The 69925-nt window shown below is 48.1% G+C and overlaps 2 protein-coding genes and 1 pseudogene across 3 annotated transcripts; all 3 read right to left on the reverse strand.

Moving 5' to 3' along the window:
• Window positions 1-1228: 1228 nt before the first annotated feature.
• On the reverse strand, window positions 1229-9215 carry LOC104556064 (uncharacterized; annotated as a pseudogene).
• Window positions 9216-10016: 801 nt separating this feature from the next.
• LOC104556061 (triggering receptor expressed on myeloid cells 2) lies at window positions 10017-16093 on the reverse strand. Of its 2 annotated transcripts, none has more exons than XM_010199760.2 (4): window positions 15903-16093; window positions 12728-13072; window positions 12302-12356; window positions 10017-11542 (listed from the first exon to the last, which is right to left on the reverse strand). In XM_010199760.2, exons 1-4 carry the CDS (start codon window positions 16084-16086, stop codon window positions 11326-11328), a joined length of 801 nt encoding a protein of 266 aa, XP_010198062.2. In that variant the 5' UTR covers window positions 16087-16093; the 3' UTR covers window positions 10017-11325. The 2 variants fall into 2 exon arrangements, with proteins under 2 accessions (XP_010198062.2, XP_061869612.1); XM_062013628.1 differs by having other exon boundaries at window positions 12302-12359.
• Window positions 16094-17329: 1236 nt separating this feature from the next.
• LOC104556063 (polymeric immunoglobulin receptor) lies at window positions 17330-25681 on the reverse strand. The gene is made up of 8 exons (XM_010199766.2): window positions 25546-25681; window positions 24731-25069; window positions 24050-24367; window positions 22999-23328; window positions 21946-22018; window positions 21036-21151; window positions 20578-20627; window positions 17330-20131 (listed from the first exon to the last, which is right to left on the reverse strand). Exons 1-8 carry the CDS (start codon window positions 25592-25594, stop codon window positions 19925-19927), a joined length of 1482 nt encoding a protein of 493 aa, XP_010198068.2. The 5' UTR covers window positions 25595-25681; the 3' UTR covers window positions 17330-19924.
• Between the last annotated feature and the right edge of the window lie 44244 nt (window positions 25682-69925).

Below are 69925 nucleotides of genomic sequence, written 5' to 3' on the forward strand. Positions count from 1 at the left end.
AAGTGGTTGTATGATACAGTACTGTGGAAACAGCCTGTATGTGTTTACAGTTTGCAAAGCTGTTTGGGTTTTAAAACCATAGAGAAAAGCAAAACATGTTCTGCCTTTTATTTTCCAGTGTTTTTGGGGTAAGCACTCTTTGAGAAGGGGATTCACTGAACTTCTCAGATGATTGTAGCTATAGATGCTTTGTTCTTGAAAGATCAGAGGCCAGAACTGCAGTTTAGGGGGTGTGGCTTTGCCCTCTGGTGCAAAAGAAACCCATTGCTAGCAGAGGTTGAAAGCACACATGAATGTCACTGGCTGGCATCAAACAGCAAAAAAAAAGGCAAGTTTTACCCCAAACACTACTCTGTTTCTTTCTTCAGCAGTGGATGCCTTTATAGTGCTTTCCAAATGAACCAACTGTGAGTGACATCTTTACACAAGCTGTAAAACAGCTTGGAAATAGTGGATGAGATGTGTTTAGCTACACTGGAGTGCTCCCAGAGCTCCAATGCAAAATGGATGTGTATTCCTAATGCCAGTTATAATGGGACATAACAATAACACTTATGTAAAGTGCCAAAATTAGGAGGAAGGTGTCCCCATATCCCCACAGAGAGAAGTTCCTCCAGCAGGCAGCTCAGAGCACCCAGATAGGTTTGCTGGTTGGAAATACCTCCTGAGGATGGCTCTTTTTCTCCTCTGAACGTACAGGACCTGGCCTGCTAACTCAGACTGTTCTGTGGTGCCAAGCCCCTGCAGGCTGGCAGTCAGTGTGAGCCCTGAGGAAAGTTGGCTTGGGTTTCTGTCACTGCCCTGCCAGCAGCTCTGCAACAATCACAAGAAGCAGAAATGCTGGAGGCACAGAGTACTGTGGTCTCTTCAGCAGAATCCCTAGGTATGATTTTACTGTATGATTGTTCTGGTCTTATCACAGAATCTCAAGGGCTGGAACGGACCACCAAAGCTCATCCAGTGCAACCCCCCTGCCAGAGCAGCACCACCTAGAGTAGGGCACAGAGGAACTCATCCAGCTGGGTTTGGGATGTCTCCAGAGGAGACTCCACAGCCCCTCTGGGCAGCCCCTGCCAGTGCTCCCTCACCTCAACAGGGAAGGGGCCCAGAACTGGACACAGCATTCCAGATGCAGTCTCATGAGGGCAGAGCAGAGGGGGAACAGCAGGTAACAGATGAAGGTGCCCAGCCATTAGTCATGTGGTTATTTATTTACTTTCTATGAGAGACGAAAACAGTTAACTGCTTTCCAAGTGAGCAAAGAAGAAACAAATAGTTATTTCAGCATGGGCAGCAGAGAATGTTTAGATTTGGAATGAGTTTTAACTAGATGTCCTGTAGGACAGAGATGTCTGGAGGCACTGGAGCAGAATGTATTGACTAATAGCCTCAGTCTCAGAAAAAACTCGTATCCTTTTACACTGACAAGTTCCTGGAACGCTGCAACTTTCTTTCCTGCTACCATCAAATGAAAGATAAACTGGGAGGACATTTGAGACATTAGCCAGAGACATGTCTACACCACTATTTAACAGCCAATATAGAACTAGGTCACTAACTAGCTGTCTCTGTCGGGCTTATCTGAAGATGTGACCAGGTTTGTAATATCCCAGATGTCCAGAGGCTGCTGAATGGTTGCATAGCTGAGCAGCACAGAAATAGATTGAATGGGCTGCTGATGCTTTCCAAACATGCCAATTTAAACTGGGACTTATCATTCTTCCTCCATTGTAGATGGTTCAGCTACTAGCAAATCATCATTTGCACAGAAGGACAATACCTGTAAGGTGTTGCAAATTCAGAAAGATTTGAGACTATTTCTTATGTCTTTATTTTAAATCAGGCAATTTTACATCTCGTGACAGAGGACTGATGCCATCCAGAGAGATAAGCTGTCCCTAGATACACCCTCCAATTCATCATAAGATGATAGATCATCTTCAGCTTTGTAGGCAGAAAGAAGTGTGTACCAGTAAGCCTCTCTATTAAGTCAGTTATTTCACTTCTATTACTTGAGGATCTGAAGCTCCCAGAACTTTCACTGTTTATGCCATTGCACCCAGATGAGGAATTTAGGCTTCCAAAGGTTTTAAGTGCTTTCAAAGAGGCTGAATAAAGAGTTGACTTTGTATGCTGAAGCCTATGAAGTTAACCATCTGTCTCTCCTGTTTGTGTATCATTTCATACCTTAATGGTCCCCACAGCAACACTTTTCACATCTCACTTTCCACACCAAAGCACAAAGGTGTCAGTCAGTAAATCCTTCCAAACTTGGTCAATGCAGGAATGATCAATTCCTGTGTGCAAGGACAGAAACTGGGAAGCTGGGGCACAAGTGATGAATGCAGCCATCAAGCCTGTTCAGGAAGCCAGAGTTTTATTTCTTTAGCTATCATGGTGGGTTTTTTCTAGCTTTATTTTCAGAGAATTAGCAACAGAGGAACAAAATCATCTCAGATGGAATGGGACAAAGCTTGCTATCATGTAGCCACGTCAAACCAGTCAACAGAAGTTCCTCTTTCTCTCCCCTTCTCAGACTTGTACAAGCACTCCCAGCCAGAGTGGTGTTTATATGACTCATGGGCATATTCTCTGCTCTTTCACATTCCTGTCCTCCCATGCCACTTCCCATACCTAGGCTGAAGTCTTCTTGCAATCTTAATACTAAAAGAATAAACCCATATTTGTGTCATATTCATGGAATCATCACAGAATCCCAGCATGATGGGGGTTGGAAGGGACCTTTAGAGATCATCTAGTCCAGCCCCCTGCCAAAGCAGGTCCCACCTAGATCAGGTCACAGATCCAGCATCCTCAGACCCAGAACTCCCAGAACTAAGATGAAAATCTCAGTCAGATAGATTTGAGGATTTGCCTGTAACCCCTAATGGATGTTTTGCACAGATCCTCACCGTAAGAGGAATCAGTAGTTTGATCAAAATATGCATCATTTATGATAAAGTGGATTTATGGTGCAGCCTGGGTGTGGCATGAATAACAACAAGCACCAAAGGCAAGGAAATACAAAGCTACTTCTTTGTAAAGCTCTATAAATAACTAACTTAGTGTGTAACTTCTACACCTGTGTGTTCAAGCTGAAGACATTCTCTACCATAACAGACAAGTGTTTCTCAACAAGACCCCTGGTTACTAAAACACATCAGGTGCATGAAACCACTTCTCTGTTTCAAATGAAGCAGATCCTTTACCATTTTGCTGAGTGGCAATAAGGAATGTTTTATAAATGAGTATGTAAGTGAGCTGTTGAGGAAAGTCTGAAAGGAAGCACCATATTGCCATATCTCACAGCCCTTTGTTGACTGTGGCACCCTTATCAGTGGCTACCAGAGAGGAGCAGTTTCCTGTATTTGGGTTTATAGTTGCCTGTCCTTTAACAACAAAGCAATTTGGTATCAAAGTATCATAGCTTTGCACTAGATTTGCTTACCAATAGCTGAACTGTGATGTGAGCTGTTAGGAAAGTGCAGCTCTTTTTTTTTCAGGGAAGGTTTGAGTATCCATTTGACTCATCCTTCCAGTTGCTTTGCCTCACACCCTGTACACATCTAGCTTCAGCAACTGGTTACAGAGGGATTGTTTCTAAGTGCAGTTCAGCAGCATTCTGTGAATAAACCCCAGGATTGCTTTGTTTAAATGGACTTTGTTTTCTCTTTTCGGTTGCAGAGTGTGGAGTTGTGGTTCTGAAGATCACAGTAGCATATTCCACAGGCCCTGAGGAAACTGAATTACCTGGTGGTTCTTGAACATGGAAGTAAACCTTCGGTGAAGGCTCTATGTTGACATATATAACATCTTGAGGCTTTGGCTGAGGTTGGTGCCTTATGACAGCATATATTGAATTATCATTCACTTCCCCTTCTGGCATTCTGTTTGCTTTGTTTCTTTCATCCTTCTGAAAAATGACAAGAATGAGAAGTTAAAAAGAAATTCAGCATTTGTTTTTGCTTCTGAATAATAGTGTGAGTTCATCTACAGCCACAGCTGGTTCTCCTCCTATCATGAAAATGGAGAAGAGAGAATGAGGACTCAGAGAAGTTCAGAACATTTCTCTCACACAAAACTCTGCTTCTGAGATTTAAGGGACTGGGTAGGATGGAGGAGCAACTGTTAACACACTCAGTATGTAGAGCCACTGCAACTAGCAAAGTTTTCCTTTGATGAGAACCTTTGGTGATGTTACTGGAGGCTCAAGGCCAGTTAATTGTCAAAACTATATATTTGCTCTTACATTTCTTTTTCTGAGAACTATAAACAAAAATATGCAGAGGAGTTATGGCTTACTCAAATAACCAAGCTAGGCTGTGTCTGCTTTGCAACAAGGTGTCAGGCAATCAACAAGGACAGCCATCTGGCTTTGGTCTGCTAGCTGGAGTGCATGGCACACATCCACTGTGGGATGCTGGACACTGCATGCTTTATAATGCCCATGAGTGAGGAACGTAGAGCCAGTGTCTCTGCAGGACAGAGATCAAACAAAGCACCAGGAGTGGGGGATTTCTGGTGATGTCTTACCTGCAGTGCTGCTTGTCTGACAGAAGGATGCCTGCCAAAGCCCAGCGTTTTTCCTGCTGTGAAGGACAGAATCTCTGAGTGTAAAACTACAACTTTAGCTTTTCCTTTTAAAAATGACTCCACCACCATCTTTACCCCATGATTTAACTGATATCTTGCATTTCATTCTCAGCTCAGTCTGGACAATGATTGCCATGAAGAGACATTCCTTACATTCTGGGTGGTGGGACAACAGAGTGCAGGGGCAGGAAAACTAGACAAGTGGATTAGGGAGCTTTACCTGCCCTTTTCCTTCTGATGTAAGTGCTGATGAGGAGTGTGCCAGCAGCAATCAGAGCAGCTGTTGGCAGGAAGGAACTCAGCACCATGAGAGCATAGAGAGTCCTGCAGGGAAAAGCATGATATCTCCATTACTATTTACAGCACCAGAGGTGACCAGGTTAATTTAGGAGGAGATTTTGTGTGTTTGAAAATGGTTTAGGGTTCCAGGACAAAAATTCAACTTGCAAATACTCCCCCTTCTATCCTTAAACAAGCATGGAACCATGAGGTCAATACTGATCTACAGCCACAGAGGATCTATCCCAACTGTATTTTCTTTGGCATTTGGCAAGCCTGGGGCATACTGAGTTTGAGTTCTCTTCCTGCAGTCATCTGCAGTGCTACCAGAGTTCAAAAGCATCTCTCATCAGGATGCAGTATGGTCTGTCTTTGATCAGGGTCATTAATAGGGTCACCTCTGATCAGGCCTGGGTATAAGTCTTGTCTGACATGCTGTGTTGTTTAGCTGGGATTGAGTTTAGGCTGCTCTGCTTGTAGAAAAGACAGAGACATTGTAGTATTTCATGGCCCCTAAATTTGTCCTTTTTTCAACCAGGTAGAAAGTAAGAACATAGTGAAACTGAGCATCTTCAGTAGAAGCCCCACCTGAAACTGAAAGGAACCTTCACAGTTTTTCGTGGGACTTGGGGAGCCTGAACCAAACTCTACTGGGGAGAAGGGGAAGCCTCTTTGTGTGTCTGTGTGCACATGCTCCAGTTGTTTGTTCCACCACTATTCAAATCCTGCAGTGCATCCGGAGTGTTACACTTGAGAGTCTGGTAGTCTTTGTTTTTTACCTCTGATCCTTATTGCTGTCATCTGTAGGGTTGGCAACATCCCCCCTCTCAGAGGGAAATGAAGTGGTATCTAAATCTTTGTCCTGATTCCAATTTTGCCCTTGAAAAACAAAGACAGACAAGTGATTTTCCCACATCAATCCATCTCTGGTGACTTTTTCTCATGCTAAAAAAATCCTGCTTTGCAAGTTTGGAGAGTGGTCCTGCCTGCCTGCCTGCTCAGCTATGAAATTGTGGTGTTGCACAGGAAAATTCATCTTGTGTTACTTACCAGTAAAAGAAAGTTAGGTTTGTGTTCTTGGATAATATCTATTATCAGTGTATCTAAATGAAAAGATCAATTGTAGGCCAAGCCAGAGAGCTACTAGTAAGTAGCCAGTAAGACAAGAACAGACACACTGTGATTCCAGTTTTCTTCCCTTTGGGTTGTGGTCCTCTGGTGTTTTTTTCCATTCTTGCAAAATAGTTGATACTTAATTGCATGATACTTTGGAAATCACAGAATCACAGAATGGAGGGGGTTGGAAATGACCTTTAAAGATCATCCAATCCAACCCCCTGCTAAAGCAAACCCCCTCACTCAGGTCACACAGGAACGTGTCCAGGTGGGGTTGGAAATCTCCTGAGAAGGAGCCTCCACACCAGAACTGGCCCCAGGACTCCAGATGAGGCCTCAGCAGATATGGCAGAGCAGAGGGGGAGCAGAACCTCCCTGGCCCTGCTGCCCACACTCTCTTGCTGCCCCCAGGCTGCCATTGGCCTTGCCCACGAGGCCACGTTGCTGCTCATGGGCAGTTTATTCTCACCCAGCACTGCCAGGTCTCTCTCCTGGAGCTGCTCCCCAGCAGGTCACCCCCAGCCTGTGCTGGTGATTATATCATGGGCAGAAGGACAAATGATATTTAGTTTTGGCTTTCCTTACAAGTTTGGGTGCTGTGACAAATCAAAGGGAGATAGTTCCAGCAGGGGACAAGTTTGGTGGAAGATACAAGTCAGCCATGAAACTTCAGACTGGTTTAGAGAACAATGGGAAAACTGAATTGCTTATTTGGCACTTGAAAGCTACTAGAAAGGAGGCATCTTAGAAAAAAAGATACATTATGTGATTCCCATACACAGGTTTTAGTCATGTCAGAAAAATATCAAAGCTTCCACTAAATATCTTCTTGTTTTCCCATGCTTTTAGTCAGTGAAGCCAAGCCAGACTCTCCCCCACCAGCTGGCTGCAATTTGTTTCTACCATTAGTATGTCTCAAAAATCTGTTTAAAAATAAGACATTCAGGAATGATCTGTGTCTCAGGAAATTTCCAAGCTCAGAAGAGAGCTCTTTAACATTGACCTGTAATCTTTCTTGTCAAGTGGTAAGAAATTGCTGACTTTTAGAAGATCATTAATTCTTTGATTAACTCACCCAAAACTTCCAGCTTGATCCTATTCAGTAGTTTGTTTCTCTCCTGGAAATGGCTCTCAAGATGATATTCTCCTGAATCATTAAGTTGGAGCTTTTTCAGCCACACTTTAATCATGTTCCATGAGAAGTCATTCATCATCTCAGTCCTTCCTACTTTAACGATACCTTGATCAGAATTACCTCTGATAACAGCTTGACATCTAATTCAGGACACCATTTTGCACCAAATAAAATGTTAGAAGTGTCCTGATGTTGCCTGTCACAGAATGGAGGGACAGGGAGTTCCCTTTTTTCTGCAAATAGCCTTACAAGTTCTAAAGAAAATGGAATGATGATGCATTAGAAGGGGAAGACAGAACAAACCAGTCTCCATGGCAGGGTACATCTCACCCAGCAAAGGAACAGAGCTGACACCAGCACAAGGAGAACTTGCAGACACTAAGGAGGTAACCAGCCCCAGTGTGAGCAGAGTGATCACTGGAGATGTAGTTCAGGTAGCAGATGGGAAATTTGGGTTACTGCTGCCCTTCCTGAACATGGGCTGAAGCAGGTTCTGGAGCTGTGATTGCTGTCAGATTTCCCAGCTGCTGGGACATGGAGCCACCTTAGCATACTTATGCCTTATACAGGTGGTGTTGCTCTATCTCATGCTTCTACACAAGTGATCAAAGCTTTTCTGTCTGAAAGGTTTTGACTGAAGCACTTTTAACAGAAAATGTTGTGCAAAAGCAAGTATTGTCTCTTGGCTTCCCTCAACTTATTGGAGATCTTTCTGTCCCAAGCCCATTTATTTTGGCTTAATCCAGTCCTACAAAAATCATTGATTTTGATGGTAATCCATAAAATAGTGATTTTCTTCTGTTTTTTTCCCCTTTCAGACTTTTTAATTCCACATGGCAATAATAATTTCCTGGCTACTTCTGCCACTAATCCATATCAGTACATCTTGTGCTTCTATGTTGAACTGTATAATAGAGTTTTACCCTCTTCTTGATAACCTCTGGTTGGATCTCTGTGCCTTTTGCTGTGAAACAAAAATGGAAATGACACATCACTCTTGATTTATATTGTCTGTCTCCCACTTGGTGCACTGCTGACCTCCCAGCTCAGCCCCAAGTGAAACCACCATCCCTATTCTCTGCAGCAGAATATTCTTCAGATCACCCCACACTGATATGTGTCAGAATTCTCCCTTCAAAGTGCTGTCAAGATCATAGAGAACCAAAGTCTATCAGGTCACTGAACGATGCAGTGCACAGTTAAGGTTAATCCTTTCTTTTAGAGGGCAATTCAAGGCTGGGACTGGACAAGACTTTGCTGACAGCTCTTTGCACCAAAATTTCTTCTCTTATAAATTCTTGTGCACATCACATAGCAGTTAGCTCTGGGGGACTTTCCCTGTGTGTGCAGAAACACTTGTGTGTCCCCTCCTGCCATACACAATACTTCTAAAGAAAGAAGAACATGATACTACAACCAGTCACAGCTTAGTGTGCAGCTTTTTCTTACATTATACCACTGGGACTCTCAGCTGAGCCTCTGAGAAGAGTAATTTAACTCTGCAGGTTTGCCCAAATAAACATCTATGCTTAGTTTTACTGCCACTGCTCTTTCAATTTTTATTCCTATTGTTCCCCTTTATGGACTCAGTATTTATTTGCAATAAGAAAGCAAACAGCAGCCAGCCTGTCTGTTACAATGCTTGACCCATGATGTACCAGGAGAGAGCAACAAACTCAGATTTTCCTGCCCACAAAGGTGGAAAAGGCATAAGCCAGGTGATTTCAGACTGAAACAGTGAGAGAGAAAGGTCTCAGAAGGGCAAAGATTGCCAAACAACCCACCATGAAGTTCAGTTTCTGGACAAAACAGAACACTACTATAAACAAAAATGAGCTTCCAAAAGCTTGTAGCATTAAAACAAGTGCATTTCAGGCTGAATGTTTCCTCCTCTCATGGACTTAAGGGAATCTCATTCTGTGCCTGGCTCTAGATGGCCTGAATGAGTGCTCAAGCAAGTCAAAGTGTGCAATGTATGCAACAGCACAGAGAGCAGTTCCTAGGAGCAATGAAGAGCCTTACCTGCTAGTGCCAACAAGAGCAGCAGAGCTGGAAACCCCCCCATCCTGAAGCAGAAAGTGTTTTGGGGCATAAAGGGAAAACTGTATCTCAGAGCTTCTTTATCACTGAGGAATTTCCTGTTGCAGAGGAAGCCAATTTGCTCTGTCACTTGCAGTCAGCTGCTGCCTAGAGTGATGATGCCAGTCTGGAATTGCTGAGAATATCTTTTAACCACAATCTTCACATTACTTTTTGGGTGGAAAGGCTGCATAATGGTTACTGGCTGCTTTTTCACTTTAAATATATTGTTGTCTAGGTAGCTATATTTAGCAATCAGGCTGTGTGGCTGGAAAAGAAAGGCATTTTTGGTCTCTAGTGCTCCCTTGACAGATTACAGAGCAGCTTTCAGTTGAATGTGTTCATCCTCATTGCTGCTTTGCACTTACATGTTAAGTTTTATATCCTTCCTTCTCAAAGGCCCTGTGTAGAGGTGAATAGCCATGACTGGGCCATCTCAGAGGCAGTGGATGGCCCTGCCTGAGGTCTCTCAACAAGCTACAGGTGTAGGGTGCAGATCTCCTGGTTAGAGCTGTGATCCCCTTAACTTAAAGCACATCTAGCTGGGCACCACAGTACCACTCAGGAATGCTGAGGCTTGGTTTGGGTCAGTACAGCTGCTGTGGTGGGTGTCTGTGCACGGACTAATTGACCAGATCTGGTTTGGGGCTGGTGGTTCTGCACAGTGCTAAATAGAGCTGACTGGATGTGCCAACCTACCCAGAGCATTCCTGCACATCATAGACACATTAGCATGTTTTAAGTGTTACCACTTCTTTGGGTGGTGTAGTGTGATCTGGTGTACTGTAGCTCTTTGTCATGAATCCACACTAGATCAAATAATCACTTTGATTTTATTTAGCTTTGCAGGCAGTGCAGGGAAAAGAGGTGTGAATGCCCTGGGGTTTGGGGTCTTCCTGAGAAAGCTAAAGGCAGCTTCACTTTGGGGAGTGATGAACCATGATCACATGTTGGTAACATCCCCTTGAGAAGGTAGAAAAAATACAGGGAGAAATACAAATACACAGAGAGTTCTTTCTCTTTTCTTGCAAAGTCATTGAGAAAGAAGGAAGCCATCTCAGAGTGGCATGTAGACTTCACAGCCCTTTCTGTTATGTTCTGCAGTTCCTTACAGCTTTCCATGGTGGCTGTTCACCAAGAATCCACACTGTCCAAGGTACCTTTTGGGATCTAGTCTTCATCACCTTGGGAAGTCTCTCACCTGCTTTTGCTCTGAGATGACATGAGTTGATGGGTCTCAGTTCAGACCCTGGTGGAATCATATTAGGGATGAGTATCTGGAATAACTGCCTGGTGCAGCTACTGGCAGTGACTGGAGATGATACCAGAGCATTGTGTTGCCAGAAGTGTTGTCAAAAGCTTCAGTCTTTAGCCAGGAGTCTCAGTTAAAAAGCTGCTTTCTAGAAAAATAATAACATTGGCTTTCAATGCAAACCATTTCACTCTGGTTATATGTCACACTTCTGGGGGAGCATCCCAGCGTTCTGTAGAGACACTCAGGACACCTTGGAGAAAGCTATTAGTTCTTTAACACTGATTTGCAATGAATCAGGAGGTTTCTTGGACATCTGAGGCAGAACTATGTCCTTCCATGTTACATTATGTGGATGTGTTTGTGAGTTTCTCAATGCATGGTCACTGAGATGTGTTACCTGAACTTCCCTTTACAGTCACTGGTGTATTGTAGGTTTATTTATAACAAAGCATTTGCCAGTAGCTGTATAGAGCAGCAAAGTTTTTTTCTGGACTCTCAATAAGCTGGGGAAAAAGTAAGCAGAGCTCTCTCACCTTTACCATGCATGGGGAAGCATCTCTGCACAGAGATAAGTGCTGAATCTCTTTGACAGAAAGGCTTCATGTTCCTTCTTTCCCTCTGGCCCTCAATCTCATCCTCTTCCATTAGGTTCAGGTGTTACAGGCAGCAGCTTTTCAGTTCAGATGTGTTGGAAAAAGTTGGTCAGTGCCAATGAGAAGAGATGGTAGATGGTGACATTCACTCTCTGGAGTGACAGGGTCGTTGATACCTATGTTTAGTAGGCAATCCTTTTCCTACAGCAGGTAGCAAAGCTTTGCCTGCAAATGCTTGGTGTTCATTTCTCTGTGGATTCCTTTTGGTTTTGGCTCTAAGCAGTGCTCTCCCAAGAGGGGCTGATTCCATAGTATGTAAGGTCATCAGTGAAAGGAAGGACCTGCTGCTCATTCCAGCTTGGGTTCCTCTGCTCTGTTTCTCTGTTCTTCCTGCAGTTGCCGATGATAAATACCAGCAGAGCCACCACAAACTTAGTAAGCAGGAATCCAGCAATGATATAGAAGACAGTGAAATCAGCATCAGGAGGGATGCTATGGGGAACCATAAATAAAACAATGAAGGGAATGACACAACCTTTAAAGAAACTCTTATTCCTGTCTGCACACAAGAGACCCTGGGAGGTTAGAACAACTGTAATAGGTTATCTCACAAATTGTGATCTGCAGGAGTTACTTTGCTTGGCACTGAAGCACTGCATTTTCTGGATTAGGATAAAGCTGCTGCTTAGAATCACAGAATCATGGAATGGTGGGGTTGGAAGGGACCTTTAGAGATCATCCAGCCCAACCCCTCTGCAGAAGCAGGGTCACCTAGATCAGGTTGCATAGGAACATGTCCAGGTGGGTCTTGCAGACCTCCAAGGAAGGAGCCTCCACAACCCCTCTGGGCAGCCTGTGCCAGGGCTCCCTCACCTCACAGGGAAAGAGTTTTTTCTTATGTTTAAGTGGAACTTTTTGTGTTCCAGCTTCATCCCATCATCCCTTGTCCTGTTGCTGGCTACTATAGAAAAGAGGGATGTCGCAACCTCCTGACACTCACCCTTTAGATATTTATAAAGGTTAATAAGATCTCCCCTCAATCTCCTCCAGACTAAACAGCCCCAGTTCCCTCAGCCTTTTCTTATTTCACTCATACGTCTCCTGTGGTTTAGAAACCACAGAGCAGCTCTAGGAATGGTCATAGAGAATATGCCTGTGGTGGCATTCCTCTCAGCTTCAAATGGGTTTGCTGATGCTAATCTGTCTTAGTCCTAGGAAGACCAGAGATCACAGCATGAGGACGTGGCTTACCTGGAGACACTCCCCACAGCACGAGGCTCCTCTGGCATTTGAGTCTCCGGGAAAGCTGCTGATAAAAACAGAACAGTTCAGTCTGAAGATGGTTCTGGGTGATATTCACTGGTGTTACCACCAGCTAGGCATAGAAAACTGAGATTGGGCACTGGGCTGTGTGTGGGAAGATGAATCACTGAATCATAGAGTCAGATCATTGAGTCCAACCACTAAATCTGGGGAGTGGTAAGGGGACGACATGGATTAGATCTCCTGTAAGAGTGAGGTCATGTTGCTATAAATCAGGAATTAAAACGAGGCAATGAAACAAAGTACTTCCTCAGAGTAAGGCAAAAGTAAATGTGAGGCCTTGGCACTTGCAGACACACATGAAATCTGAGTAGGAACTCAGGTACTCAAGAAACTCCGAGCCCCAGGACATACCTGTCAGCACTTCCACTTGCACCTTCTTTAAGGTGTTTGTTTCCCCTAGGTAGTCAGTTTTGCATTGGTACAACCCAGCATCTTGCTTCTTGAGATGCTTCATGGTCACTGTCAGGACCCCTTCATGGACATTGTCTCTGATGGAGGTGGTGCCATTGCTGTTCTTCAGGAACGGCAGCCAGAAGCGCCGGGCGCGCACCACGTATTGGCACCTGGTCTCATCCATCTGCCTGCACCAGCTCTTCTCCCTCCACCGCTGCTGCCGGGGGTTATAGGTGCAGTTGACAGAAATGGTGCCCCCCTCCATTCCATACACCACAGTGATGTTCTCTGCAGCACAGGATGCTAGGAGAAGAGGAAGAAGGATGAGCCAAGTCTCTTTCCTAACTGTCCCTTACCTCTCTGGTTATGCTAAATGTTGTGTGTAAAGGGTGGGTGTGAGGAGGCTGGAGCCAGGCTGTGCTCAGGGATGGCCAATGACAGGAAAAGGGGCAACAGAAGAGGTTCCAAAGAAACACAAGGAGGAATTTGTTCCCTGTTGAGGTGAGGGAGCACTGGCAGGGGCTGCCCAGAGGGGCTGTGGAGTCTCCTTCTCTGGAGACATCCCAAACCCAGCTGTGTGCCCTACTCTAGGTGGTGCTGCTGTGGCAGGGGGGTTTCATTGGATGAGCTTTAGAGGTCCCTTCTAACCCTTGAGATTCTTTGATTCTGTGATCTTTTACAGCTCTACTGATGACAGCTGTAGGGCTGTCACCTGCCTGCTGCCCCCCTGAAAGACACAGCGTGCTCACATTCAGTCGTGGTTCAACCTTTCTTCAAACATGTCTGTAATGATCCTTGTGACATGTGTTATCTGGCTCCTTCTGGGCAGCTCTTCTTGTCTGTGGGCCTGAGGGAAGGAGTAGGTATCAGCTTCATTACTATTTGCAGGTTTTCTGAAGCTCAGGAAATTCTGGTCCTTGCCTTCAGTTCTGGCCCTGTGCTGACTGCTCCAGATTGCAGCTCAGCCACATCACACTTTCTGTAATCATTGGGTTCCTGCCCAGAGAGGGAAAGCATTTTGTCAGCATGATTGGAGGATTAAATATAAACTTGCATGTTCCTCAGGTCCTGAGGAGCAATGGAACTGGGCATTCAGGTAGATTTGAGTTGGCATCAGGCAAGCTGTCTTGATCTTTAAAAGCTTTTTTTTACAAGGCAGCTCATAAAAACACAGCTTGACCCAATAATGACAAATTGGTTTTGTGGCACTCTCATTAGGCTGGTCTTGCTGTAACACCCCTGCCTTGCAACCTCCAACCTGCTTACTTGCATATAGCTGCAGCAAAGCAGTTTGCTTCAGGCATTGGCCTTCAGCTCAGCCCTTCCACATATGTTTATAGATGCAGATTTGGCTCTAGAGTACCCTCTGCTGCGGAAAAGCTCCTTTGTACTAAATGCCCATGAAATTCATGTCCATTTTAAAGCACTTTACACAGCCAGAGGGAAACAACACAACCCTGGGAAATGCCACCTACAAACAGCTAGCTCTTCAGCAGGTTACTTCTTAATCCCACTCCTAATTTCTTAGTCCAGGGTTGTAGCAGTTTGTTTCACCCAATCTTTTAATAGCCTACTGATTTTAATCATGTTGACAACTGCTCTTTGACCATGTGGCTTTTTTTTTTTGCAGTAGTTCCTTATTCCTAATTTTCCTTCCTCTTTGTGGTGGGGAAGGACAGAGGGAACAGTCAGAGCTATTAATACTTCCAGAGAGAAGTGCAGCGTGGTATTTGTGATGGAAAAACTCAGTGAAACCATGCAATGACAAAGCAGAAGTAAATGAAAAAATAGGCTCTTGTGAGGACTTTGTGCTGGCTGAGCCTCTTAATGACAGTTCTAAACATCATTTCAGCCACTCTAAATGAATTGTAAAATAAGAAATCTGAACATCTTTCAGCCCTGACCAGAAGAAAGCATAAAAATGGATCTGTTTGCTCCAAGTATCCAACACCTACAAGTCTTTATCTTGACATGTCTCTCCACTGAGTTGTTCCAGTCAAGGCTTACCTCACTGCATGTCCAGTCCAGTCCAGTCCTGGGCAATCTCTCTAAACATTTTAACCCCATTTCCTATATCTGTTGTGGCCCCTTCCTTGCTTCCAGTTCTGCACCTTCAGTTCCTGCAACAGCCTCAGGGTTTTGTTGTTTGATTTTGTTTTAGATAGAAACAGCATTGCAAAAAAAAGAATCCCTTGATCAGAATCATGGCATTTAAAGTTTTGCTGATGCTCTTGTGGAAAACTTTGTGTCATTACCTTTTCAACCAATTGTGCTGACAGATCACTTCTTGTTTGTGTTCCTCCTCCCTTGCTGTGTGCTGCTAAGGGAAATCTAGTGGACTTTTTTTCCAAACTCATTCATAGTTTTGGGATGGGTTTCTGTGCTCCCAAAGCCTGAATCTGTTGCCTTTCTGTGCAATGCTGTAAGTATCTGAGATCTCCCAAGTGTGGCTGGAGAGAGAAGGCTGCCAGCTGGGAGTGCCAGCTGGGTCCTCTGCCTCATTTCTCATTTCAGATAAACGTTGCTTTCCAAGCTGAAAATAGTCAAGTGCCCAAAATAACAGAGATGTCCCCTTCATTGAGTTTTAATTTCCTCCTCTTGAATCCTAGCTGCTGCAATTTACATTCAAAGCCCTACAAATCCAAACAGCTAGGATTTTGCAGTTAGGCACACAAGGCTTCTGGCAGCAGCATTTCCTGGTCTGACTCAAAAGCATCCCTATGAGAAAAGGATCACTACTGGCCCTTTGTTAAATGCAGGGGGAAAAGCAAACTCTGAGGAAGGAGTCTCTCATCCCTGCAGTATAACTGAGTGCAAGACATACTGCAGTGCTCAGGTTACCTGTGCTTGCATTGCACTGGACTTTGCAGTGCAAAGACAGGCAGGAAGACTCCATATCCATAGCAAATGATTGTATTGGTCTTCCAAAGAACTGCAGGCTACACTGAATATACCCTTGTGTCTGGAAAAAGCCTCTGTGTTTCAAGACCTGTGCAGTCTTTTCCTGTAGCTTTATCAGTAATTTCATACAAGGTGCAGGCAGAGACTGAGTTTTGCACCAAACCTTTACCCTTTGCCCCAAACCTTTACCCTATCTGTTAGCTGAAACCGAAGGCCAAGTGCGCGTTCTTACCTGACCAAAAGACCAAGAAGAGGTGCATGAACTTCTCCATGTCAGTCAAGCAGCAAAAAGGACAAGAGAGGAGTCTGGAGAAGAGTGAAAAAGGCTCTTGCACAAGGGCAGCTTGCTTTTCCCCCCCTCTTTGCTCTGCTGGAAGGAATGAGCAGAGGAACTGGGCATCTTTTTCCTCCTGCATATTGAGCAATTCACCAGGGACGGGCATTTCTCTCATGGGCTGAAAATTCAGGCATCAGCATTGCTCACTCACAGCCACAGTTTAGTCTAGACAGCCTGAAAGGGAGCATCATGTGATGGCCTGAAACCATGGCACTGGGAGGCTCTCTGAGCTCGGCAGTGATGCTGCCCTCCAGAGCAGGCTCTACATGGGGGGAATTTCTGGAAAGCCAAAGGGAAAGGGCAGCTCTCATCAAGACTCTGCAGGTAGCTCAGCAGCATCATAAGACTGAAGGGAAGGCAAGGACATAATCTTATGAGTTATTTTCAGGAGAAGGATTTAGGAGAGCCTGCACATGAAGCATTCCTAATTGACATACAGCTGCAGTCAGGAAGACAAGAACACTGTTGGGTGACACTGTGGGGTGCTTTAGATGAGCAAACCAGAGATCTTTATTTTGTACATAGCAGAAAGGACAGAAGATCAAGAGATGGGGACACTAATTCAGAGCCCATCAGTGCCATGCTGATGCAGTAGTTCAGGACTGCAGTTAAGAGAGCTTCCTTTAGTGTTAGCAAACTGTCATGCTGGGAATGGCTTAGTATCTTTTCTCTTTTGAATTCATTTACTTGCAGATCTTCCTAAGTACCAATAGACCCTGGCTTCTTAACTTCTGTGCTTATCTGCTTCTTAACAGGCAGAGAAACCTACAGGTCTATCCATTCATAAATGTGCCTTCTTTTTATTTCCTTTAATTAGTGTTTAAGAAAATGGCACCTTACAGGATCCAAAAATTCTCTGTGGTGCTTACTGATCGCAGTTTTTTGTTCATTCTTGCTCCAGTGAGCACAAATCTGGGTTCTCTTTGATCAGAAGCAACTGTATCCCTGAAAATGTCTCTCTTTCACTCAATTGTTTTCTACTATTACTCTTCAACTCTTCCACTCAGTGTAACAGACTGCTTGAATAGCAAATAGTTAGGGGAATCTTGGGCTGAACGAGCCATTTCCAGAACCATTTTCTTTTTCTTTCTGTCATTTCAAGTTAAACATGTCAACTCTGAAAACCTCAAGAAATAGATCAGCTTCCCTGCTGCAGTCATCTCAAGTGAAGCCCATTGGATGTGACTGGCTTATGAATAGGGAGGGGTTCAGGCCCCTTTCATTTGCCACCTGTCTGCAGAGCTTGGTGCAGCTCTGATCTTTTGGAGAAACTGAGCTGAGAAGAAGCCTCAGAAGTTGGCTTTCTGTGGTGTGGCCAAAAGAATAAAAAGTGTGGGGAGTAGGGATGCTGGTTTGTATTGGGCTGACAGACACCTGCCAGAGAACCAGCTGCACTGGCCAACAGTGCTGTACAGCACAGTGCTGCAAAAGAACAGAGCTACAGCTGAGATGAGCTTCATAGTGAGTCCTGCAAAGATGCCTCATAATAATGAAGGCAAGAGACCAAGTGCCTTGGAAAAATATGTTTGATAGATTATGATGTGATTAAAATAGGAGACTGAGGGTGGATCTTATTAATAGTTACAAATATCTGAATGGTGGGTGTCAGCAGTTTGGGGCAGCATTTGTTTCTGTGGTATCCAGCAACAGGACAAGGGGTGATGGGATGAAGCTGGAACACAAAAAGTTCTATTTAAAAATCAGGAACAAACTCTTTCCCTGTTTCAGTGAGGGAGCCCTGGCCCAGGCTGCCCAGGGAGGGTGTGGAGGCTCCTTCCTTGCAGGTCTTCAAAACCCACCTGCACACATTCCTGTGTGACCTGATCTAGGTGGAGCTGCTTCTGCAGGGGGGTTGGACTGGATGAGCTCTAAAGGTCCCTTCCAACCCCCACCATTCTTTGATTGTGTGACTATTCAGGACAGCAAGGATTCATGAGGTCCCAGCCAGTCTAGTGTTCCTGTGTCAGCTGTTGGAAGTTGCCAGCCTGCATCAGAACTGCACTGGAGATCTAGAAGTATATTGCATGTCTGACTTGGACATTTAGACCTGTAAATAAGCCACTTTTCATTACCATTTCCCTCCTGTTACATCATCTCACGTTGAGATCAGCCCCCTTATCCTTCTTCCTCTGTTGTCTGTGTCATACTTCCTGCAAGTTCTTTGCACAGCTTGTCAGTTTCTTGCTCTGTGCTACTGTCTGTACAGAAAGACTCATTTTTGCTTCTCCTTTCTTGTCTTGATTCCACACTGCCTCAGTTTAAGCAGCCAGTTTGTGTGTTCTTGGAGAACAGAGGGTGTAAGACAGCAGGCCTGCTAGAAAATGTTCAACAAAGTAAGGGCCTTTAGTTAGGAGTTGGTGAAAGGATGAGACAAGTGACACATGAGAAGCTATGCCTTTAACTTCAGATTTCAGATGCTGCTTCATTCTGTTTTTAATGTACAGGCCTCAGAGTCTGCATACATATGCTGTGGCTGTGGATGACCCTGACAGAGAATTCATCCCTCAAGCTTGGAAATAACTTGAGTTGTCCAAGGGGTGTAGTGTTGGAGACTCACTAGTGTAATCCACAGCAACCACACTGAATCCATCCCACAGCTCTCTGCACACTGTAAAGGGACATTTACTAATGTCACAGAACCACAGAATGAAGGGTTGAAGGAACCTTTAGAGATCGTCTAGACCAACTCCCCTGCCAAAGCAGGTCCACCTAGATTAGGCCTCATTCAGGTGGTTGATGAAGATGTTGAACAAGACTGGCCCCAGAACCCATCCCTGTGGAACTCCACTGGCCACAGACCTCCAGCTCCATTCTGTGCCACTGATCACCCCCCTCTGGGCTCTGTCATTCAGCCAGCTCTCCATCCACCTCACTATCCACTCATCCCAGCCACACTGCCTGAGCTTTCTGATGATGAGAGAATATTAAAAGCCCTGCTGAAGTCAAGGTAGATGACATCCCCTGCTCTCCCTTCATCTAGCCAGCCAGTTATGCCCTTGTAGAAGGCATCAGGTTGGTCAAGCAGAATTTCCCCTTGGTGAATCCATATAGACTCCTCCCGATGATCATCTTTTCCTTCATGTGTTTAGTAACAACATTGAGGATGTCACCCCCTTCATTCCTTCTTACCCCCTAAACTCCAGTGTGCACCTTCTATTTCTTGATCTAAAGCTAATCATTTAGGCTAGTTGGAAAGCCTCTTCCCTAACCAAACTGGTATATTTAGGCTATAGGGAAATTTGCACTCTCTAAAAGTCCATGTATCACTTCTATGCACCATTGTTTTGCAGCTACAAGACCTTCTGGTACAACAGATCCTTAGTTTGCAAGGTTTGCAATGCAGCATCTCAGTGTGTTGCAATACACCCTCAAGCTATTTCCCCTCAAATAGAGTCTGCTTCTGCTTATTCTTATAAGCCATTGTTCATTTCCTCACCCATTAGATGGCAAATGAACCCAGTCTCAGGATTGTTAAGAGTTGCATCCCTACAGCACTGGAATGAGTTTGCTGAAAGACTGAGGACTTTGGAGTGGGATAGACTTTCTCCCAGTGAATGCAGTTGCAATACCAGATCCATCCTTGTCCTGATGGATATTGCTCTTTTTCTAAAGGTCAGTCCTCCACACCTGCCTCTCCAAAAGTGCTTGCATTTTAATGGAATTAAGAAAGCAGACATGGAAGAGGTCCTGAGAATTTCCCAGCACCTCTGTCTGCCCCAAGAAAATCTTCACCCTGGCAAAATTCTCTGCTGGCCCCTAATAGGAGGGAGTTGTCTCAAAATGCATAACAACATACACATGGGCAGCAAAAACTCAGAGCTTTCCCCAGTGTCCATCCACACACCTTCTACTCCTCATTCCCACTTTGTATTCCAGTTCTTGTCTCCCATTTGGGGATTGTTTTGGGACTCTGTGCTTCATCCTTTGCCATTTGTAGGTGTCTGCTTGAGTGCAATGGTAGCATATTCCACACTTTCATCTCGGGGTTTCCTGTGAGTCTGACTGGGATTCACATTACAGTAAAGAGGATCCTCAGGGCTGAGTTGGGATTTAAAGTTCAGGGTAACATATTCTAGGTCTTTGCTTTCATCCTTGGGACTTTCCATTCTTTCAGTGCTGTCAAGCTATGAAAAGAAAGGGAAAACATTTGTTAGCGTGATTCAGTGCCAGGCCACAGCTGTTACCACAAGATTTTCCCAGGAGGACAGGAGAAGCTGTGTCAAAACTTACCTTTGGTCATGACAAAGGTAAGAGAACAGAAAACTCTTTCCTTCATCAGCTCTCCTCAATGCTGGTTCCAACCTCATCATCTAACCTTGGTTTCTAGTCTTTGAGTCATTTCAAGGGAGATTAGTAGAATTTGCTCCACTGTGGTTTTTTTCCCCCTGGGGTTTTCTTACATCAGCTACTCCCCTCTCTCTCAGCTAGGAACATTCCTTTCTCTGGTGTCATTAAATACCATTCCCACTCATGTCCAGAAATGAGCACCAGGGTTCTCATCAGATGAGCCACACAGCTCCTCACAGGCTATTGGTAAGAGATTTGGTACCATATGAGAAATCTTCCTTACCTGTGTCATGTCCACTGGTTTTTCATAGATGTGGTCTGCTTGTCTGTTGCCTTTGGAATAAGCCAAAATCAGAGGTTTTAGAAGTAGGGAAGTCCATGAAATGCCTGGGCATTGCCTATGCTTCAGGAGTTTGGGGCAAGGCTGTGAGATTGCCCAATGACAGAAGCAAGGGGTGTGCCAGTGGGACCCATCTGCCCTGAGTCATTGTTCTGACTTTACTTCCCCTCTAACATGTTAGGAGATGTCCTGTGCAGAGTCTGGAGGAACACAGGTTTGACTTGTTGTGGGAGGAGATCACATCAAAGAGCCTGCTTTGAGGCTTCCCAAGCTGCACCTGCCTCAGCTTCTCCAGGGAACTGTGAGGTGGGAATAAGCTCACCTGGAGCAGAAGAGGGATGGCCACAGAAGGCCCTGTTTGGTACAGACTAGAGCATGAGGGATCACCAGTCTCCACATACCTCTTCTCTCCAGCTGCTTGGGCTGCCTGATGCACAGTGTTACTGAGATGACAATCGCCAGGATGAACAGGATGCTCAGGATCCCAGAGAGCAGGACATAGGTGTTTACATTTGAGCTGAAGCCAGGAGAGCAAAGGAGTTACCAGTGTTAGATGGTTGCACAGTGGGATGCTGATGTAACCCATCACCAATGACCAAAAACAGGACAGGAGTAGCTTTTATGCACTTGGAAGAAGGGTTTAGTTCTCCTGCAGCAAGGCTATCTGGTTTTTCTACCTGTCTGTGCCTTCTGAGCTTTTCCTAAACTGCTCTTTGGGCTTTAAAAACAAGGCACTGTTCAAAGTTCAGAGCACAACTCCAGGTGCTCTGGAGCAGGTACTGCCTTTTCCTCCTGTGTTTTGCTGCACCTGCTGCTCTGGAGCTGATGCATGATTGTACTTCTAAGTGTTGCTGTGGTTTTGATAACAGCACATGTCCAAAGGGGAAGAAAATTCTTTACATTTAACAGCCTGGTAAATGGAAGGATTAAATAGCAGACAAGGACTATTTCATTGTTAAATATTCATGGACAGGAGTGAGCAAAATCATGACAGAGAGGCTTAGGGGCAGAATCTGGGAGATTCTATTGCTGCAGAGCACAGCCCAAAGAGATAAGAATGAAAGAGTAGATTGGCATCTACATTCCAGAAAGCCATGACTTGATTTTAGCAATCTGCTTGTTGCTTTGTAATTATGCTCTGGGCAGGAGCTGTGAGAGGCCACCTTTGGTAAGGATGCCTGCCATATCTCACTCTTCTCTAAGCAAGAGTTCTCAGAATGCCCAGAGACTGCCTACCCCAAGAAGACAGGCATATTGGGGATGAGATATTAATAACTGTGTTCAAGCTCAGAGACTTTCTTTAGGCCTTACCTTGGTGCTGTAGCATTTCCAGGAGTTGCTTGGCTTGTGCCTGCAGCACTTGACAAAGTTGTTACAGCTATTACTGCAATCACAAACATGAAGAGAAGAATAATCACTACTGGGCTGCTTTGCATTTACCAGCTAAACTTCTCTGTCATTGCTACCATGGATATAAATTCACTCCTGCTGTGACACCCAGAACAGACAAGGTACCCAGGCTGTAACCTGTGTTGTTAAGACTTGCTGGCAGGAGGCAAAGCAACTTAAAGAATCAAAAGTGGTGAGGAGGAGCAAGGAGGTCAGCAGGAGTCCTGCTCCATGTGCACCCAAGGAAGTGCAAGCAGATATGCTCTGTGGCAGAGATCTTCTGGCAGCAGTGAAGTACTTAATGAGACTGTGGGATAGCAATGAAGTACTTACTGAGACTGTGCTTAAGCACACAGAGTCTTTCCAGAACTAAGCAAAGAGCATTGTCTGTGAAAGACTCAGCTGTATGAATTGCTTCCAGGACTGTTTCTGTGCCCAGAGGAGATTGTGGGTTCAGGAGCCTGCTTGCTTAGAGACTGCCTTCAGTCCCATGTGTTACAAGTTTCACCTAGAGATTTCTGCTGTATCCCTTCAGTGCTGCTCTGCCTCATTCCTGAAAGGTCTACCACAACCAGGTGCCTTGGTGTTACCACTTAGTGTTTAAAACATCACACTGGAAGAAAACCAAGAGGTCACAGATCTTTAAAATATGTGTCTAAAGGCTGTCCCCTTGGCAACCAAATGTGAAAGGCTTTCAAGAACTATTGAGACAAGGGATAAGTTGCTATAAAGGGGCAGAACTAGAATCAGTGAGAGCTCACAGCACACGTGTGTGGTTCAGTCCTGATCCCCACTGCTATTCCATAGCATGGCTGGTGTGAGAAGGTACAATGATGTAGGGTTTGAGCAGGGAAAAGCATCCAGATGCAACACAGAAGGTGATGTAACCTGGGCAGGGCAGAGACTACAGGGAGAAAGCAGGAAAGTGAGTCTGGAATCTAAACCAACCCCATTTCCCTGCAGGTCAGTACTCACCCTCAGAAATGTTAAGTGTAACCTCCACCATTCGGAAGAGCTTCTGGCGTTCATAAAGTGCACACCAGTACATGCCAGAGTCCTGGGCCTGCAGCTTCTCCATGGTGATGGTGACAATCCCCAGCCTGGTGTCATCCTGCATGCTGACTCTGCCTTCCTTAACTTTCTTGAGGTACCCCAAGGGCTCTGTGTCCATATTGTACAGTATGGTACAGGCATTCCTTGCTCCCTGTCTGCACCAGGCTTTGCTCACAGCCCCGTAGTCTGCGGTGTTGTAGTTACACTGGACAGAGACATTGCCTGACTCCATGGCTGTGTATTGTTGTGTCCCTGGAAAACACCCAGCATGCTTGATGAGATCCCAAAGCAGGCACAATGGCATCTCTTCCCAATCTGAAATATGTGCTGTGTGCTGGATGCTCCCTGATCTCCTCCCACCTCCAGAGATGAGGAGCAGAAGGGGACAGGGACCAGATTACTTGTGCAAAGGTGGGTCACAAATTGGGAGTGTCCTGTCCCCTTGTCTGATTCCCACAGGGACCACAGGCTCACAAGCTCTTAGCCTGTAGGTTCTGCGAGGCAATGACCAGGGAGTGCTGGCAACTGTGAGGCCAGAGCAAGGCTGGCAGTGGGGGAGGTCTCCAGCAGTGCCCAGCATGGGTGAGCTAAGTGCTGAGCTGGAGAAGCTGTTCCTGCAGCCCCTGGATCATCCCTGAAACAGTTGTGAAGGGTGGCCCCATTTGTGGGAGCTGATGGGAAACTCTCCTGCGTCTCTGCTGGGAGCAGACAGAGCACAAAGGGCCAGGCCTGAGCTTTGGGAGCAGACAGAGCACAACGGGCCAGGCCTGAGCTTTGGCTCCACAGGCCCAAGGGGCAGCACCGAGGTGCCCCTGTGTCTGCCAGAGAGAGGGGCAGGCAGTGAGAGGTGGTGTCAGCAGTGGCAGTGGTGCTGGGCTCCTCGGTGGTGTGGTGAGAATGGGAGGGAGAAGAGGCAGGGGAGGTGGGGTTGACATCTGCTGACATCCACATTTGGCTGCCAGTAGGTACTCACTCTTGAACACGGAGAGCTTGACCTCCATTATCCGGGTGATGTAAGAGTCTCTGATGAGCGCACACCAGTACACACCGTTGTCCCTGGTCTGCAGCTTCTTCATGGTCATGGTGACAATCTCTTTCTGGGTGTCTTCCTCTATCAAGATTCTTTTTTCCAGGGCTTTGCTGTTAGTCTGTGTTGAAGGGTAATTTGCCCTCAACCAATTGATACAGTTAGACTTATCTATTCGACACCAGACTTTTCTCCCCGTGCTGTACCCCAGGGTTCCGTACAGGCACTGCACAGACAGGCTGTCCAGCTCCCCTTTGTGCAGCTCTGCAAAACAGCAAATGTGGTCACTGACCAGCAAGTGGTGGGCACACAGACACCCACCTCCTGGGGTGGGCACCTGGGCCCTCTCTTTGCCCTGGGCTAACTCCCCCATGGATGGCTCATCAGTCAGGGCAGGAGTGAGAGCTGAGAGAGACCCGAGAGCCCTCAGGGCCAGCCAGGTCTGGGGGCTCCTTCTGGGGGTGCCTGTGTGAGTGAGAAAGCAGCGAGCAAGGCTGGGGAAGGTGTGGGGCTGTGGGGGTGAGGGGAAGCCACTGCAGCTGTGTGGGAGAGAGGGGACAGAACTGGGGAAGGAATGATGTTGTTTTTCTGACAAGACTTGGGTTGGTGTGGGAAAAATGTACTCACCCTTGAAAACATTCAGTGAGATGGTCTTCAGTGAATAAAACGTGTAACCATCGGATGTAGAAGCACAGGAGTACGTGCCTGAGTCCTCTACCTGGAGGTTACTCATCGAGATCGACACGATCCCATTCATAAAGTCATCTTGTATTCCAGCTTTCCCCTTTGTGTCCCAGTGTAGGTATTGTGGGTCGTAGGTTGTCGTCACTAAGGGTTCACATTGTCCACTTCTTACATGGCACCAGGCCTTCTGTGACACGTAGTCAGTCTGTGGTTTGTAAAAGCATCTGATGAAGAGAGAGCTTCCTTCCTGCTGGTTCACCTCCACTGCTTGGCTGTGGAGACCTGTAAACGTCAGAAGTGGAGAGAGAGAGGGGAGCTGATGCAGGGTTCCCCACAGCCTCCTCATGGACACGGGGAAACTGTCTCCAGCCTCACTCTGTGGGCACTTGTGACTGGAGGAACGCTAAAAACAAGATCCATTCCCCTTGCTAAATTCACTCACTTGGAAACAGGAGGCTTGATTTATGATGGACAGTGTTGAGATTTGAGTTAGAAGCACAACTGTGATTTCAAACCTAGTATCCTTGATTTAAAACCCACAGATGTGTGCGCTAGGAGTTTTGGACCTTCAAGACTAAATGGGAACTGGGGCTGCCTCTTTCCTCCCCACCCCTGCCATGAGCTGCTCAGCTCAGGGTCCAGCTGGTGATGGATATCCCCCCACCATGGAGCTCCCCAGGCAGCAGGAGCTGGGGGGAAGGGTGTCCCTCTCCCCCACATGTGTGGGAAGCCTGAGGCGTGCCCAGCCCTTCTCTTACCTGGGAAGCAGAGTGGCAGCAGGAGGAGGGCTCTCAGCTCCATGGCCATCCTCAGGCCCAGGGAAGGGGCATTGGTGGGGGCTGCCCAACGTGTCCTGTTCAAAAGCGTCTGCTGGGTGAGCCCTCCTGCACGGCAGTAACGCTGCCAGAGGAAGTGCCTGAGCTCCTGCTCTCCCACGGAAACCCTTCACCACGTTTTGCAACAAGACCAATATGAAAATAATTTCAGAGGCCATTTGGGGAAGTGGCAGAGAGCAGAGCTCTCCCCCAGTGGCAAAGGTCCTTTGCTGCTCTCGCCTGGCCGCTGTCACACTCTGTCCTCAGGCCAGTGGCAGCAGGGCACACAGTGCCTGTCCAGAACGAGCCTTGGTTTAACGTCTGATAGGTGCTAATGGGTGCTGACCAAGATACCACATGATGTTTCCTTCAGCACCATGCTTTCCTTGGTAGTGTTGTAGTTCTAGATGTTGCAGGCACATACAACAGAGAGACTCTTCAACTCCATAGCAGAGTGGTGTTGGACCACTGCAGACCATCAGAAGCCCAGTATAAACCCCAGCTAAGAGCCACAACGACACATCTCCATGAAGGACATATCCACTATGGGATCAAGTCTCCACAGCTGCACTCCAGGCTCTGGCTTCTGCTTGCACCTCAGTCCTGTGTGCCTCCCACACCACTTGCTCTCTCTGCCTTTCCCATAACAACTTATTTTCCCACAGTATCCCAACTTCTGACAAGAAGAAGCTGCTGGAATAACAATTTGAGAATATAACCACCACACCTGTCCCGTTAGCACCATCCCAGCAGAGCTGGGGTAACCCATCGTGTTTCCAGCTGAGCAGCATCAGCCCGTTATCAAACGAGTTAGTCTGTGGCAGGGAGAAGTCACCCCCTTTTTCAGACTCTGTGGAAGAACCTAGCAAGCTGGGAGCTGCTGAGGAAATTCTTGGGCTGCTTTATCTCAGGCTGTGGCTTTGGGAAAAAAAATGAGCCTCTTGCAAAAATATTTGAAGGAATGTAAAATTGAGGTAAGCCTTGAAATAACTTGTCCTTTTTCCAAAGAAATGGGGAAAGAGGAGACTAAGGTAACAAATCTTAATAGCATTTTGTTTGAATTTTGGTTTGGGCAGCGTGTGATGTAGCAATAAGGGAACAAAAGATCAGGGAGAAGGAGAGTCTGGGGAACGTTCAAATGCTTCCCTTGGGTTTCGTGGCTGTTTGTCATAGGTGAAGTTTTCATAGCCATTATTTTTGTGCTGGCTGCCTGTTGATCAGTACAAACCTTGCAGTAAAGAATTAAAGATATGGGTGTAGAAAAGGCCTGTAAAAGAGCAGGCAGCAGAGTGTTTGCAGGAGGCAGTTCCACAGTGTTTCTCATGGCACGGGGCTGTCGGTGCCCTGTGTAGAGTCAACAGTCGTGCCAGAGCTTAAAGCCCCAGGCTGGCAGAGGGAATGCTTCCCTGTTCTGGAGGCTGTGATGTGCTGTGTAGGGAGGACAGACTCCTAGCCATATGTTCAAAGTTTCCAGTATTTAGCCCTTTCCACTGAAAGAGAAGAGAGAGGAAGTTTCATCTCAGCATCCTGCTGCATCGCTAATAGGAAAGTGGGAGCTTCTCCTTCTTCCAGATTCATTTGTTGCTGTATTGTAAAGGGTAACACAAATGCATTTCAAGATTTTTAAAAAGAGATGATCTTTCACAGAAAGCAAATACCTTTTTGGGTTAAAAATCAGCAACTTGCACTGAAGTATATTGTCTGTGAAGATCTGGTGTGGAAACTGTTCTTCGTGTTGCAGCATTGGGGGGGTTCCTTGGTCTGTCCTGCTTGAGCATGAGTCAGAAACAGGAGCTGTGCTGTGTGGCTCAGTGCCAGCTCTGCTGTAGTTCTGCACAAGTTCTTGTGATGGCTGGTGACTTCAGTGTGTGTATTTGAGAGAAAGGGAGGGATCAGGCAGGAAACTGTGGTCTGCAAAAGGCAAGGAGATTCTCCAGCTTTGGTTACAGCTTAGTGCTGTGCTTAGAGACAGATCTTTTCACTCCCATTCAAGCTTTCTGTCTAGAGATACAGTGAGCACAAATATATATGGAATTATATCCCCTCTATGGAATAGTTAACAGGCCTGAGCTGCTTCTGCAGAGGCTTCAAAAGACTGTGGATATAAAAGGTATGAAAGGAAATGGAAGACACGTCAGTCGTGTGTGATAATAAACCTGTGCTAGTCATTCCTGGGGGCTGCTGAAATAGCATTACACTGCTGTCATTTGGATGATCCCAGTTCCAAAACGATTAGCAACTCTCTTATGTACATATGCTTCTTTGCTGCCTCCCAAAGACTCTGCTTTTCCTTGAAAGAAGCTTTCAGAGGGCTCCTTCCTTTGAGTTGCTTTCTGTGATGTGTCAGATGTGCAGTGCTCTCTACACTTAGCCTGGTGCCTCAGTACCCCAGATTCTGCATCCTAATGATCACCTCCTAAGAGGCATTTAACAGCCACAAAACAAATTCTTCCTATCCTGCTTCACACAGATTTCACCTGTCCTTAAGTAGCTCTGATTTCTATTAAATGCTGCACATGCAGAGGAGGAATTGCTGGAAGGACAGTTGCCCTTGAGCCACTGACCACATGGTCCTTTCTGGGAGTGGTGGAGCTGGGCCAGGCCATGTGATTTGTGGTTTGCACAACACAGTTATACTGTGCCCAGAGTGACTTGGCTTATGGTCCTGGAGAAGCCAGCATCTCCAGGCAATAGGAACTGGAGCTGACCCCATCTCCTTTCACTGCAGTGCAGAGTTCTCCATCTGAAAAGAAACTTGCTTTGGTGGTAGAGACTTTCAGAAACACTGTACCTGAGCTCCCCTTGCCTCATGTGCCTCCTCAGGTGTCCTTCTCTTACCTGAAAAACTGAAGAGCAGGAGTCTCAGCTTCACGCCTGTCTTGGAGCCAAGAGAAAGAGCAACACCAAAGGCAGGTCAGAGGATCAGTAGATGTCTCTGCTCTGTACCCTCCTATCCCACGCTGGTGCTGATGGAGGAGATGGCTGAGCTTAGTGACTTACCACTTGGTTTAGAACAGAAATCCTGCACTGCTGTTTAACAACCAAATGAATACTTACTCGATTGAATTGTTTGTATCAGCAGAGCCTGGCCAGTTGAGAGGATACAGATGTATTTGGTAGAATTCAAGGAAAAGCTGTTTTCTTCTCCCCAGTGCATCATCAGAAGCCACTTCACCATGCTGCAAAGCTTTCTATGTTGTCTCTGAAAGACCTCTTGACACTCAATAGCAACATCATGAAAATCAGGCAGCCCTTGGCCTCAGAATCACGTTTGACTTTTTAGAAGCAGCTTAATTTCCTGGACCTGAGTGCTTTTGGTATCTGGGTTCAGCCACAGTGGAGGTGAGGGAAGCAGAAAGAGCCAGAGCAGTGCAATGCCACATGCCTGTATTTGTGACCTGCTGAGCAGATCTAGCAGAGGGAATGAGGATCAGCTTCCTTTTCCTCTCCTTTCCACTGGCCTTCTTAAAGAAGTCTGTCTCCTGGAAATCAGGACAAAGCCGCTGTGGAAGCCTCCAGTTCAGTCATCAAGCCACAATGTGTGCATCATAGCCACAACCAAAGTCTCCCTTTAGGGGTGGCTGTCCCTCACAGACCTTCCAAGGCTGCCACTAGCTGAAAGAGCTGCTTTGGGAAGCACAAGCAGTGGCAGGTCTTTTTTGTCTTGACTCTGTGTTTTCTTGGCCTTATTCTCATTCCAGCTGCTGTAAGGCCTGTCTTTCCACTTGCCACATCCTGTGATTACCTTACTAGGAAACATGCCCCCAGTCAGTGTCACTTGGTAGATCCCCTTCTGCCTCCCCTTGAAATCTCTGTGACCTTCTTTGCCCTTCAAGGCAGAGACAGTAAAGAAATCTGATGGCAGTAAATTCCTCCCCCTCCCCACTGCTGGCAGATGTGCTCACAGTGGTCTCCCCTGGGCCAGTGCCTACCTGCCTCGCTCCAGCAGAGCAGTGCACAAAGACTGTACTGACACCCTGGCTGCAAATAATTTCCAATTATATGAATAAGCAGCTTATTAACAATACATTCTGGCTAATCATTTTGTGCTAGATATCTTTGCATTGTCTTGTCCCCAAATCCCTCTCTCATCAGGCACTTGATGCTCAGTAACAAGAAGGGGGAATGCACTCGTTTTCTTAGGAACAAATCCCAAGAGTCTGCAATTAGTTCAGTTTCTGCAACTGGTTGCCTACAAACTGAGCCAAGAACTGTGCTGCATGGCAGTGCCTCACCCTTTCCCAGATCATCTGCAGTGGCTGTGTCTGTTGGAGGTCCTGTCTTCGAGAAAAGAGGCTCTTTGGGGCAGCACAGGTCATGAAGAGATGTGTGTCCAGCGCCCAGCATGTTGTTCACTAAGGAGCAGCGAGGAAGGAATGAAGTTGGTCCTTTTGCTGTGTGTCTGACAGAGGATCAATGTGGGTTTTAATTATAGTATCCCATAAAATAAGATGAATGCTATCTCAGGAGGTCACATCATCTAGCCCAGTGACACACAGGATCAGCTCTTTGGATGCAATTTCTAAAGACCTGTGTTTAACTGGTTTAGGTTGCAGCATTCTCCTGGTGACCTATTGCAGTACCATTCTTATTTGAAAGCTTCTCCTAACATCTGACTCTCCCTGCTATTGAAATACCTCACTGTCTTTTGTATCCACAGAACAGACTATTCCCTTTCTCTTGCTTTGTATGCAGTGATACCTGCTATGCTTCCCCTCAGTCTTTCCACTCCAGACTAACCATCCCAAAGCCTTTTAATTTTCCCTCCTCTAGGTTCTGTTTCTGACAGCTTGGATCCTTTTTCCTCCCTCTTTTCTGAACTCTCTCATCAACCCACCTCTTCTCTGCCTATCTACTTACACTCCCCCAAGCCCTCTGAAATGTCTGTTGAGCTTTTCACCCAACTGAGGATGAAACCCCACGCTTAAATGTTTGCTTCCCGTTTCATTTACACTCATTGTGTGAAACCTGCACAAACCTCTCTGAATGAGACACTTAAACTGTCAGCCTACAAAGAATTCTCTGCTTCAGCTTTACCTGCCTCGTGCTGAGCACCACAGCAAGAAGAGTCCCTGTTGTGGCAGCGTTGAGGCTGCTCTGTGTGGTTGTGGAGCCCAGGCAGGCTGCTGGAGGCTGGGAAAGGCTGGTTTTGGGGGGCTGTGTGTGCAGGGAAGGGCCAGTTTTGGGGTTCTGGGGGTGCATGGGGAAGGGCTGATTGGCAGGGGGCTGCTGAGGACTGTGTGCACAGGGAAGGATGGGTTAGGGGGGCTGCTGGGTGACTGTGTGCGTTGGGAAGGGTGGGTTTGGAGGGGCTGCAGGGGAGCGTGTGCACAGAGATGGGTGGGTTTGGGGGGCTGCGGGGATGAGCCGGTTTTGGGGGACCATGTGCACGGGGATGAGCTGGTTTTGGGGGACCATGTGCACGGGGATGAGCCAGTTTTGGGGTCCGTGTGCACGGGGATGAGCCGGTTTTGGGGACCGTGTGCACGGGGATGAAGCGGTTTTGGGGGACCGTGTGCACGGGGATGAGCCGGTTTTGGGGACCGTGTGCACAGGGATGAGCCGGTTTTGGGGGACCGTGTGTACAGGGATGAGCCGGTTTTGGGGGACTGTGTGCACGGGGATGAGCCGGTTTTGGGGGACTGTGTGCACGGGGATGAGCTGGTTTTGGGGACCGTGTGCACGGGGATGAGCCGGTTTTGGGGGACTGTGTGCACGGGGATGAGCCGGTTTTGGGGACTGTGTGCACGGGGATGAGCCGGTTTTGGGGACTGTGTGCACGGGGATGAGCCGGTTTTGGGGGACTGTGTGCACGGGGATGAGCTGGTTTTGGGGACCGTGTGCACGGGGATGAGCCGGTTTTGGGGGACCGTGTGTACAGGGATGAGCCGGTTTTGGGGACCGTGTGCACAGGGATGAGCCGGTTTTGGGGGACTGTGTGCACGGGGATGAGCCGGTTTTGGGGACCGTGTGCACGGGGATGAGCCGGTTTTGGGGACCATGTGTAGGGGAATGAGCCGGTTTTGGGGGACCGTGTGCAGGGGGATGAGGCGGTTTTGGGGGGAGGCCGCTAGAGGGCAGAGGAAGCTCAGGAATGGGGTGCCGGGCTCGGGACGGGGGCTGCCGGCGGGGGCTTCGTGCCGATGGGCCGGGCAGCTCCGAGCAGCCTGGCAGCAGGGTGAAATGCTTCTGCCCGTCGTAGGGCATGTGCCTTAGTGCCTCTGCTTTGCACTCTGCTCAGCTCAGCCCGCGCAGGGTCCAAGGCCGGGCTCTCAGGTGCCCAGGCAGCGCAGTTTGGCTGTTGCTCATCCCTTTCCTCTGGCTCTGGGAGGCAGGTGCCCACTGAGCCCATCTTGAACATGCTGCAAAGCTCTTAGAGAAGCTGTATATCGTTGCCTCACCCTGCACTGTGCTTTAAGAGACCCTGAACAGACAGCCTAAGACCTTTTCCCCCAAAACCGTGAGCAGCCTCCAGTCTTGACACCCCGTCAGGTGATGGAGCCCGCCAGCCCTGCCCTGGGAGCATCACTACCAGCTGCTGCTTCAGCAGAGCAACACAAACCAGCCTTTTACCCTCATCCAGGCTTGATGCTCTGCAGGGATGTAAGGCAGTGGGGAATTGGTGCTAAATGATCCTCAGAAAGCCAGATGCTGGTAGAAAGGAGAAGATGGGGGCTTGTTGTAGAATAAGGTGGTAGAGGATGTCTTGGGTAGCTTTAGTGAGCAGTGAGAGCAGGAGCATGGCTGGGGGGAGGTGGGCAGGGCAGAGGCATTTGCTGTGTGTGTGCTGAGGCTGCTGGGCACATGGGACAGGCACTCTGTAAGCAGGACATGGGCCATGGGCTCGGCTCAACTCTAAAGGAGAAGAGGCCCCACAGCAGCAGCTTAGCGAGAGGCCTGGTGTTTGGTCTGTTCCACATCAATGGGGCGTCCAGCTGTGGCTGAGGATGAAAGCAAGTGAGAGAGAGAGGATTAAAGGCTCCCAGGGTCTCCTCTAACCCGCCTAAGACTCGCCGAGAGGGCAGTGTGTGGCTTCAGGAAGGCTTCTTCATATGGAAAATATTATGTGAGGGAGAGAAAGGGAAGGGGGAAGGGAAGGAGACTTCGGTCCAGAGTGTGCTGGGGGAAGACTGATCCCAAAAAGTATTTTGGAGGCTCTGACCAAGCCCAAGGAGAAAGTGCTGAGCTCTGCCATACCCTAGAGTGTGGTAGGACATGGGTGTGATGAGTTTGTGAGGCCTGCAGGCAGGGCAGAGAGAGTGAGGTCTAAATGTGCTGAGAGCACATAGCAGCAGAAAAATTAAGGATGGGACAAGAGGGGAAGCAGAGAAGGGGAACAGGAGGCTGGCAAAAGAGAGGAGAAAAGGGAGAAATGAAGGGAGGAGTGGTGAAAGGTGGAATGAGGTACACAGAGGAGAGCGAGGGGTGGTGAAAGGCTGGCTGTCTGCTCCATTGTGTTATTAACCAGGTTGCCAGGTGGAAGCAGCCCTCCTGGCCCACTTCCTACCCCCACCAAACTGCTCCAAGGAATGCTTGTGATGGGGAACAAATTGCTAACAGAAGTGAGACATTTTGCACTGAATGCAAGCAAGTTTCCAGTGAAAGGTTTCCTGTCAGCGGGTTGGGACTGGAGGGTGTGGAGCCTTTCTGCCTGCTCTGGCAGAATAATCCTGTGAGTTAACACGAAGCATTGGTTATAGTGCAGGATAAAGGACCTGAGGCTGAGCTTTCCTGCCTTCTGTTTTGGCTGCCACCGCTTGGCTGCTCTTTCATTCACCGTTGTTTTCTGCTTCACCCCCCGTATGGCATTCTCGGTCTCATTAACCCTTCCTCCACTCCCCCGGCCACCCCCCACTGCTCAGATCTCCAGAGTATTCACAGGCTTCCACTCTGCTTTCCTCCTTGATTTATACTGTTGAACTGAATGACCTTCCTTGACCTCATTTTCATGACGGTGTGAGCACACACATCAGCACTCAGCGAATGGCAGAGACAGTCCCTCCTTTGCAGCCCTGCCCTCGGAGCTGCAAGGACACTAACTGCCCTGTTTACAGCAGGGGTAGGTTTGGTGTGTGCTCATGCTGCACACGGGTGCCCCATCACCTGGACCTGCAGCACTTGTGGAAGGTGCTGGCTGAAAAATGCTGCTCTGTGTGGCTGGTGTTTAGCTGAGCTGGTGTGCAGGCACGAGCAGCATGCAGGAAAACACTCCAGTGTGTTTCACTCTGTGTACAGACATGCAGAACTCTTCCCTTCTCTACCATCTGTGCTTCGAGGGAGCTCACAGATACATATGGTCTGTCCCCATGAGAAATGCACTCTCTGTCTGGGATTCTATGTTCTTGGCCGTTGCTGCAGTAGCTGAAAACTTGCTGGATGGACCAGATAAGCCAAAGCACAGAGCTGGGAGATGTGTGTTGAGCCCCTGGTATGGACACACTTGCAAGGCAAGGGAATTTCTGTTTACCACCAATATCCTGGTGCCCTGTGACTCCTGATGGAATAAGTGGATTTTAACAGACAAGAAGAGAGATCACTTCTCTCTCCTTCCTGGAAAACACATAGCTGAGTCTCTGCTCCTGGTTCTGAGGCACTTCAGACAAGAGTCTGAAGTTCTTACTGCAAGGAGAGCAGCCAACCCAAAGGGACTGCTGGGTTTTGGAACAGCAAGTCAGCTATGATCCCGTTTGCCATATGCCAGCTGCACCCCACCTAGACCACTCTGACATCCCAAAGCTGAGTATCTTCCACACTCCTTCTAAATAGTTGGCAAAGCAGCTTTGCCTCCTTCCCTAGCCCAGTGGTACATAAATCCCTTTGTCCCCTAGTCTGGAAATCTGCCTTCCTGTCCCTCCCTTCCCTGCCTTCCTGGGAAGCCAGTGTGGATGTGGTGCTGCTGGCTTGCCTGTCTGAGCTGCTTAGTTAAGAATAATAAACAAACTCCTAAATGGAAGGATATTCTTTAAACCTGCCTTGTGCTGCCTGCCAGGGAATGCAGGCAGCAAAGCCCACCTCCTGTCCCCCTCCAGCCCTAGCTCCAGGCTCTCCTGAAACCTGATCTCCTTTGCTGTGGAGCTGCACCATGGCCTCTGTGTGCACCTTCCCCCCTGACCCTGTCTGGATTCTCCTGTCCTTTTCCTGACACACACCCAACAAGCACATGCTCCCTGTTCAGATACACATGTACCACAGAGGGCACACAGTGACATTTGGGCTGGTAGAAGCAGAGGCAGAGTGTGTGCTGTGCCCACCTCACAGGTACACAGCAGATTTACACGTGTCCATGGCCACCCCTTCAACGGGAGTATCCACAAACACGTTGAAAAGTGATGCCCACCATGCCAACAAATGGAGGCTGCTCACTCCTTTGGGAAACCCATCTAGGCACTGGATGCAAAGCAGAGGTAGAAATGTTCCCATAAGTTCTCATGCAGATGGAAGTGGTGCCCACACAGTCTCAGACATGAAAAGCAGCCTGGCACCAGAGCTGCAAAGTGGCAACCTCGTGTCACAGCGTGACAGCAGCCTAATAGCAGGCTCACTGACAAACCCAGCTGGCATGTGTCCTGAGCTCTCTCCCTCACCTCCTTTTGTGGAGATGTCCATCCATCTCTGGCTGTTTTTCATGCTTTCCTGTCATATATGTGCACTCACCCTTCACATCCTGGCTTTCCTTTGTGTACTTGCTGGTCCATTCTCCCATTCCCTGGAGGGTTATCTCTCACACAAGGATAAGCATATCCCTTACTTACATACCACCCTTACTTAGGCTTGAAGTGTTGCTTTCATATGCTCTTTGCAGCTTCTCTAACACAGGTATGGCTCTCTCTCTCTGTGTTGCTCTTGCACACAGGCATCTTCTCCCATCTTCTCCTGCTTGCCTCCCCCCTTCCAGCTCACACAACTTCCCAGCTTTCCTTCTCTGTGGCCCACTTTCCTCGTGCCAGCATTCATAGCTAGCAGGAAGAGGATGTCAGTTGGAGGCTAAGCAGTCCCTGGAACCCTCTGGCCCTGCCACACTTTTCAACCCACTTCTCATTTTTCTTCTCTTGTTGTAATTTATTGGTTTTGACTCTCCTCCTCCTCCTCAGTGCCTGCTATAGGGAACTCACCTCCCTGCTTCCTCTTCTCCCCGTTTGCATCTTGAGAGAAAGGGAAAAACCCATTTTGCTCTTTCCTCAGCTCCAATTCCCCTTCCACTCCCACACCCTCCCACCTCCCCCCCTTTGCCAGCCCTGAAACCTTTTCCTGATAGTGTTGCTGTAACTGTTCAATTAAAGGAGCAATTACAAAATCAATCAAAGCGAAACGTGTGCTGTGCGCTGAGGGGGCACCGACTGCGGAGCGGGGACGTCGCCTGAGCCTGGCCCAGCCTGAAGGCAGCTCAGCTCACAGCTCTGCTGAAATTGTCTTGTTTGATGGTGAGATGTTGCTCTGAGGACAGGTGCTGTGCTCTTGTACTGTCCCACGCTGCTGTGGAAAGCCAGCATCACTAGCTTTACACCACCTGCATGTTTGCCCTTATGTGAGAAAACCCTGGGTTAGTATTACCTTGGTTTGAATTGGCCAGCCAGAAGGTGCCAGTTGGAACAGGTTGTTGGGGGTGTTCAGGTCAGGGTGGTTTCTGCAGTGGTAGGAAGGAAGGAAAGGGATGAGGTGAAAGTGGTAAAGCCAAGCATGGCTCTTGCTGTGTAACTTCATGGGGTTCCACCTCCTGGTTTCCTCTCTCCTTTTGTGTGTGTTCTGCTACACCCTCAATACATGTCAAATCAGGGTGTGCCCTGGCTCTTTACCACTCTCTACTGTTTTCTCACCAGGTGACACTCACACTGTCTTACTCCCCACTATCTGTGTCTCCTCAGAGCTATATCCATGACTTGCACTGCAGGAATTGCCTTTGGACACCTGCAGCCCTCTTGATGCTGTCATAAACAAGCAGCTAGACAGACCCTGATACAAAGGCACAAATCCTTCCAAACAGATCACAAACAGGAGAAGATGAGCTGGAGAACAGGTTGGATTAAGAGGAAAATGTGCAAAGCAGATGAGTTTTGGTTGATAGGGGGGACAAACCTTGGCAGCTTTCCAGTGGCATGAGGAAGCCAGCTTTAGCATGTGAAATGTACCAGGGAGACCCAGATCCTGCTCTTGGTTACACCAGGGAAACCCCATCACCATCTCATCACTTGGAAGGCTGAAGCAAAGTGAGGACAACTTGGAACCCAGAGAGCTTAATAGAAAGGATGGGGAAAGCTTTCTTGTCTTCTTATAAGCAACATATGTGAAAGGAGCATCTTCTAAAGAGCCCTTTGCCCCAGTATAATCCATTTGGGCTGTCAGGAGCACACCTTCATCTTTGCTGGTGGTTTCTGGTCCTGCTCTTAGAGGAAAGCTTCCCTCTAGAATTAAGGAAGTGGGATTAGAGCTATTTAATCAGGAGCTCTTATCCCAGACTTGACCCTGATTTTGCACAGTCAGGAAAGCAGCATCCCAAAGGCTTATCATTCCTTTAAGAGCAGAGATCTGGCAAATTTCCTAGGGCAGGACTCCAGTTTGGCTTTAATTTTGTATGAGCAATACTTAAAGCCTGGTCACCCCTCGGGTCTTATGGAAATCCAGGACCATGGTGACACACTTCAATGCAGCAGGAGGTATGCAAATGAATTTGCAAGGATCCTTTAATGAGCTCCTCCCCCCCTCCCTTTTTGTTTTAGTTACACCCCAATTTGCTGGAGTTTTAGAGGTATGAAAGTGCTGAAGATAAGCACCAATACACAACTGTTCCAGAGTTCCCTGTGTCTGATGGTGACATTCAGTGCTGAGCTCATCTATTTCTTCACCCACCTGGAAATGCAGGAATGAAGAGGGCTGGAAAGGGAGGAAATCTGGCAGGGGGAGCAGTGGGCAGTAGATTAATCTTTGTCACACAGAACCACAGAATCTCAAGGGCTGGAAGGGACCTACAAAGCTCATCCAGTGCAACCCCCCTGCCAGAGCAGCACCACCTAGAGCAGGGCACACAGGGACTCATCCAGCTGGGGTTGGGATGTCTCCAGAGAAGGAGACTCCACAGCCCCTCTGGGCAGCCCCTGCCAGTGCTCCCTCACCTCAACAGGGTGTTTCTTGCTGATGCCCTTACCTTGGGTTGTGCTGATGCCATTCAGGATGTAATGACTGGGGATGCCAAGGATGCCTGAAGCCTATGGCACTGATATTTGTATAAATCTAAACAAATAAGAGTCTGTTTGAAGGCACCTTAAAGTCTATGACATCAGCCCAGCTGTGTGGCCCTCATGCATGCAATGCAAGTCTATGTGTGAGCATCAATCAGTTAGGACTATTTTGATCTCCTTCTATGACTTGGGGAACTCCCTGAGTTAGTGTCCTTTGGCTCTCACTGCTTGAGAGATTTTTAGCTTGTGAGTTTGAGGATAAGACAGGCTGGTACCCTCCCTGGCAGCCTTTGCTTGGAAGGACCAGCTGCAGAGCCCAAAGGTGATTCCTATTTTTCTTGGTGGATTTGGGACCCAAGCATCTGGGAGAGGACTCATTTCTAGGAAAGAACTAAAAAGCCAAAGATGGACAGGGAGGGTCATCATTTTGCAACCCTTTTGTCCAAAAGCTACAAATCTCTCACTCTTGGCTCTCCCTTCATGCTGGGTGCATGCAGTCACGTGTGTGAAACAGCTTGGCCTGTGCCCCTGCCAGACAAGACCATCAGTCAAGCCACATATGGGAAGGAGCAGGTTACAATTTGCTGATTAGGAAGGAAGAAAACCCAACTGGCTCCTGGGCAGACAAGCCCCCGCTGCAGCAAATAAAGGCTACAAAGAGGCTGCTGGAGCAAGAGCCCTCTTAGTCACTCCTATTTGTTGCAGTGTTTGTTGGGTCTTGATGGAGGTGGATGAATGAGCCTGAACACACTCTCACTTGATTTCTGTCAGGTGGGGAAATTGTTGTCTCTAAGGAATTGACTCCTGACTTGCAGTGAGATGAATAAAAGGGAGATTTGACCCTTGCTGAGGGGAACACACTGCAGCTCACATGCTTATAGATCCAGGTCTGGCATATCTGCAGCCCCCAGGCACTCCAGGGCCTAATCCTGTGAGACAGTCCTGGGTGCTGCTGCAGTACAGACAGGATCTGAGCTCTGCTTTGGTGCAACACCACATGCTTGTGGTACTGCAAAATGCCAAGCTGGTGGCACGATGTAGAAGCATCTGGTCGTGTCCAGCTGTCTGTTTGCCATCTATATTTGGTAAAAAAATGATTTGGATTTGTTTGTTTGTGGTTCCTTGGAAACCCTCCTTTAGAAATGGCTCCTTTTGTTTGGTTACAAGGGGGAAAATATTTTCCCCTCCTTCTCTCACTATTTTGAAACGTTAAAGAAAGCAAAGCTTTCAAGAGCCCAAGAATATCCAGGATGGACTGTCAAGAGCAGCCTCTATATCTTTCCTCATACCTCAGTGCTTGCCTCGGTCTTCATCTCTTCCAGACACTCTGCTCCACCTTCTTGTAAATCCTGACAATGAAAACACTATTTAAATGTCCTCGAAGTTTCTCTTTCCATTGAAAAAAGGGATTTATTCCCCTTCTTTTTCTTTTTAATCAGAATTAATGTGATTCTAATGTGTTCCTTTTGATCTTCGGGGGATTTTTTTACTCTGACGATCCCTAATTTCGAAATGATTTTTCTTTTTGTTTTAATTGTTTTAAAAAGCTTTAGTGAAGGGGGGGAAAAAAAGAAGAGAGAAATCCATCCCACTTCTCTGGCACATCTTTAACCTTTAAGTACCTCCAGAAAAAAACTATTTAAAATATATGATACATTTTTAAACAGGGTGCCTTTGACAGGTCAGTTTCAAACCTCTCTCTCCTTTCCTGCCTTGTGTTGGAATAAGACAATTTTGCAGCTTGGATTTTTTTGACAGTTAAATTGCAATGTAGGCAGAGGGTGGAATAGGGATCCTGTCTCTTTAACTCTCTAACTAGACAAAGACTTTTCCCCTTTGAGAGCTGAGCCCAGGATCAGAACTGTCAGATGATCTCGTAGCACTTGGGAGAGTTTGCAAAGTCATAATTATATCTTTTAACCTGTCTTGCTCTTTGCAAAAGAAAGGTCCTATTATATTGAAATGAGATTATTAGCCATCAAATACTTTCTTTCTTGGGATTCTTCTTCTTTAAAGGAAAAAAAAAATGAAATACCTTAACTACTTTGCAATTGAATTTGTATAAGATTTACTTTTCACTAAATAAATGTTCTGTAGCAGCTGGGTTTTTTTTAAAGTATTTTGAAAGGGTGTTTTCAATATGCAGATGCAAAAAAAAATGAGACTAAATGCCTGAATTGTCACCTGTATCATTAAAGAAAGGGAAAGTTTCAGAGCTCAGTTCATTTTTGCTTAGTTGCTGAGCTTTCCTATTCACAAACCCTGCTGCTTCTCCTGATTTCAGTGCTAAAAATATTTTTTCCTGAAATCAAATCATTTTCAACCTTCCATTGTCTCTTTTTCCCCTCCCCGTGTCTCTTCTTTTCTCCCCAAACATGAAAAGAGTGAAAATGAAACCCCAAATAACTGGAGAGGCAGTTGGGGTGAGTTTCTTCTTTAAATCCACACAATTGAAATCACTGCACTGCAGTGTCAATGTGTGCTTGAACAAAAGGTGACGACTGCACTGATGCTTCAGGGTAACACCGAAAAAGCCAAGTTCAAACACCAGCTCAGATTCACATAAGGGCCTCTTTAAACGAGCTCATCCACGTACCACTTGGCAAAATAGTTACACCCAGGCCTGATCTGAAACTTGAGATTAGTTCCAGGTTACACAAACAATAAATATCTAGCACGTGTCTAAACATTTTGCTGAACAAGGATTGAAATGAATGTAAAACAGTTGAAAGCCAGGAACAATCTGGGCCTGATCCAAAGACCTCTGAAGTCAATGGAGGATCCTTCCACCTGCTGCAATAGCTTTGGCTCGAGCACCCCTTTGTTGGAAGTGATGGGTCACTTTAATTGAATGATTAAAGGGCTGTCATTTATAGCTCTATAACTCAGATTGTGTCAGCCTTTCCATTATAAACTCTCTTTCTTTTCAAGGGTGGGTTATGTCTTGGCCATAAAAATTCATTCTGAGATTAAATTCAGCATGTTCCAGTCTAACAAAGGAATTGTTCCTAGTGCAGACCAACCTCCCCATTAAACTCATCAGATGCCAGGAGGTCACAACTGGTTTACATATTTTTTTTTAAGGGATTAAATAACATTTTTTCAATGCTCTGTAGGGCACACAGGGCCCAACCCTGTATCACTCAGTCCTGGGAGACACTTTACCAGTGGGAGCTGGTTAAGATAATGGGGACTATTGCTATATGTGTGTTTGCCAGCACCACAGCCTGGTGTGTGTTCAGCACACACCTTCAGGAAGATCCTGAATTGTCATGGTTGCATGCTGTCATAACCCATGTGTATCTTCTGTTTTCTATATACTTCTTTTTTTCAGTTCTAAAGACTAAGAATAAAGGCCTTTATTTAATACACATTTCCTTAAAGTGCTCAGAAAGATGTCTCAGTCACCATGAAAACCAGGAGACTGACAGATCAAAAGAACCTCCCTGATAAATAAGGCCCCAATTCTGAATGAGACCCACCTGGGGAAACTTTGTTCATGAAGAACCTCAGGACAGGAAAGTTAGGAAATTTATTGAGCTGCACTTCATATAAACCTAAGCACCTGCTGAATGTTAAGCACATGGTTTCTATAGAACTCCCCCATGCTTCTGTTGTTTTGGTATTGAAACACCTCCCTGTCTTACCTGGTTTTAATACTCACACCCCTGTTACAAACTAAAGACCTTTTTTGCTTCTTGATTTACAGGACAGAGCCAATGCCTTCAAGGAAACTACCTGCCACTGTATCAGCAGACACCCTCTGTCCATCCAGCTTTCAGTTCCCATCATTCATGCCACACCAGCCACCTCTAAGTTCAAGGCAGGAGCAAATACCTGGTTTTACTTCTGTGGTTTTGCCCTTGTATTTCTTTTCCAATTGGCTGTCTCAAGAGGACAGGGTGGCAGATATTTGTATAGTACCTCCATAAGCTACCTTTAATTGTCCATGTGTGCTAGAGAGACAGGAGGATGAAACTAGAGAGCCAGTTCAACCTGTGTAAGTTGGCAGTGTCCTCTTGACTCACTGGAGCAGCTCCAGTTTACACCACCGAGGATCTGACTTGGAATTTTAAGGCTTTTCAGTCACCATCACAAATATATCTTCTTTTTCTTGGCAATGAAATAATCTATAGAGTAGTTCCAAAAACGTAGAAGTTGTTGGCAGATGTGTCTATTACTTTGAGCTGGAGATTTTTGGCTTTGTTGAGATTGGAGCTCTGGCATGGGGTAGCATGGAGACTTCTTTATGTCCACAGTAGCTTTACCTTTGGCTGTGCAGTTGGATGAACTGCCCCTAGAGGAAGGTGCTTTATGTTGATTGTAGAGATGCATAGGAGAGGTTTAAATGAGAGACTCTTGGAAATACATAATGAAAGGAATCCAAAAGCTACCCCTTGTCTCACTGACAAGGGTCATGGTGAGTCTCTAAGTCCACTGGAGTGAGCACCTTTGTTGCAGCTTTTGGCAGAGATGGTGTGTGGCTTATGGAATGTAAGCAGCAGATGATGCCTCACTTTACGTGTTTGCAACATGAAAAACAGCACCTTTCTCAGCTGCAGCTTCCTATGGAAAACCTCCCCAGCTCTCTGGGAGGAAAATTCCTCTGCAGGGCAGGAGGTGTTGTGCCTTTGGAAGCCCTGCAAAGTCAGGCCTATCGTGGCAATGGAAGGAGATTGGGGTTGGCGCCTCTGTGGGTGTGAGTGTAAACATCCAGCTGGGTGTGCCAACTGGAACGTGCCCTGGCTTTGTTACTGCTCAGGCCTGGCTCCACTTAAACTTTCTCCTGAGTGATTATCGACCCGCTCGCAGTTCCGGGGGACGTGGAAATTGGCTTGTTTACTCTCCTTTGGCAACAGCCAGCCCTCAGCCCTTTGAGGCACTGGAGTGCTTCCTTAAAGGCAAGACTTGCTGTTTGGCAACTTTTGCAGAGGCAGATCTGAGAAGAAACTGAGCCTGTGTTTTGGACATAAAAATGAGGTCTCAATTGGTATAAGCTCACCTCAGCTGTACCCAACACGTTTCTACCCACCAGTCCTCCCATTGCTCTCGCTGGCTTGTGCTCAAACTCACCAAAGACAGCACAAATCAAGGTGAATGGTGGTATCAATTCCCCATTGGAGTTTAAATTGCCTAGATTTTTTAATTTGGTCCTGGGACTCCTTCAGGAAAAACGTCAAAGGCTTCTGCTCTGTTATTTGTGCTGAGCCGAAAATAGCTTTGGAGGCCCCACCTTAACTGAACACACTCCCTTGAAAACAGAGCAGTACACAAATTCCCATGTGCTGGTACTCTGAGATTTGACAGCCAGAAACCAAAGTCATCAGGAGCAAGAAAACCATTACTCTTTGTGGTGTCACCCTTCCTGATAGAATTCAATGGCTCTGCTGGAACAGGGCAGCAGTGCCAGCACCTGGAGGAAGGACTTGCTTTATTTCCAGCTGGACATTGCCAGACTTTCAGTCAGAGCCACTAATGCAGTATCTAACACTGTCAATGTCTTAACCTCAGTGGAAAGAAAAAGCAGCTGTCCTCTGTATGGGATTTTTCTTCTAATAATAGTGCAAAATTTGAACTAGGAGTCTGGGCAGCACCTTGAGAGCTTGTCTGCGAGCTGTCCAGGCAGTCTGCCACAGGGCTTGTCTGCTCAAGCCAGTCACGGGTCAGGGCTCTCAGCTGAATTTACATGAACAGACAGGATGATGCTCTTGCCCTCCATGTCTTTCATCTCTGGGCAGACACATCCTTGGGAATTATAGTATGTCATGGTCTTGAAAACGTGTTTTCCATATCAGGTCTCTGATGACCTGGATTGTTGGTGGGCTGTCCAGCTACCCAACGAACGGTGTGCTTGGCTCCTGCTGTAGTGGTGAAGTGGGCTGAAATGGCATTTGCTAGCAGCAGAGACCAGTGCAGACAGGATTTCTGTTGCTGGGGTCTTTTCAGTCAATACTGACTTCCCAAGCTTTGGGAAGTGCACTGTTTCTCCTAAAGCAGCTTCACTTCTCCTTTCTGGCAAGATGGTCTTTCACCCTCAGATACCAGCGTTGGATCAATGAGCAATTGCCAGAAACACACTGAACTGCCCCAGTCTGACTCTCTCTTGTTTTGTTGGGTTTTGGATGTGGTGTTGGTTTTTTTTCTTCAGTCCTTAACAAACTCCCCAGAGACTTGAACAAAAATAGAAAGAATAGGAAAACAAATTCTATCATCATCTTTGTCAAGGGCAGGAAAATAATTTCCCAGCCTGCTCTACTCCTCCTTCACAGCTCCAGAAAGGTTTTATGAGCTGAAGCAATCAGTCTCTCAGGAGATGCTTGAGAGGAAAAGGAAGACCACGAAACCAAGACCATGTTTTCCATCTGGTGTGAAACGGCAGTGTTTCAGTCAGTGGAAGCCGAGCGCTTCCCCTGGCCATGGCTTGGGCCAGCTGACCCCAGTCTGTGGCAAACCTCTTGTATCAATGTCAGGGAGCTGACATCTGGCTCCTCTCTGTGGTGACCATTCCTGGGGACTAAATACATCTTGATTCCCTATTTTGATTTTACAGGCCCTACACAATAATCACCTCTTAATTCACCGCCCCACCCTCCCTCCTCTCCTCTCTCTGCTGAGGAACAGCAGACGGGAGATTTCATGTGCCATAAATATTTAGATTGTGCCTGTGTGTTTATAACACTTGCAGAGAGTGTAACTGGAGCAGCTCACACTCAGCAGCAACACCTGATGCTAGGGAAAGTTTTCCATCACCTCATATGGACCAAAGAGCCGTGTGCCGCGAGCTGGCCACGCACCAGGGACCAGTAGCTGTGCTGTCCCTGCCCCTTTCTCCCCCATCACACCAGAGAACAACAACAACAACAGCAATTCAGACATGGCTTTTGTGTCCCTTAGGAGCTGCTGCTCTACAGGACCCTGGAAAAAAAAGCTGTGGCTGGGATTGAATGGAAACTTTCTGAAGTGTTACTGTATGGCAGGGGGAGGGCTCCCTACATGACCCATAGGTTCTAGGCCCCATGTGCTAGGAGCTCCATAGTGCTTGTACATGTCTGGGCCTCTCCAGCATAACCTGAATGTGTAATTCCATGGCACAGTTGCCTTTAAGATGGAATATGTAGTGCAGAAGCTTTTTCAGAGTACACTTCAAAGCAGACTAAAGCTGATCTTTACTCATAGTCCAGTTGAGCTTCTAAGCACGTTTTCAGTGCAGCCTGGATCAGGCCAAGCTGGACTGTTCTGGTCACCCTGGTTGTGTTGAGAGGGGTTAGACTGACAAACCAGGCTCTCCAGCTCTTCCTTGCTGGAGCAGCAAGTCTGCACAGGCACGGGGCTGTGTCTCCTGAGCCTCACTGGCTGACACACAGTGCTCAGCCCTGCACTTTCCAGAGCATCAGGTCTCTTAACTGTTATGGAATTTTTTGTGCTTTATTAAATGTATTTTTACTGATGTTTCTTTAGGGGAAGATATTTTTCTTTTGTTTCTCTGTGTAGCCTCTTTAGGACTTTCTGTGGAAGTGAAGCCAGTAGTACTAGCTTTGGCTCTTTATTTCCTCCCCCCTCCCCGTCCTGTGGGTTTTTTCCCTCTATTTTTTTGGAGAGGAAATAAATCTTTGGTTTTAGTCCCTGCCCTTGCTCCTATTTCACTTACCTGCTGGGTTCTCTGTGCTGTGGCTTTCCAAACAGGAGTCGTGACTCACAAACTCAGGAAAGGGTTTTCCTCCCTGGGCAGGCGATTTGATACTTGTCTGCTATGGTCATTGCTCAAACCTTTTTCCTGGAGCCTTTAATACTTGTCATGGTCAGAGGTAAGACACTACAAGAGATGGATTGCAAGTGATGGGCAGCGTGGCAATCGTTGGGTTCTTTAAAGATTAGTCTTTGCCACCAATGGCAAACCTTGAATTTGGTGCAGAGAGGACTGGAACTAAGAGGGGAAAAAGAGAGAGAGAACCCCTCCTCATCTTGTTTTAGAATCAGTGGGTGGAGAGGAAACATAAACTCAATTTTATGTGGATTATAAGGCACCTATAAAGAGAGTCATATGAACTGAGACACTTGGCTCTGTTACCCTAATGATACCTATGGAACAATATGTGAAACCTATTACACCATTCTGGATATATGTGTGTGTGTGTATTTATATATATGTACAGAGAATGAGAGAGAGAGAGGCGAAATATGGGGCCTTTATTTTTATTGGCTTCTGCAAAGAATAAATTACACAGCAAGGGCAAGGTTAAATTATTGTAAATGTCTGTATGAAAGGCATCACTTAATTATTAACAGTCTGCTACAAATAAAAGGTACATATGCTAAAATGGCCTGACCTGCTGGATTGTGGGGTTTTGTTTAAAATTGTTGGTGAGGCCCACAGCTGACTTGTTCTCTGTCAGACAGGCTGGAAAAAGGCAGGGTATAATTTCATTGCAGAGTGGCTTATATCCTTCTTTACCAGATGTCAAGTGAATGCCTAGAAACTGGGTAAGGGAAAGGTGGGAGCTTTCTGAAAGCAGAGACAGACCTCTGTGAGGATTAGAGAAGTGTAAAACCCTCTGGGTGGATGAGCAAAGAGGGAAACTCCAAGAAGTGACTGATATAACTCACTGCTAAGGTTGATTCCTGGCCAAGAGCCTCCTGTCAAAGGCAGGTCAAATATATGAGCAAGGGCATCTTCCTATCTGCATCCACTTAAATTTGCAGAGCTTTTCAATCCTGGCCCCTGGAGGCTTTTGGGTTGGACTTGAGGAGCCTGCAACAGGTAACTCAAAGAGAAAACCATCCCAGGATGGAATTTCCAGAGGGAAACTTGGAGACTTAACAAAGTTGAGGAGGGGGGGGAAAAAAAAGGCCAAAAATCCACCAGTCTATATGAATGAAAGAAGTCAGTGGAAAGCTCTCCCTTTCACTCCCTTACAAAATTAAAACTGCTTTTGGCGAGGCAGGAGATGTCTCTGTGATTTCACATTCAGCTGCAAGGCCAGACGGAATCCCAGCGAGGCTGGGCTAACCTCCTGCACACAGCCAGCCAGGGGCTTCCACCCGCCAGCAGGCCCTGCTGCACCCTGCTGCAGCTGGGACATTGTCTCCTAGGGAGAGACAGCCAGTCTTGCTTTAAGGGTCCCAAACAGTGTGAGAATTTGCTGCCTCTCCCCTCCTTGGTAAAACACTTCTAAATGTGCCAAAACCACCATTTGCTCATCTGGCAAAACGGGATGTCTAAGAAAATACTCAGTGTCAGCTTGATCCTGGTGGATTTTAATGCAGATTGGCACCTGATGAAAAGGGACAAAAAGGAGGAGCCCAAATCTTCACTATCTAGTGGTCCCTACACCCATCTGTACGTGCGCTGCAAAGCATCCCAACCCTTGTCTTTGGCACTTGGATTTAGTAAAGCCACATCATGTTACTGTGCTGTGCTTCTACAGTGCTCTTTTCATCTGCTGACTTGTGTGTCACTGACATGTGCACAAAATGTTCCTTTTCTTCTTCTGTATCACTGAAATTCCCACCAGTGACTGCATCTCTGCTTCCTGCTTTGCATCATCACCCTGACTTCGGCTGCTCTCTGCAGGAACATGCATCGAGGTTGCTCAGCATGGGCTGATTGGCCTTGCTCTCATTCCAAGGCTCAGGTTTGTGTAGAAGGTGTTGAAGAAATTTCTCCAGAAGAAAAGGAATTTTGATGCACTTTTTCATCACATCAAACTTCTACATGAAGGTTTGAAAACATGAGTAGCTGGGGAAGATTTGAGTCTAGGTGAGGACTAGTTGGATGACAGGTCAATGCTCTGTTGGACACAATTGGTCCTATCTCTGTATTTTACCTTTGTGAGAGTCTGATGTTTTCCCATACAGCCCTTGATGACAGTGGGAGCGAGAAGATCCTAACCCACTGCTTCTTTTTGTTTTGGTCACATATGAGAGAAGAGCAGAGCACTTCTGGTCACATATGAGAGAAGAGCAGAACACTTCTGGTCACATATGAGAGAAGAGCAGAGCACTTCTGGTCACATATGAGAGAAGAGCAGAGCACTTCTGGTCACATATGAGAGAAGAGCAGAGCACTTCTGGTCACATATGAGAGAAGAGCAGAACACTTCTGGTCACATATGAAAGAAGAGCAGAGCACTTCTGGTCACATATGAGAGAAAAGCAGAGCACTTCTGGTCACATATGAGAGAAGAGCAGAGCACTTTGGTCACTTATGAGAGAAGAGCAGAGCACTTCTGGTCACATATGAGAGAAGAGCAGAGCACTTCTGGTCACATATGAAAGAGCAGAGCACTTCTGGTCACATATGAGAGAAGAGCAGGGCACTTCTGGTCACATATGAGAGAAGAGCAGAGCACTTCTGGTCACATATGAGAGAAGAGCAGAGCACTTCTGGTCACATATGAGAGAAGAGCAGAGCACTTCTGGTCACATATGAAAGAGCAGAGCACTTCTGGTCACATATGAGAGAAGAGCAGAACACTTCTGGTCACATATGAGAGAAGAGCAGAGCACTTCTGGTCACATATGAGAGAAGAGCAGAGCACTTCTGGTCACATATGAGAGAAGAGCAGAACACTTCTGGTCACATATGAAAGAAGAGCAGAGCACTTCTGGTCACATATGAGAGAAGAGCAGAGCACTTTGGTCACTTATGAGAGAAGAGCAGAGCACTTCTGGTCACATATGAGAGAAGAGCAGAGCACTTCTGGTCACATATAAAAGAGCAGAGCACTTCTGGTCACATATGAGAGAAGAGCAGAGCACTTCTGGTCACATATGAGAGAAGAGCAGAGCACTTCTGGTCACATATAAAAGAGCAGAGCACTTCTGGTCACATATGAGAGAAGAGCAGAACACTTCTGGTCACATATGAGAGAAGAACAGAACACTTCTGGTCACATATGAGAGAAGAACAGAGCACTTCTGGTCACATATGAGAGAAGAGCAGAGCACTTCTGCTCTACTTGCAGACAGAAACAGAATTCCTCCCTGAGAAAACCAGGCTCCACAGGAGGTATCTCTTAGAACAAGGGGGAAAGCATGTCGTGACCATGCAAGCTAACAGTAGCACAGCCTGCTACAGACCCCATGGGCTGCTGAGAATCTCTATCATTCACATCTTATGAACTGGTTTGGCGCATCTCCAAAGGACACTGGCAGCTGTTCAAGGCCTTGCAAGGTGCTGAACATGCTGAAGTTCCTATTGTCTCCAGCATGTTCATGTCTGCAGGGATGGATTACCCAAGCTTTTCTGAGGGCTGGGATTTGCCTGGGTATCTTGACTGCTATCAGTTGTTAAGTAGAACTACAGGTGAGCTTTTGTAAGGTGGCTTTTCACCTCACACGTGAGTTGCAGCTGTATCTCCAAATGCAATAGCTTCGTGCTGTTGATTACAGCTGCCACTTGTAACTGCAGCACTGGATGGCTGTGGGTAAGGCCACAGCCCAAGTGTCAGAGCTGTCCATCACATTGATAGATCTGAGGACAGGGACTGAGAGGTGTTGTCGAAAGCCCCTTGTGTGGAGACCTGTGACAGCCAGGGAGTGGGAAGGGGGTGATGGTTGCTGCTGGGGTTGTAGCTGCAAGGGGCTGTTGATTTGAGCTGTGAATGCTGTGTGATTTTGTTGTTGAGGTTGTGACTTAGTGGGAAAGGCTGACTGTTGATCAGGAAAAGAACTGAGGGAGCTGGGGACAGGATGTGACAGAGTCCTGGGAGACAAGAACCTTCTCCCAGGGGCAAGAGTGGGGCAGGAAGAGGGACAGAGAGTGTGGGAGAGAGCCACACTCTTAGCATATATCTTTACACATGCTGTTCTCTCAATTGCTCCTGAAAGGAGCTGTGCCTGGGGATGAAATGTCATGGTAGCAGCCAGTGGCTCTAAAATCTGGGGTCTAAATGAAAAGGAAAAAGTGACAAGGGGAAAAGCAAGGTTGGCCCCACCTTGCAGGGTCTGCTCTGGAATGTGTTTGCACTCCAGGGTGTGCAGTGCCTGAGAGTGCCTTAGCAGCAGTGTTGAGTTAGTAATATGAACCCTATACAAATACCTCCGGGGCAGACAGGTCCATTTCAGGCTGTGTTTATTTAATAAAGAGCCAGTGAAGTAACTGCAATTTCATTGTCAATTTACTAATGCGTTACAGTTATGTTTCTTAACCTCATTGTTTGGGCTCAGGAGCTTGCAGTGCCTGGCCAAAACTTTCCTTTTTTCTCCCCCTTATTCCTCCCCTCAAGTGTAAAACACGTTTTATTATGACTAGAATGTCTTCTCTTTATCAAAAACTGGGATTAAAACCCTCAGCTCCCCCCTTCCATGCATACATCCAACTTGGCAACAGATTGGTTTATTAACCTCCTAAAAGCCTTGCTCCCCTTGATTCCTTCTGGGCTTTCTCTTTAAAGAGAAGGAAAAACACTCACATTTGCACACCCACTGACACATATTAACACACACACGTTTTAAAAGTTCATCTGGGAAGAACACAATGGAAACTCTGGCTGGAAAGAGATTGAGCTTTGTGTGTCTCTGTGGTCTGGGAAGTCTGAGTACGGCCTCCTACTCTTTTGGATGGAAATGTGGGATTGAGACACGCTTGCACGTTGTCAATAAAAAACCCAACACCACCCAACCACCCCTCCCCAGTGCTGACTTTTGAAAGAGAAATGAGCTTTTGGATGAAGATGGAGGGAGGTTGTCAAAGTGGCTGCTGGGGAGTTGTGGGTTTGAGTCTCTATGGGTCCTTTGTGCAGTGGGGAGATGAGGTGGATAAGCAGAGAGGTCACTTTCAGATGAGGTTTGGTGGATCCTCTGATCCCAAGCAGGTTTCTTTTCCCAGAAGATTCCTGCAGGAGAGGACTTTCCACCTCTCAAAGTTGTAAGAAGAGCCTTGGATCCATCAAGTCTGACTTTGGGGAGAAGAAACTAACCCCATTTTGTTTCCTGTCCATAGCAGCTCCTGTTGCAGGTGGTTTCATGGCCAGGCTACAAATAGGAAGGGAGGTTTTCAGTGGGTGCCAAGCAGTGTGGTCTCATTGAAGACTCCATTACACAATCAGATGATCTGGTTAGATAACCACCCTACTGCCTGCAGGCAGGAGGTTTTTAATCTCTTGGTTTGTCCCCAAAAGATTAAATATGCTGGGAGGAAACAGAAGGTCAGATCCTGTGGAAATGGAGAACTGTGAGAAGCTCCCTCAGTTCCCTCCCTCTGCATTTCCCCTCTGGGAATTCCCGAGGAGCACCTTTGGATGGTTCTTCAGCCCTAGTCCATGTGTCCAGGATTTGCTCCCTCTCTTGGGCTCTCACCCTGTAGATGCAGACTGATACTGGTGTAGCAAAGTTGGGAGGGGGCAGAGGTGGGATGTAGGAGCAGGGATGGGAAGTTTGGCTCTAGCTGGGGCACAGGAACCTTCTGAAGTTCCCACCCAGGCTGTGTTTTTAACTCTGCAACACTGAAAGCTTTTCTACCACACTGTTGACAGAGACTGGACTGTTTTGGGGAGCAGCTGTGTCTGTGGGTACACCCTAGGCCTGGATGTATGTGTCTATATATGTCAACAAGACGGGTGACAGTGGGCAAAGCTCGGCCTGTTTGCTCTCTGATGATGTTTAACCTTTCTACAGCCTCAAAGCAGCAGCAACTCAAATTTGGGGTTTTCACATGTTGCCCAGAATACTCTCTGGATTTTTCTCACTTAAACAAAATGCTCCCCACTTCTCAGCTGCTGGTTTGAACAGGAGGTTTGTGTCTCCTGCTCCTGCACACAAGCCAACATTTTAGCATGGGGCTTTCCCCACATCTCTCTTTGAACACATCCAAAGGCCAAACACGCTGCAGGCAGCTGTAGCACCCTGCCCTGCCCTAACCTCTGCCATGACCTAGAAGAACCGCACTGTCTGCTCCCTGAAAGGATTTGATTCAGCCCTTCATGCCAGATCAGCAGTCAGGCCCCTCCACAACACAGGCTACTGGTCGTGACAAATTACATGGGTTGGCTTCAGAGGGTGCTGAGAACTGACCCCCCCTCACCTCAGCCCCAGGCTTTGAAGCAGCACTTGAACCACACCTCGGGCTGGAGGGAGGCTCTTTGTCTGCTGAGCTGGCCACATGCTTCCAGCCCCACTTCCAGCAGCAAATTCGGACGGGGAGAGAGAGATCTCTGGGCTTGTTCTGTAATTAGAAGGAAGATTTCTGCTAATCTCCCTCTAAATGAGGGTCTAATTCCTAGAGCAGAAACTTGTCAGCTGCTTGTTAACAGCCTCTGGACCCACACTCACGTGGCCTGGCCTTCATTATTTGTAGGTGCCTTTTCAGTTGTGCCTTTGGTTTGGAACAGAAGTGTCAACTTTGCTTAGGTGTAGGCTGGTGCCTGTGCACGCTGGCCACGTTAATAACACACTGCTTAAATCAGATGCTTCAAGAAAGAAATACAGTGGTAGTGGGGGATATTTAAGACTGGATTTGCCTTTCTTCTTTCTTTCTTTTTAAATGTGGAAACTTTTAGACACAATCCCAGCCCTGTGTTTAAGTCATTAAAACATCTTTATGCATTTTCTGGGTTTAGTTTTCGTAGCAGTCCTTCTCCTGGAATGTATTTTAGTTTGCTTTTAAGTTGATTGGGGGGGAAAAAAAGAAAAACAAAACCCACCCCTTGCATTTCCAGGCGATTTTGGAAGGGGGATGAGGAGAGGGGAGGGCTGGGGCAGGCGGAGGAGGTTGTGAGATGAGGAAAGTGAGAGAACAGGGCCCTTTCTGTGTTTTATTTCTAATCCACAGGAATCCATTTTAGCCTTTTATGGCTGTTGCACTTGCTGACAGGATTTACATTCTCCGTATGTTATCTGAAACATCACAATCTGTGGCTGTGGGATTGTTTCATGCCTGGGTTAGAAACACGCCTGTGCTTCTGGGAGGCTACAGGGAGGTAGACAGGGAGCGAGGTGAGAGCAGGGAGGGAAAGAGAAAGCTCGGTTTTAAGAGGGAAAAAAACCCAAGGAGGGAAAGGGGAAGAAAGGGCTGAGCACTTTGCAGGAGCTGCTGTTGGCAGAGTTCACGCCCCAGACAAACTGATGTTTAAGTGAACCAGAGAGGGTATTACTATCCCTTTGATTCTGGCAGTGTTGGAGCACAGTTCTGGTCTAGAAAAGGAGCCACAGGAAAAAAACCCCTCACCCTCTTCTGACTGTCTGAAGCCCCTCGGTGCTGGGTGTCCTTCCAGCCTCATCTGCTTGTTCTGATGCCCAGGAGGCGCTTTGTGCCCCTTGCAGCGTGGTGTGAGCAATCTGCTGTCCGTGCTGGGCTGTGTTGGCTCCACACAGGTCCCTCTGTGGGGAGGGGAGGCTGTACTGACAGTGCCCTGATGCTGTGCTGCTGTGTGCATGGAGGGATGACTGGATACACAGATTCTTTTTTGCCTGGCCTATGTATTGAGAGCTCCCTGCAAAGAAAATCTGAGCTTGTACGAGGCTCTTTGGAAGAAGCTGAAGATGCTGCCATTAAAATCCTGACCTTGCCAAGTGTTTGTAGAGAAAAGAGTAAACAGTGGGAGTGTCACAGGTGTTTCCCAACAGCTACAAACTTTGTTGTGCCAAGCTGGGGTATCCATCAAAGGACCTTGCACTTCCAGAGTGTGCTGAGCCTCTGTCACCTCAGACATCTCAAATCTCCATCTGTCTTAGCCTGGATACCCAAAAACCCACTTACCTCTTTTTAGTGTCTTGGCTGTTCTCCTTTGGCTGTGTGAGTGCTGCAGTTCACTCTGACATTCCCCACTAAGTTAACAGATGTGTGTCTGAATACACAACAAGCTGCCATTCTACAGAGTTGGCTTTCTGGTCATGACCAAGCTCTGAGCTTTTCATAACTCACGGGAGAATCCAGGGAAAACAGAACTTTTATGGAGTCTAGAGAATATTTTTAAAGGATTTAGGTGTCTGGAAAAAGCGTCTTGGGAAGTGCAACTGCTTTTCAGTTGGGGGGGGGGGGGGAATATTAACAAATATTCCTTTTTCTTTGTTAGTCCCTTCCAGAGCAGAGCAACAGCCACGTGCTGGGGGAAGGGCTGTGATCTGGAGGCTGTGGGCCAAATCCCAAACCAGTGCAAGGCAGCACAGCCCCATGTAGGGTAGACTGGAGCTTGGTCCCATGTGTTTTATAGGGTGAAAGCACCATAATCACTGGGGCTGTGAGAGATGATTATTTTTGGGGTGACGTAAAAGTCCCTGGGCTATAAAAAGGTCTGTGTTTGAGAATCAGCAACATTATCTTGGATCCCAGTGTAAACAAAGGGGATTTAGGTTTGCTAGTCTCTTGCTTGTAGCTCCCTCTGTGCTCCGTGCCATTTTTATCCCTTTAGTCAGGATGAAGTCCTGCTCTCCAGGAGGCACTGGAGATGAATCATAGCTGAGCATCAGCTGGGGCTTTCTGTGAAGCAGGAGGTGATTTCAGGTTGGTCTGTGGGAGCTGAGCTCTGAAAAGGCAGATATTTCCATGCAGATGACTGTGCAGCATGCTCCATGCACATTGCTCAGTGTCTTTGGTGCATGCACATGTCTGCAGAGCCACATGCTCCTGCTGCCCATGCAAGGAGTGTGCCCAGGCCATGGCAAATGTGCTGGGCAGTGCTTGGCCCATGCTCGTGTGTGTGTGTGTGTGTGTTGCCAGTGTCATACACCCAGATCCCTTCCTGATCTGAACTTGGCTCCTACCTCCTAAGTAGCCAGCACCCTCTGCAAATCCTGTCCTCCCCAAGGGTTAGCAGCATGGCTGTGGCATCCCTCAGCAGAGCCCCTGTCCCACAGCCCACCGTGTCCTGCAGTGAATGGGCTGCAGGCAGTGTGACCCTCTGCACCCTCCACTCACACCACAGGCTGTGGCAGAGCCTCTGCCCCCAGCGCCCTCCCCAATCCCCTTGGCTGGAGGGAGTCAGGTTACTCTCCCCATCCCTGGGAGTGAAAGAACCCACCTGTGTCTGCGGGGCCTGTTTTGGATTCCTGGGAAACTTTAACCTCTATTAATACCACTGAATTATTTCTTCATATGGCAAAGTACTTATGTAAACCGATCTCCTCCCGCCTTCCCCTCCTGCCTTGGAGGAGGCAGGCACTCTCACTCAGATGGATCTACCTGCTCTCAGGGGGCTTTCAAACTCTCCACATTCCTCTGCGGCACCGCTTTTTGTTGCAGAAGGACGTGCGTGTGCTGGAAGTGAGCACACGATGGGAAAAGGGGGAGAGAAAGGAGAAGGAAGGGAGGAGTGAGATCACTGAAATAATTGGCTTGGAGGCCTCTGGAGCAGCAGCAGCAGCAGGTTATGGAGTACATTTGTCTGTCTCTCCGTCAGGTTTTACTGAGCTGATGTCTAACTCAGACCTCCCCAGAGCTGGAGTAAATTAGAAGTCGGCTTGGCGGGGTCAAGTGGGCTTAGCTGTCATTTACACCAACACCTCTGTTTATATCGCACCAGCTTCCAACATTGCCAGACTGGTGTGAGGGGACCTTCATGTAAATGAGAACCAGGCCCCTGAGGTTATTTTCACCAGTGGCAGCACCAGATATTTCCAGCCACAAGCATTCAGAAATTGGGAGATTATGGGACTATCCTGAAATTCCTCAGATTGAATCGTTTTTCTTTCATTCATTTCTTGGGGCTTACACCTTCTGTCCTCGGCTGCCAAGGGTAAAAATGTGCTTTTTAAATATGAACCAAGTAGTTAAAGATAAAATCTGCCATGAAATCATGGGACTCCAGCAGATGGGGCTCAAAGAAAAGAATGCCAAAATAGCTGGGAGCTGACAGTGCTGCTTGGTGCCATTCAGGGCAGAAGCAAACCTTTCCCTTACAGCAGGACTGGGTAGTTTTGCCTCCCTGCTGGCAGTCACCTGGATGATAGTTCATTGGTTTTGGTGTACAACTGAGTGAAAGCTCTCAGGGCTTTGCTAAAGCAAACAGGCCTGAGACCCAGAAGTGGGTCCCAGTTCCAGCTATTAGGCATCCAAAGCTGGCTCCTGGTGCAAAGCCCACGGTCACAAATCATCTGGTACACTTGCAAAAGACATTGGCTTTTCAAACTCAACAGCAGAACAAGTTGGAAAAGGAGGAGTGAAAAGTTCTGCAATGTTTTATCCTTGTGCTCCCCCAGCAGATGTTTTGGTTGGGTTTGGTTGGGTTTAGGGGTTTGTTTTCTCTTTTGCAGGCAGAGATGAGATTTGAAATTCCACCCAAGACTGGAAATTCAACATCCATTTTCCATTTCTGCAGTCAGCCAAGGCAAGAGACTTGGAAAACTTTTTGCTTTAGGTTAGTACCAGGTTGGAAGTCAGCCTTTGGTCAGGTCAGTTTGGCTGAGAAGAAGTAAACCCCTACACCATGCAGCTGTGAAGGATTTTCTGTCCATAGTCTCATTGAATTAACCTCACGTAAGGCCACTGACAGAGTATGTGTTAAAGGGATGTTAGAGAATAAGGCTTTTCTCTGCCTCCACACTGTGTGGTAACATGCAGTAAAGCAGAATTAGTGCAAAAATAAGGGATTTTAAGTCAGAAAGTCAGCTGTGTTGCCTGGGTTTGACCTGCTGTGTGGCACTACCTAGAAGAGAGAGGGTTCACTGCCAGCATCCACAGGATCAATTTTCAGTTCCCATATTGTTGTTTCTCCTACCAACTTTGCTTTGGTCAGTGGAGAGATGATGAAAATGGTCCATGGGCTGTCCTGTTACCAGGCTCTAACCAATGCATCTCATCCTCCCCTGGCCAGTCTGACCCAGCAAAGGGCAGTACATTTCTCAGAGTGGGCTGGAAAATAGTGAGGAAGCACCCATTACCCATGGGAAACAAAAGACCAATGTGTCTGTCCAAGAATGACCAAGTCATCATAAGTTTGACACAAACTCAGGCCAAAAGTGCTGGAATTTGAAAGCCTCTGACTTCAGCACAGGCAAATGCTGGGTTTATCAATCAGGGCTTCTTACTTGCCTGCCTTGTCTGTTTCTGCTGGCGAGCATTTCAGGGTTGATGCTCTCCTCTGTCTCCTAAGCACGGTGGGTACTAGATGTGAGATGATACCATGAAAACAGGCTGAATCCAAGTGTCCACCCTGTCTCTCCAGCCCAGAAGCTGTTCAGATCTCTGCTTCTGACTGCTCCAGCCATGGGATGATTATGCACTGGAACTAGTGATTCACGTGACTCTTTGGATCCAGACTGTCTTTCTGGAATGGGTATTTCAGTCAACACAGGCTACTGGGTTAAGCGTGGACAAATCGAAACACAGGAATTACTGAGTAAAATGTCCTGGCCTGTCTCTTCCAGGAGGTCATCTAGATGATCTGTTTGTCCCTTCTGGCCTTTAAATCTACTAATCTATTTTCCCTTCCAGGAAATAAAACTATATTCTGAGAACAACAGCCCCTTAGGACAAAAAAAACAAAGAGAGAAGAAAGTAAGGTTGCCTTTGTAAAACAACAGCAAAGCAAAAACCCCTTCAACTACAAAATAAACTAAGGTACAAGGTGCAATTAACAATGCACAAACAGCAGAGCCTGGAATGTAAATTGTATTTAAATAGGGCTGTGAAGAATGTTTCAGTCCCCTAAATGGCTTCTCTCTCCTGCTGCCTTGAACCTCCAATCAAGCCCTGCCTGGGAGTAATTTGGTGCTGGAAATTGTTGCCACACGAACAGCTGAAGGCTGGCAGGGTCACCGGCCCCCCGTGTCACACCCTGTCATTTTAGATTAAGATATGCAAAGGCGACACGGCTGCGAACTTTCCCTTTGCTGCTGGGGCTGCGTCCGTCCCCTCGCTGTAATGAGAGGAAGGCGTAATTGGAGTCAACTGCTTGATTATGATAATTGCTACTGTCTGGAGGAAGAAACAGTTGAGTCCTGGAGCTTGATCCGTGCTGCACCTTTCGGGTGATTGCTGTCTGTTTGCCAGCAGATGGGCCTGGCAGAAAGCATCCTTTTCGGCCCTACTTTGGCCTCTTGACCTCTGCTTGACCACTTGTTGACTCCATGGTTTCAGGCAGGGTCATGGGGTTTGCTAGTTGTTCTCTGCTTCCCACCAGAGGATTGGTCCTGAAGGATTTATCCCCTAAGAGGGAAAAGGCCTGTTTAAAATTTATCCCCAGCTCTTCACAGCAATACAAGTGGGAGATGAGGTGCCATATATTTCCCACTGGGATATTTATCGCTTTCATTGTATGTCTCGGCAACAATCTGTGGGAAATACCTCCAGGAAGCTTGGCTGCTCAATCTGTCATACTCTGCCTATTTTCATTTGCTGAGAGAGCAAAGATGGTCCTGGAGGTCAAGGCACTGGGATGGGAACGAGGAGCCAGGCACTCCAATTTCAGAGCTCCCAGCGAACCTTCCTGTGATCTCCTCCGAGTTCCTTGGTCTGTTTCTTTGCATCGGTGCCCCTTTGAGATACAGAGATGGCCCCTTCTCTGCATGAGTTTGTTTATTAATGCTTTGAAACGGTCTCCAGATCCTGAGATACGGAAGGGAGGAGCTCACAGTTGGGGTGTGAACCTGAGGGAAACGCTGGTGTACTCCCAGATCCACCACAGGCTCGGGCAAGTCTCTTAGGCTGGAAGCCTGGGAGCGACTTGTAGTTTCAGTGGGAGTTAGAAACTTCAAATATCCCTGGGAAGTTGGGCTGCAAGTTCCATGTGCAATTTCCCCTCAGAACAAGGGAGCTGGTAACCCTGCCCAGCAGTGCTGTGAGCACAGAGGCAGGCAAAGGCTCTGGCCTGGGCATCACATAGATAATTAAGGTGACAAGAAGGATATTGTTAATTCATGGGTATTATTTATTAATATCAACCTTAAGTGCAAAGCTCAACTGTGTGTGGGGAGCAAGCACAGCCAGAGCAACAGTAGTAAATAATCAACTAGGCAATTGGATAGTTGTTCCCTCGGTGTCTTTGCAGTTTAAGAAGCTTCCTTTTTTAAAAAGAAAGAAAGAAAAAACCTGCTCATCTTCCAAAGCCTGGAGGGAAAGGCCCTGTTTGCATAGAGGGAGGGATTTAAAATTCATCAAGAATGGAAAAGAGCAGAGCTACAGGTGATGCTGTGGGATTCCAGTTCCAAGCAGGGAGCTGGGAGGGGCTGGAGCTCACATGATCCCACGCTGGCGGTATAAAGGGAAGCCTGTTCCAGCTTTCCTTCTTCCTGAGGGGTGGTGGGCAGAGGGAGGAGTGAGTAGTTGTCTCTTTCTCTCATTCTGGCAAGTTTAGAACGTGAGCATATTTGGATGAGTATTCATTTCTCTTCTTTATTAACGAGGTGTCTGCAGTGTCCCCCCAGGCCTGGGGTGAGCAAGCAGCTCTTCCCGAGTGTGTCAGGCTCTTTATTCTGAGCGTGGGTGCACAGCCCCTGTACTTTAGGGTCAGGGAGAGGAGGATCCTTTTGCAGTTTGATAAGAGAGGAGGAAGTTTAATCTGCTTCCCAGGGTAGATTAAGGATCTGTGCAGATGGTAGCTATGCAACAGTGTTAGCCTGACAGAGCAGAGATCTCTGAGCGAAGGTGTAGCTGTTATGATAAAACAGCTGCCTGGATTTCTTTACTAAAATAGCATGCTAAAATGTCACTAAGCAATCGAGTGCTCTGTGCCTACCTTTGCATGGCAGCCAGCTTTGCTTAGGCTGTAGGATAGGAAGAGACTAATGCAACTGCCTGGCCTCCCCTCTACCTCAGGACAGAGGCTCAATTCCAAATGGTTCTCCCACCACACCATACCGAGGGGCTGAGTTGGAGTGTTGGCCTCAGAAGTATGCCCACCTGAAGATCTAGGACCTGGGGCATAGACTACCTTTCTGCATAGCAATTATTTCCATAAAAGAAATCATTAAGCCACTTTGCAAGCAGGCACGTTAAACCTGCAGGAGAAGTGCATTTGCTGTGTCCTCCAGCTAATCTTCACCATGTAGATAGTGGAGGCAGTAACTCAGGCCTGAATGAACACTGATGATTTGTTCTAGTGTGTCTGGAGACTTCTGCACATCCTAGGGTGTTTCTTGCCAGCTCTACATAGATACAAGATCAAAATCAAGTCAGGCTTAAGAGCCAGCACTCCTTCCCCTAGGAAAGATTCATGTGTTTTCACTCATGGCCTTTTTTTGGCACTGCTTTGAGACGTGTGAATGGTCAGTTCAAAGGTGAGCTCTGTCCTTGCTGTAATCTCCAACAGTTGCCAGCCCCAGCTGTTTGAGCTGAGGGTGCTCACGCACTTGTAGCACTTAATACAATGATCTGGGGCCCTGCGACTGAGGTCTGCGACACTATTGATTCTGTTAATTTATGGGATAACCAGTCCTTTGGGAGAGTTTCTTCCTAATCTCCATTAGTTAGAGATTGCTTTATCCTTTGCAGCGACAAATTTTGCATCCCTTCCCTCTGTAAGCTTTCTTTTCTTAAACTTTATCCCTCTGACTCTGGGTATCATTTGTTTTTCAATTTCCAGGAGGGTTTTATTTCTTTATGTCTTTTCCAACTCTGCTGAACCCGGCCTCAGGAGTGTCTTGGGGAATAAGCTGAATAATGTCTGCAGTTGAACTCTGCTTCTCAGTGTAAGAACAGATCCTTTTGACAGCTTTAGGGTGGTTTTTTTCACCAAAATTTGCCAAAATGCACTCAGAGCCTGTTCTCTCACTACATTTTCATTTTAAATAAGAAACACCAGAGGCAGCTGACAGAAACCTCTTCTTGTATACCTTCAGCTTTACTTTTCCAAACTCTGAGTCATCATTTGCTGCCAGCATTTCCACCTCTTTTATCCCAGAGCTGGTGACACTGCTGGTGCTGCTTTGATGGAGCTGCACGTGTGGGATTAAGGAGGAGGACATGGAAATGAAGGCTCCAGGGCTGAGTATCCTGGCAGATCACAGGCTGAGGCTCCAAAGCCCTGTCTGTATTTCACAGGGAGCTGCTGAAAAATTGCTCTCTGGAAGCTGGTTTGTCATATGAGCAGCTTTGGCAGACCTTGCTTGAGGTTCCCCAGCAGCAGGGTGTCAGAGAGAGAAGCACTTTTGTAGGCAGAGTCCAATATCCCATGGCTGAGCTGCTCTTGTTGTGCCAGTCAGGGTTTGGGCACCACCAGCACCCTCTGTGCTGAGGACTGACCTCTGGGACCCCTCACATGTGCCAGCACTGCCATGTCCCTGGTGCTGTACATCATGCAAATAAAGCCATGACCTCAAGGGAGAAGCAGGTCAAAGCAATGGGCACTTGGGAGCTTGGTGGCCACAGTGAGATTGGTGCATAAGTCAGTCATTTCCCATGGCTGTTACAGGGGATGGGAGCCTGAAACATGTTAAGTAGGAGTTAGCAGAAGATTTGCTTTCCTTGAACTTTCTTTACAAGTGCTAAAGCAAACATTGGGCTTGGGGATGTTGCTTTTCTTCCTTCTTCAATCAGAAATTCTCACAAAAACATCACCTGGCTTCTCTGGTGATGCTGGAGTGAGCACAAACCCCTGGGAAAAACTCTTCCCTGTTGAGGTGAGGGAGCACTGGCAGGGGCTGTGGAGGCTCCTTCTCTGGAGACATCCCAACCCCAGCTGGGTGAGTCCCTGTGTGCCCTGCTCTAGGTGCTGCTCTGGCAGGGGGGTTGCACTGGATGAGCTTTGGAGCTCCCTTCCAACCTTTAACATGCTGTGATTCCAGGCCCAGCTCAGCCTCTCACGGGGGCAAGAAGCAGCACCCAGTTTGGCAGCTGCAGTGGGCTGGTTTGTCAAACATGGTCTGGCAGCTCTGCCCTCAACTGGAGGGTGATTTTGAGGCAAAGGAGTTTTCTGCACCCATTTCCCTTCAAAGATGGGGATGAAGATGGCAGCCTCCTCCGGGAAGTGCTTGGAGCTCTGTGAATGCTGCCTGAGAACAGGCTGTTGCTGCTGCGCTTCCCATCATGGCCTCATTTCTTTCCCCACATCTACTGCAGCATCTAATGGGATGAGTGGGATGTGTTCTCCTTTAATTCCAAGCCCAGCTCAGGAGGAGGCATCAGCTTGCTGCTGGGTCTGGCAGTGCCGTGTGCTGCCTTGTGGCCGGGACAGCCGGGGCTGCGGTGGAAGCTGGGGCCCGGTGCCGGCACAGCCCGCCTGGAGACACGCTGCTCTCATGCAGGCAGCTGCTAAGCTGAGGTGCTTTAAAGAAGCTTTCCCTAAATCCTAGTCAGGGGTGGACACCAAACTTCCCCGGCCGGCTTTGATGTGCGCGGAGGCCTCTCGCGTGAGTGGCAGCACTCGCTCTGGGGTGTTTATCCACAGCTCTCTCCTCTGAGTTGAGAAGGGAAAGGAGACACAGGCACTGAATGGGGAAGCAAGGATGGAGCCCAGCTCTCCCGAGTCCCCAGCCAGGCTTAATCCACAGCCCACCACGCTGTCCTGCAAATCTCTCCTCAGCCCAAGGCAGGAGCGGCATCACCTCCATCTCCCCCCCGGCAGCCCTGGGCTCTGTTGTGTGCCTGGTGTGAGGGGAGAGGCACTGTGCTGAGATGCTGGAGGTCAGGTATCTTCAGATTAAAAAAAGATAAGGGAGGAGGATGTGTTTTTTTAAAGGGGGAAAAAAAAAAGAGCAAAAAAAGAGCCAGTAAATGCATCAAATAATAATAAAAACCCACCCTTTTCTTTGAGCCTGAATGTATGCTGGTGCAGTGCTTAGGGGATTAATCTCTTAAAAAATAAGTGCCATGTGAGTAGACAGGCAGTGATTAAGGTTTTAACTGATCAGTCTGTGTCTGACAGTGAACCAGCTATTATCTTAACGGAATCAAACGAACATTCAGAGCCTCCGCTCAGCCCCAAACATGAAAGGAGATGTCATCTGCTGGCAGTTGGCAAGCCGCAGGGGAAGAGGGAGAGGGAGAGAGAGAGAAAGGAGGCAAGGAAAGCAAAACAAGGGTGAGAAAACCAGGGAAAGGGAGGCACAGCCAGAGAAAGGAGGGGAGGGGAAAGAGAGAGAAGGAGTGAGAAAGGATTGAGGTGTAAATAAAAGGAAGCCACAGAGAGGAAAAGATGAAAGGAACAGAGAGCAGTGGAGGCTCGAGAAAGTGAGGTCTGCTCTGCTCTTAGGTTTCTTCCCTCCTGCTTTCCTAAACGGCTTGGAAACTGTTCCCTGAGTAAGATGGGCCTGTGGCAGCCCTCTGCAAGCCTTGCCCTGCCGTTTCCCACGTTGGCTGTTGTGCTCCCCGCCAAGGTCTCCTCTAAACCAGGGAGGTCTAGCACTCTTGAACCTGAGGTCAAAAACAAGTGGGAGGAAAAGAATGGCCTTCAGGCCAGAGGAAGAAACCAGGGCAACCAAGCTCTTAAGGTGATAAAAGGGCTTTATCTCAAAGCACTTAAACAAAACACACAAGCCTGAGAGAAGAGGCTCTGTCAAGTGTCTGCCAGGGCCATAGGGGAGATCACAAATCCCTGTAGGATTGAGGAGCCCTTTCCTTACACTGTGCAGACCCTGGAGCTGGGGCCAGTGCAGGTGATGGGCGCTGGGAAGGGAGGGCAGGAGGGATTTACCTTAGCTGGGGGCTGGCAGCCAGTGTAGAGAAGGCAGTAATTCATGGGAACTGCTTAACCACAGATCAGAGGGGAGCAGCCTGGAAGTGAGCAGCTATTAAAGAAAAGATCAAGGGCAGAGGGAGCAGGATGCAGGTCTGGAGGGAGGCAGGAGGGAAGGTGAGACAAGGAGATACCCCAGAGTGGGTGGACTCAGTCCTGTTCCTCTCCTTTGGGGGTTTAGGGTAAATCAGAACCATCTCTCTGCAGTCAGAGGATTGAAGCAGTTTACAGGAGCAGGGCTTTGCATCGTCAGGAGCCAGGCTGGCCTCAGGGACAGAGCATCTTACCCTGGGGATGTGTTGGGAGACCTTAATGGAGCAGCTGCAGTTTCCCATGCAAGGGGATGTAGGCTGGAGGAGGGAGAGGCTGCCTGGCAGAGAAGCAGGAGCTGCCTGGCCGTGTCTGCATGGTCAGTTCACATCAAAGGGGACAGCAGGATTCTTGATCTCCAGGGCAAAGAAGTAGCTTGGGCTGGAATGGGACTGGAGATCTGAACCAACCAGGGCTTGTTGGCCCAGGGGCTGCTGTTGGTGGAGTGGGATGGCATGGCTGGACCTGACTGAGACTGAACAATCAGGTATCTGAGCCAAGGAGTTTGAGAGGAGACCCCAGGGGGCCTGGAGCTTGCTGGGCCTCTTGTAAAAGATTACAAGCAGGATCATGCCATGGAGAGGGGAGGATAGGTGTCTGGGTGGTTTCCTAAGGGAAGGGAAGGGGAGTTATAGGTGCTGCAGAAGGGCAAACATCTTGCAGCAGAGCTGAAGGTCCCAGTCAGCAGTGCCTGCTGTCCCCCAGACTTGCAGCCCAAGGGCCCCAAAGGTGCACTTTGCAGCAGTTGGCCTCTGGCACAGATCCACCTTTGGGGAGCCAAATGCTGCTGAAATAAGGGGTTAAAGGCTTGTAGGCCATGCCCTGCTGGGAGAGCCCACCACTCCTAGGATCTCCAGGCTGCAAATATCACCTGCTGATCCATTTTTCCAGAAGGGCCAAGACACAAAAAGATCATTTCCTAGGGCTTTTTTTCTCCCTCATCTCTTTAGGACTCTACCCCATCCCTCGTTATTTCTCACTGAAACACACAATCATAGAATGGTGGGGGTTGGGAGGGACTTTTAGAGATCATCTAGTTCAACCCCCCTGTGATGCTCTGTGCCAGAAATCATCTTTTTGGGGAAATGTCCTGCTTGGGGTGCTGCTCTCCATCTGGCTGCCAGGCTCCCCTTCTGTGGGCTTTGGTGTGGGGCATGTCCTCAACCCCATCACTGAAGCTGGGGAAGGGGCTGGAGCACAAGGGGCTGGGGAGGGGCTGAGGGAATGGGGGTGTTGAGCCTGGAGAAGAGGAGGCTGAGGGCAGCCAGCAGCACTCTCTGACACTCCCTGACAGGAGGCTGCAGGGAGCTGGGGGTCGGGCTCTGCTCCCCAGCCATGAATGACAGGACAAGAGGCAATGGGCTGCAGTTGGCCCAGGGGAGGTTGAGGCTGGAGCTGAAGCAGAACTGTTTCCCTGAGAGGGGTGTGAGCCCCTGTGCCAGGCTGCCCAGGGAGCTGGGGGAGTGCCCAGCCCTGGAGGGATCCCAAAGGCGTGGAGCTGAGGTGCTGAGGGCTGTGGGTCTGTGCTGGGCTGGGCAGGGTGAGGGCAGGGCTGGGACTCAGTGACCAACTGTAGTGATTCCATGATTCCATGGCTGTCTTTGGAGAGAGGTGACCTCGGGTGTCCTTGCCCACAGATCCCCCTGGTCCCACGCCTGTGCTGGCAGGGGCTGGGCAGGACCTGCCGTAGCTCAGTGAGCTGCAGCACACTGTGAACTGGGAAGAGCTGCCCAGCGATGAATTTCCCTTGGTGCAGACACCACTGCCAGGCTGTTATTCCTCCACGCTCTCCCTCCTGACTCCATCTGTCTGCATGGTGCTACTGCTCCATGCCAAGAGGGCTGCAGGACCGCCAGGGTCACGGCTGCCCCATTACGGGGTGAGATTTATCATTGGCAGGTGTGCTGCGGGATGGTATATTATCCAGGATTATGAACTGTAACAGGATAATCTCTCTAATGTAATTCAAGCTCTCGACATGGCTTATGGCTCCTTAATGTACCTCAGACTGAAGAATTACAAGAACATTTTCCCCCCTCCCTACCTTGTCAGCTCCTAAATGATTTAGGCAATCGCCTGAAGCCAGATCTTGGCCTCCAGTCATAACTCAGAGCAGTTCAGTAAATATGATGGGGAAGGAGTTTTCCTTTCTTTGCACTTTCTTCCTTCCACTGTGCTCAGCCCTTGCTTAGACAGGCAAGGAGTGGGGAGAGCTGGGGCACACAGCCCTGCCTTCACCTCCTCATCGTCTCGTGGCCTTCTCTCACTCCCTGTTCTTAGCTTTCAGGATGAGTTGCTGACATGCAGTCCCTTGAGAGCAGGGCACAGAGCTCCCTGGAGACACAGGGGGTTCAGTAGAGGCTCTCTTGGGAGGACTGTACACTGGGTAACCCTGGGTTGTCCCTCCTAAAGCATCGCCTCTCCCCAGCACACCAGCAGCACAACGTCCCAGGCAGCAACCTGAGGCCTGAGAGAGGTTTTCCCCACACCTAAGGAAAGTCCCTGTGCCTGAGACATGACACTAACCCACATTCAGCAGCCAAAGGCACCTTCCCAAGACCTCTGCAGCATCCCTGAGATGAGACCCTCCTCTGAGACCCTCCTCTGTGCACTGGCAGGGTGAGATCTGTGCTGCCCCCACCGTGACAGACCTCCAGCCACAAGAAGAAGTGGGTTTTTTCTTTACTTTCCCCTCCCTGGAAGCTCCTCCAAGACAGAACCTCATAAATCTCACTTCCCAAACCCCTCAGGCAGCCCCTTGTCTACATCCTCCCTCTCTTCATTTCTTTTCCCTGCTGTGATGTGCTGGGAGGCTGAGGGGTAATGCCAGTGCCTGAGGTGGGAGGTGAGAGCCCCCAGCTCTCCTTTTCCTGCCATTCCTGTGCCTGTTGTGTCCCAAGTGGCACCTAGCAGTGCTTTTCCCTCCTTTGTGTAGTGGTGGAGGCAGTGTGGCTTTGAGGGGCTCTCCTGGGTCTTCCTGTGGCTACTGTAATACAAATGATTAACAGCAACCAGCCTCTCAGACATTGGGAACAGAGCAATGAGCCTTTTGGTGTAAGATCAGCCAGCAGAGGCATTTATTTGGGTGGCTCTCCAGGCTTGCCCCATGCCCTCCTGCTAAGCCAAGAAGAAGCTTTGCCATCTTTTGATATAACTGGCTTTTCATTCTTCCTCTGTGTCCCTCTGACTCAGTGGTGGGGTTTGCAGTGCTGGTTTTCAGCGGAGTCAGGTTCATTCCCATGGATGAGGTTCAAGGTGTAAAGCATGGGAAAGATGAGCAGTTACAGCAGCACCATGAAAGGCTCCATCTCAGAAATCAGAGAGGTGGGGAGCAGCAAGAGTCCAGTCCAGGGCTTGCTGAGACCTGCCAGGAGCCTCCCTCTGCAGCCCCTGTCCTCTGGTCACCTCTTCTCTTGCTCCTTTGGGCTCTCCCCCGTGTCTCAGTCCCCCTGTGCCTCCTCCTGCAGCTGCCTCCGTGACCCCTGTGACAAATTAAGCTTTGTAAACGTGGTGGGGGGAGAGGAAAGCAAGCAAAAGAGGAGAAAAAAAGCAGAGATTAAGAACAGGAACTGCAGGGATACAGCTTCCACCCAGCAACCGACTTCAAATAAACATCAGATGTAGGGGGAGGGACCCGCTGGGGCTTGGGAAAAGTGTCTGTCCTTTGCATTGCTGGTTTTACCTGTTGCTAGTGAGAGTGTGGCACATGTGTGATGTGCTGAGTGATGGCTGGAAGGGGAAGGAAAAAGGGAATGTGCAAAAAGGAGGAAGGGGAAGACAAGGGTAATGCACAGAGGTGGAGATGCAGCGTCAGGCTGATGAGGGAAGGACTCGCTGAGCTGCTCCTCAGTGGAGAGGACAGTGATTTCCATGTAAGCACCGTCCTTCTTGGCCCCTGGGGTCCTGCCCAGAGTCTCACCAAGGTCCAGCAGGTCTGCCAAGGCCCATCTGTGTGCAGGGGGCTGCGTGATGCAGCTGTGTGTGTCCTGCTGCTGTGACTGCCAGCACCCAGGGACTGCCAGCGTCTGCCCTGGGCTGCGTGGGCATTGCCCTTGGGCAGGGTAAGGTCTGCAGTGCCCCCACTGCAGGCTCAGAAGAGGAAAATAACCCTGGAGAGATGGAAAGCAAAGGGATGAAAGAGAAGGAGGGACATGAAGTGCTTCAAAAGGAAGCAGCCAGCGGGTTGCACTTGCTGGGGAGGGGACACAAGGCTGGCTCTGTGACTGCTCCAAAGGACGGGTCTGCGAGCTGCGGGTGCCTGGGCAGACACCAGAAGAGAGGCATCAAGAAAGCAAGAGTGTCCTCTCGAAATGTGGAGGCAGTGTGTGTGGTGCTGAAGCGTGAAGCCCTTCCTGAGCCCCAGCCTGCGGGCAGGGCACCAGCCCCAGCTCCAGGCAGCTGTATTTACTGTTGCTATTTGTTGTCGCCCTGGCAGCCTCCGCAAGGAGAATTTTCTGTGTCACTGGCTGAGAGGATTCCAGGCAGGTTTTTGATAATGTGGTGGGGGGGTTTTTTTTGTAAACTAGGAGGGGGGGGGTGGGGGGTTGGGAGGGAGGAAGAAGCCACAGGCTAGAAAACTGCTCAGCCCAGGGCTTTTAACTCCTTCGTCACCAGCTGTGGCTGGTTGGAGCTTGTGGATAAAGCAGCAGAGTTTTGCTGGAGATACACATCTCCCTGCCTGCAGTGGGAAGTGAGGGTGCTTGAGGGCTGTAGGATTGATGTGCCTGCCCAGCTGTCCCTCCTTGGGCACTTATAGAATCATTTCAGCTGGAAGAGACCTTTCAGCTCACTGATCCAGCCTCTGTCCCAGCCCCATCAGCCACCAGCCCATTGCCCTCAGTGCATCACCCACCCAGCTCTGAAGCCCCTCCAGGGACGGTGACTCCAGCAGCTCCCTGGGCAGCTCCTTCCAATGCCTCACAGCCCTGGCACCAAAGAAACTCCTCCTCACATCCAGCCTCAGTCTCCCCTGGTGACACTTGAGGCCATTTCCTCTTGTCCTGTTGCTTTTCACCACGGGGAACAGACCCATCCCCAGTTTGGGGAGCAGGGCAGGAGTTCTGCACACGATGCTTTAGGGGATCATTAGGGCCCTCTTGGGGCCAGTTGCTCCTGCAGGGCTCTGTAAGGATCCCTGGGTGATGCTCAGTGGAAGGGTCTAAAGAAGGAGGAGTTCAGGGCTTTCCCCACGGGCCTGACGACAGCTAGGGGAGAGAGAAGGATTTGGTGTGTGGGCCAAACAAATACAGGTTGGGGTGGCTTTGGACCAGCAGCAGCAAATGTGTGTCTGCTACACTGTCCTTCACAGCAACCTCAGCCCATCCCTTAATTCCCAGCATCAAGAAATTCAACCCCGAGTGTCCTTCAGCAGGTCCCCACAACCCTGCCTGCTCACCCTGCATTCTCTCTGCTGCCCACACATATCTCTTCCCCACCTGCTGCTGGGGATGTGTGCACTGAATCACCTCATGCCTCAGTTACCCCTGTAAAAGGAGGGGAAGGCTGAGAAGGTGCTGGTGGAAAGCAGTGGCTGTCTCATGACGTTGGTTTTGGGATGGCCAGAGGCAGTGCCACTGTTGTGCAGGCAGGTGCCTACCTGGCACATGCTCCCTGCCAGCCCTGCAGCGAGGAGGCTGCATCCTCAGAGCCTGGAGCCTGAGGCTCTTGCCACTTGAAAGCCAGAGATTGCAGAGGGTTTGATCTCGCAATAAACAAACTCAAAATCCAAGTGTAATCTTCTCCTCCTTTGTTTTCTGGCAAACAGAGCAGCAGCATCTGTCCCCTCCCTGCCCTGCTGCCAGATCTCTCCACACGAGGTAAAAAGCAGCTCCAGAATCTCTTCTTTCTTCCTTTTTTTCCCCCTTTGCTTTTTGTCTGGTTTATGCTTTGGGTAATTAGTGTAGCATGGAGAGAGAGTGTTGGGGGGACAGGAAGGAAAAGCTGTTTATACAGTGAAGTAACTGGCAAAGCATCTTCAGACCTGTCTCTACTTCCCAGGTGGCACCTCAGGCTTAACCACTTCCTTCCTTTGACACAGAGGGGGATCTCTGCCAACCTTTGCCACCTCCTCCCAAAAAGCTCCCTCGGATTAACCCTTTGCTCCATCACCCAGAGGAGAAGTGGGGAGTTTCCTTCTAGTTTGGTGCCTAATTTGTAAGTACACGTTGCCAGAGGAGGGGGCAGTGACCCCAGGAACTTGCATGGGACAAAGAATGAATTTGTGTGTTCAGACAACCACGGGGCTTTTCAGCCCTGAGCTTCTAGTCTTTGCAGCCAGCAGTGCTCCCCTGGGGTCCCTCTGGTCACTCTTGGTCCCCTTAGGAGAAGGGAAACTGAGGCATCAGTTGTCTTGAGTTGTACAGCAAAGCAGTGCTAGAGACCAGCTCCAGCTCAGCTTCCCTCTACAAACTTGTCAGCTTTAACACCTTCCTCCAGCCACATCAGAAGCTGCCGGTCACCTTTGCTTTCCCAGGCAGCAGTCCCTCAGATTTAACACTTCTCTCACCCAGGCAG

Source organism: Colius striatus, chromosome 22 (genome assembly GCF_028858725.1).
Source record: "Colius striatus isolate bColStr4 chromosome 22, bColStr4.1.hap1, whole genome shotgun sequence".
In the NCBI taxonomy this organism is placed as follows: domain Eukaryota; kingdom Metazoa; phylum Chordata; class Aves; order Coliiformes; family Coliidae; genus Colius; species Colius striatus.

Bases quoted from the DNA above. Each gene is read 5' to 3' on its own strand.
- LOC104556061 (XM_062013628.1), bottom strand. From the start codon at position 16,086: ATGCAGGAGGAAAAAGATGCCCAGTTCCTCTGCTCATTCCTTCCAGCA. The intron at 13,073-15,902 runs GTAAGAACGCGC...CTCTTCTCCTAG, and splicing joins CTTCTTGGTCTTTTGGTCAG to CATCCTGTGCTGCAGAGAAC. The intron at 11,543-12,301 runs GTAAGCCACGTC...GGTTCCCCATAG, and splicing joins GCTGTGGGGAGTGTCTCCAG to CATCCCTCCTGATGCTGATT.
- LOC104556063 (XM_010199766.2), bottom strand. From the start codon at position 25,594: ATGGCCATGGAGCTGAGAGCCCTCCTCCTGCTGCCACTCTGCTTCCCA. The intron at 22,019-22,998 runs GTGAGTACTGAC...TTGTGATTGCAG, and splicing joins TACACTTAACATTTCTGAGG to TAATAGCTGTAACAACTTTG. The intron at 20,628-21,035 runs GTATGTGGAGAC...CTTATTCCAAAG, and splicing joins CAAGCAGCTGGAGAGAAGAG to GCAACAGACAAGCAGACCAC.